We start from the raw sequence: 72,089 nt of genomic DNA, 5'->3' as shown, positions 1-72,089 counted from the left end.
ACAATCACTGCACATCATTCAAGATAGCCCTCGATCGCTCCTTGATCACCGCCTCATCAAACATTGTAACTCATCACACGATTTGCATTAAATGCAATGAACTTGCTCATTCCCAAGATAAAAACCGTTATCTCTATGTGCCAAAAACTATTTGAAACTCTTCTCATACAACATGCATATGTGTCATAATCATTACCGCTCATCACCAGATCATAAACCAATACAACCGATTCACCAAACTTCATCGGTTAGGGTTTATCATATCAATAGGTAGGGTTTACTGGTTCACCTCTCCATTTCTTAGCAATACCGGTTTCCACCACAAATTCACCTATTGATTGCAGTTCCCTTCACTAGCTCTTCCTACCGATTACAAAACAACATTATAACAACATCATTTACCGGTTAATTGACATCAATGACAACATAACATTTCATCAATGCAATCTTCATGCAAATGCCAACAATCTCCCCCTTTGGCATTGATGGCAATACAAATATCAATACCCTTGATTACTATGATTGTGAATAGGAATCCTAGTTTACATTTTGCCATGTATTCACCTTGTCTTCATCTGGTAACTTGTTATAGACCTTCTCTTTGTCAATCATACAATTATTCTCCCCCATAATCACAAAGTTCTTCTCCTCCTTTGACAACAATGCCAAAGTGAAAGTAAAAAATGCAATGTCAAACTTCACTATTCAACATCAACAACCTGCAACTTGATGCTCCCCCTGTGGAATAACTCCACTCTACATCAATCCTGCTGTAAAATTCTACAAGTAGCTCTGGGACTGATGTACTCTACATAATGCTCAATTGACCTCATGAAGGGGTACAACCCCCAACTAACTTATAAGATACTCAAAAGTAGTCTTAGGCAGAGGTTTGGTAAAGATATCTGCAAGTTGCTCCTTGGTAGAAACATGCTCCAAAATCACATCTTTACTCTGCACTTTTTCTCTCAAGAAAGGATACTTCAATTAAACATGCTTGGTTCGGGCGTGCAAAACAGGGTTCTTGGAAATATTTATGACACTATTATTATCACATAAGATCTTTATTGGATCTGTAATCTTCATCTTGAATCCTTCCAGAATGTGTCTCATCCAGATAGCCTGGGTACAATTCATATAAGCTGCAACATACTCAGGTTCAGCAGTAGACTGTGATATACAACTTTGCTTCTTGCTACTCCATGAAATAAGTCTTCCTCCAAGAAATAATTCTCCACCAGTTGTGCTTTTCCTATCATCAACATTACCTACCCAATCTGCATCTGTATACACCTTCAAATCAAAGTACCTGCATATGGATATCATAATCCATAGTCAATAGTACCTTTCAAATATTTGAATATCCTCTTGGTTGCTATCAAATGTGTTTCCTTAGGATTCTTCTGAAATCTGGAAACTAGACCAACTGCATGAGCTATATCCAGTCTGCTGTGAACAACATAGTGCAATTTCCCAATCATTGACCTGTACTCCTTTTCATCAACAAATGTGTCTTCATCTTCTTTAGACAATTTACAACATGTAACCATTGGTGTCTCAAATGGTTTACAGTCACTCATTCCAAATGTCTTCAATACCTCTTTTACATATTTATACTATGTGATGAAAATACCACTCTTCATTTGCTATATTTGCAAGCCTATGAATTTTTTCATCTCTCCCACTAGAGACATTTCAAACTCATTTTTCATCTCATTTGCAAAGTCATTGCTCATGTCATCATTGCCTCCAAATATGATATCATCCACAAACACTTCACTAACCAGTATTTTATCTCCTTCAGATTTGAGATATATGTTGTTGTCTTCACTGGTTCTCTGAAAACCTATCTTAATCAGGTGTGAATGAAGCCTTTCATACCATGCTCTCGGTGCTTTCTTTAACCCATATAGTGCCTTATGCAATTTGCATACCATATCTTTTTCATCAATCAAAGCATAACCATCTGGCTGCTCAATGTATACTTTTTCTTCCATTATTCCATTCAATTTTGCTGACTTCACATCCATCTGATATACTTTGAATCCCTTATATGCTGAAAATGCAAGTAAAGTCCTGACACCTTCCAGTCTATCAACTGGTGCAAAAGTCTCACCATAGTCTTCTCCTTCTTCTTGTGCATAACCTTTGCAAACCAATCTAGCTTTGTTTCGGACTACTACACCATCTTCATTCAGTTTATTCCTGAATACCCACTTAGTATCTATCACATTTTTATTTACTGGTCTGGGTACTAGGGTCCATGTGTTGTTCTTCTCAATTTGATCAAGCTCCTCCTCCATAGATTTAATCCAATGATCATCTCCAAATGCTTCCTTAGCAGTTTTAGGCTCAATAGTGGAGATCATGCAAGAATTTTCTCTAATTCTTCTTCTGGTTAACACTCCAACATCTTTATCTCCAATAATTTGGTCAGGATTGTGATTAACTCTCACATACCTTGGAATAACATGATCATTATCTTTAGGATCTTCTTCTTCATTATCATCATCTTCTTCAGAATCTACCTGTTCTGGTTGAACTAGTACAATAACGTTCTCTTTACCAGTTTCAGGTTTCATCGGTTCTGGTTTCAAAATCAGAATGCAAGGATCTTCATCCTTTTTCTCCAAACTGGTTTCCCCTCAGACTTCAAGATACTCATCCACTCAAACATCAACACTCTCAATAATTCTCTATGTCTGGTTGTTATAACATTTGTAGGCCTTACTCTTGGTGGAGTAACCAAGAAATATACCTTCATCACTTTTAGCCTCAAGCTTCCTGACATAGTCACCTCTCTTAATAAAACATTTACTGCCAAATATCTTAAAATAGTTGACATTAGGTGATCTACCATACCAGTATTCATAAGGGGTCTTATCCTTCCCTCTCTTTACCAATATCCGGTTCATAGTGTAGACAGTTGTGCTAACAGCTTCTCTCCAAAAAGTCTTTGCTACACCTCCTTGTATCAACAACTGACCAATTGTTTCTCTTTGCAATACCATTTTGTTGTGGTGTCCTCGGTGCAAAAAGTTGTCATTTGATACCATTTTCTTCACAATATCTAGTGAATTCCACAGAAGTGAATTCACCACCTTGATCAGTCCTCAAACACACTATCTTCTTACCACTCTCCTTTTCAACTAAGGCCTTGAATGCCTTGAACTTACTAAATGCTTATGTTTTATCCTTCAGGAATGTGACCCACATCATTCTTGAGAAATCATCAGCGAAGATCATAAAATATATATCACCTTGAATACTTTTAGTCCTTATGGGTCCACAAAGATCTGTATAAACCAAATCTAACAGATATTTTGCTGAAAAATATTTGCTCTTAAAAGTTGAGGATGTCATATTTCCCAACTAACGTTCCTTACACAGAGCATTGACCGGTTTGTCCAACTAAGGCAAACCTCTCACTATCTTGGACTTACTCACTTTAACAATGTTATCAAAATTTATATGACAAAATCTCCTATGCCAAAGCCAACTATCATCTATTTTAGCAATTAAACAGTTGTTGACTTTAGGATTCAGGTGAAACAAGTTACCTTTAGTCTGCTTGTCGATTGCAATCAGTTCACCTTTTCTCCCATAGATTTTACATATTTCATTCTTAAACTCCAATAGATATCCTTTATCATTGAGTTGTGCAACACTCAAAAGATTGTACTTTAATCCTTCAACCCATTAGACATCATCTGCACTACTCTTTCCATTAAGAGAAATAGTTCCCTTACCTTTTACCATGCAGGGTGAGTCATTACCAAATCTCACAACTCCGCTATCAAATTCCTTCAAGGAAAGAAATTTACTCCGGTCACCGGTCATGTGATGTGAACAACCACTATCAATGATCCAATCATCAAAATTATCCATGCGAGAAACTAATGCCTTCTGATCAGATGTCTCTTCTTTAATGTCTACAAAAATAATGTCTTTGTTAGCATCACCCTCAGATTCCTCATCAGTGATACCACCATCAACTGCAATAAGACAATCTCTTTTGCCTTTTCCTTGTACTTCTTGAACTTCTCTCGCTTGTGCTCATTGTCACCATTAGGACAGTTAGTTGCAATGTGTCCAATCTTGTTGCATGCAAAACATTTCAAAGGTAATTTACCTCTATACTTGTTGGTACCTCTGGGCAATCACTTGGCCAACAATGCTTCAAGCTCAACCAAACTATCTTCATCATCAACTTCTCTGCTGGATCTAGATTCATAACTGTGACTGACATCTCTACTTTTCCTCATAGATGGGTTAGAAATTGAAGCTCTAAATGCATATTCATGTTTTTGAACACTACTATCATAACCATTTAATTCAAAAGTAGTAACCTTACTAATGATGGAGTCAAGGGTTACCTTAGTTTTGTCAATTGACTTTAGCTCCTGAATGGCTGCAACTCGGATAGCGTAGACTGGTAGCAGGGTTCTCAACACCTTGCTAATCACTGTGACATCTTTCACTTTACCACCAGCACTCTTGATCTCACCAACTATCTCTTTGATCCTCTGACCATATTGTTGTATATTCTCACCTTCAACCATCTGCATGTCATCAAATTTTCCTCTTAGACTCTCTTCTTTGGCAATCTTCACATCCTCATCACCGCTATAAATCTCTTCAAGTTTCTTCCATACCTCATATGCAGTCTCTAGACCATGGACATCTACATACTTTGCATCAGACAAAGAATTGATAATAGCCTCTAATGCTTGATTGTTTTCTTGTTGCTCTTTCTTCTGATCATTAGTCATAATCCCACTAGGTGCAACATATTGAGTACTAACATGTTCCTAGTATTGACTTCCTAGACTCTTGATATAAATTTTCATTCTATCGCTCCATATCCTGTAGTTCTCTCTATTAAACTTCAGACCTTCCTTCTTCATCATGTTCTACAAGATCTTTACCTCAAGCTATTAGGATTAGACCTTAGAGGACCTGAGAAGCTCTGATACCAATTGATGGTATGATGAAAGAATAAGGATTTGGTTAACTACTGAGAGGGGGGGTGAATTAGTCGATGGAAAACTGATATAAACTTTCACCAATCTTAAAATCAACCTCTCAAAGCAAACTCTAAATTGACAAGATAAATCGGTTGACTATTATAACAAACTAACAGTAAAACAACTTGAAACTCACAAACATCCAAATACTTTACCGACATAAGTAAAACCTCATTTCAGATTGTTGTCGGTTAACATAAAATATCAAAGTGGATTTAGCAGTTAAGCAATTCAACCATAGTAAACATAACCATAAAAACATTCACCACTTGACATAATATTTTTGACGTGGAAACCCAAATGGGAAAAACCATGGTGGGGATGAATACCCACAAGTATTTTGAACTCTTCTAAAGTTTGCCTTGTTAGGAGCCAAGCCTGTTAAAGCTTTACAATAAGTCTTGTTAAGAATAGATCCTGTTAGGGACCACCCGATTAAGGGATTGACTATAACGCCCTATTAGAAGCAATACCCTATGAGGAGTAACCTCGGTAGAGGATTTGAAATCCAAGCTAATGGACCACCTAGTTAGAGGATTTGAATAACACTAAGCTTGTTAGAGCTTACCCAGTTAGAGGATTTTACTGCTATAATTGTTAGAAAACAATAGGGGTTTGCTGATCTGTTTGAATAGCACTACACTTTCTTGTTCAGATCCTTTTCATGCTCCTATCTACCTTTACACAAACTACAGATACATCATTCGATTCGGCAACCACACTCTCACTCTCAACTACAAATTGCCAACTCTTCAACAAAACAACTCATCGACCTTATAAACAAAACAATAGGTCGGTAACACATCACAAAACTAATTCTCTCATAGAGATTACAAACAAATCGGTTTAAGTATGACTATTGGATTACATAACAATCATTGCACGTCATTCAAGATAGCCTCGACCGCTCCTTGATCACCGCTTCATCGAACACTGTAACTCATTACACAGTTTGCATTACATACAATGAACTTGATCATTCCCAAAGATAAAAATCGTTATCTCTATGTGCCAAAAACCATTTGAAACTCTTCTCATACAACATACATACATGTCATAATCATTACCGCTCATCACTAGATTATAAACCAATACAACCGATTCACCAAACTTCATCTTACGGTTTATCATATCAACGGGTAGGGTTTACCGGTTCACCTCTCCATTTCTTAGCAATACTAGTTTCCACCACAAACTCACCTACCAGTTGCAGTTCCTTTCACTAGTTCTTCCTACCGATTACAAAACAACATTCTAACAACATCATTTACTGGTTAATTGACATCAATGACAACATAACATTTCATCAATGCAATATTCATGCAAATGCCAACATTCAGACCTAGTGCTTTATCACCTTCCATAGAGAATAAAGCTTGTTTAATCTCCTCCATGGATACCGTTTAATAATCATGGCATTTTGTTGCTATGTGACCACATTAGGTATGTAATCCAGGATCTTCCTATCTCCCTCCTCCACATTCGTGTTCTCCTCTATCAGTGGGTTTCTAAATTAAGATACTGCCTCATTGTTGATGTCTTCCATTAAATTGAGTAAAATTCCCTCCTTACTTTGAATCTTACTAACCCCGTTAGACCTCCTCGCCTTGATTGAATTATGGAAGAAACTTGTATTATGATCTCCTTCTCGTAACCAACACTCCCTAGTTTTTTGCCACCAAAATATCTCTTCTCTTGCTGTGATCTTTGTAAGTTGTTGATGAAGAGTCTTTTCTCTTTGAAACTCCACCTTTTTCATCCCCTTTTGAATGGCAATGTCATTAGCTTTCACTAACTCCCTTTCTAGCCCGATCTTTTCAGCAAAGATGTTGCCAAAAAGAATATATATATATATATATATATACACACACACACACATATACATACATACATATATATATACATACATGCATACATGTGTGTGTATGTATATGTATATATACATACACACACACATACACACCTATACACACACACATACATACATATGTACGTATGTACATACATATATATGTGTGTGTGTATACATATATATAGATGTATATATATGTACATGTGTGTGTGAGTGTGTGTGTGTGTGTGTAGATGTATATGTATATGTACATGTACATATACATATATATACATACATAGTGTGTGTGTGTGTGTATATATATGTATATATACATATGTATATATATGGGTATATATGTGTATATATGTGTGTATGTATATATGTGTATATGTGTATATGTGTATAATATATATACATGTATATATGTATATATATGTATATATATGTGTGTGTATATATGTGTATATGTGTATGTGTATACACACACACACACACACACTATGTATGTATATATATGTATATGTACATGTACATGTACTATGTGTGTGTATATATATGTATATATATACATACATATATATGTATATATATGCATGTATATATATACATGTATATATATGTGTGTGTGTGTGTATGTATACATATGTATATATATAGTGTATGTGTGTACATATATATATATATATATATATACATGCATACATACATATATATATGTATGTATATATGTATATATATATACGTATGTATATATGTATATATATATATGTGTGTGTGTGTGTGTGTGGATATATATGTATATATGGGTATATATATACACACATGTGTATATATATATATATACACACATGTGTATATATATATATACACATGTATACACATATATACATATGTCTATATATATGTATATGTGTGTGTGTATATATGTGTGTGTGTATATATGTGTGTATATATATATTTAGATATAGATATGTGTGTGTGTGTAGTGTCCTAAAATTGCACCCTTTGCAATTTTGATCACATTTGGGGCCATCGCCTTAGTGCTCTCATCCTCACACTTGATTTGGACCTATTTATGCATCTGCCATGCAACAATGTTCATATTATATCATTTTACCTTGTTTGGACCCCTTGTCCTGGCCCTAAAATGAGGTAGGACCAGGGCATGGTGCCTTGGTCCTCACCAAGACCATGGTGCCATGCCATGGTCCTCTTCAATTGGGCCCTAATTTAAACCCTTGGCTCTATCTCAAATTTGAGCGGGAAACCTTTCCCCGTGTCGGCCTATGTCGAAAAATTAATATGTTTGACGACAGGCAAGTATATAAGGAGACTTTCCCCTCTCATTTGAACATAAAACAGGTATTGAGAGAATTATAGTCAATCAATCAAGCATTCGATCATTGAAATATTTATCATCAACCATTTCTAGAGGTCATCAAGGCTGCATATTCTTCACTCATCAATTGTGGAGCATCATTACATCATTCATTTGCAAGCATGTGTGTGTGTGTTATTAGGGTTTTATCATGTTCATGTCATTTCATACAGCATATGTGATTATATTCAAGAAGCAGAGCATCATCATCAATCATTGCATATCTGAGGTATACATTTCCATCATTTATTTCAAGTATTTGCAATATTTCATTCAAGGTTGATTCCAAACTGGGGTTTGACAGAAGGCAAGACCCTATTCCCAACCTATTTTCCTTTCTTTCTGTGTGCAGGAAATAGGTGCGTAACTATACTTCTAGAAATAAGCTTCAGGCACAGAGATGGAAAAACCCTTTTTGACATGCGGAAAATTCGGAGGACCAAGAGGTAGCACCATGGTCCTTGATTTTTTCAGGGCATTTCGTAGGACAGATCTGAAACAACTTATATTACTTAGATCCATGTGCACAATAAAATCCTGAACCTGTAGCTGATTATTTTCTTAGTTTTGTCTCCAATTTTAGCACTTTACCCTAAATTAGCATTTCAACTTACAAAAGAGGAAATCAAAATTAATTCAATCCATTTAGTATTCAGTCTTTATTTGATTTGTGACTGAATCTAGTGGATTTCCTTTCCTCTTTTGAATGTAATGTTTCCAAGTGAAAATTGAATCAGTGGTTTCTCCCTTCTATTTTCCAAATCGCTAGATCAAATTTTCCACATTTCAATATATATATATAGACATGCATATACATGTGTGTGTGTGTGTGTATAGATGTGTGTGTATATACATAGATATACATACATACATATGTATGTATATATGTATGTATGTATGTATACTTATAAATATGTGTGTATATGTGTACATATATATGTATATACATCTACATATATATATATATATATGCGCGTGTGTGTGTGTATCTACATTTATATATACATATATGTATATATATATGTATGTACATATGTGTGTGTGTGTGGGTGTGTGTGTGTGTGTGTAGATGTATATATTTATATATATGTATATATGTAGATATATATGTGTATATATATGTACATACATGTATATAAATATACATACACATATATATACATATACATATACATATATGTATGTATGTATGTATGTATGTATGTATGTACATGTACACACACACACACACATATATACAAACACAAATATATATACATATATATATGTGTATATATATGTATACATGTATACATGTATATATATATGTGTGTGTGTGTATGTACACATGTATGTATATATACATACATACATACATACATGTGTACATGTATGTATATACATACATACATACATATGTATGTGTATATACATGTGTGTATGTATGTATATATAGATACATGTATATGTATGCATATATACATGTATGTATGTATATATACATGTATGTATGTATGTATATGTATATGTATATATATACATATATATACATGTGTATATGTGTGTGTGTGTGTGTTTTTCATTTATTCTTCTTGTATATATATATATTACTTGGGATCTTCAAAGTCATCATTATGGATCCATAACTTATGAATATATTAATACCCACACATGTATGTTGATATCGTATATGTATGGATATTAATATATCCATCATTGTTACATGTTTTGTTGTAAGTGTTGCATTATTTATCTTGCTTCATGTTTATGACCATCGATGGTGGACGTGGTGGCCACCATCTTGGTGGTCAAGTATTCTTGTAACCGTTGGACATTTTGTTAAATACATTGGCGTTGAGCTAGCGCCTCGATAGCAAGTTCATGGTTATTAATATGACATTCGATGATGTTTTGGAGGTTGTTGTTTTGATCTTTGGAGCATTGTGTTATTATTTTGTGTAAACTTTGAGCAATCTACTCTGTAACATTGTTCTTTTGGGAGACATTTGTTGGTGGTCATATAGCTCTTGGTGATACTATTTATTCTCTACACTAAGAAAAACTCGTTATTGAGGTTGTTTAGTTATCATAGTGTTTGGTGACGGATCTTTGTGTGTTGTGGATTTATTACTGCGTGGGTAGTTATTGTTTGTGAGAGGATTCCATGAGCTCGAGATGAGGCATATTCTCTTCTTCCATTTCTTAGGCAATAGATGTTACTTTGGTTTATTTTAATGTCATTCTATAATATGCCTTTGTCATTAGATGTTTACTTTATTTTGAAAGAAATGTGCTTGAATACACATAATAGATGTTTATTCTATTGATCAATATTTTTTGTTATGAACATGAATCAAATAACCATTGAAAGGAGGCTTAGATTCCAGACTTCCTTTTAGCATACTAAGTCATAGTATTGTTGGAAGGAACTTTGCAAACTCCATCCTAGCCATGAATCAGACAAATGTGTTTATCATTGTTGTTAAGTTGAATGTAATATGTTGAGCTCGAATCCCTTGTTCTAAAATCGAGTTTTATGATTAAGCCGATCTATTCCTTGTTGAGTTTCATTGGTTTCCTTTAACTATTTATGGAACGAATCAAGTCGTGTTCTTGCAATATGTTGTTTTGTTTGTCTTATGGCATAAGTCCATACCTTGTGAATTTGGGTTAAATGTATTTTGTAGCTTTTGAAGGATTGCTAGTAAGCCAACTTGAGTGGTGTAAAGAATCTTGAATAATCATTAACCTATTAAGAATCCATGTTTGAATTCTTAAGACAGTTTCTTGCCTAGGAGAGTATAGGGTAGTCTTTTCTGAGCATAGTATAAACAATACCTTTTTGGTTGAGTCTTTTGATGTTCAATTGGACCCATGTGTTTGGTGCAAGTACACAACCTTTATATGTAAGCCAAGTAAGGGTGGTGAACACGAACATCACTCAACATGCTAATTATGAAAACCTTATCCAAGGTAGCACAATAGATTGCATGCATCTGCCAGTTTATAAGAATTAGATGCACTACTAGCCAGAGTGTCATACAAGTTAAGTGGTAACTTCAATGTATGACCAATCTCTCTCTCTCTCTCTCTCTCTCTCTCTCTCTCTCTCTCTCTCTCTCTCTCTCTCTCTCTCTCTCTCTCTCTCTCTATCTATCTATCTATCTATCTACTTTAAGTTATGAAAAATGAAATATGTTAGTTAATGTTTACCTTTCATTGATATGGTTAGTTATTTTCAATTATGTTTGTTAAAAATAGTTTCAATATCATTTGAACATGTATTTAAATATGAATTTAATTTCTTTGTTTAGAAAAGTTAATTCAATTTCTATTTTAGAAAATTTTGGTTGTTAAATATGATATCAGAGCTAGGTTTGACACTGAACCTTGGGCTTGCCACACAAACATAGATATAAAATTGAAACCTAGTCGTCGTGTTTCTCAAGATGTGGATCCGACGAACACCTCAAAAGAAAGACCAACACCCTATGTATACCCAACTCTAGAAAATTTGGTTAAATCATGACTACACCTATTGCTCCATCCCCTTTGATATAGAGACCATGGCAGAGGTACTTAAGTGGCTTCATAGAGAAAGGTGAGAATGGACTATCACCAATAAGGCAAAAATGAAGACAACCATTCTAGAGGAATTTGAAATAGAAACTAAACCTATGTTAGAGAAATCCCTTGAGAAAAAGGAAATCTAGAATGGATCTATGAAATGTCAAGTACTAATCCCTGGCTATAGACTTGTCCCTTTCTTTGATTTTAGCGATCAAGAAGAACCTATCACAGGAAGTGATAGTGACTCTTGAGCAAGATTCGAAGAAAATTTGTAATTAAATGAATGTGAACCATTTTGAATTGAGAAATCAAGTTAGATTTTGGTTTGCATTACATTTGTTAATAAATACACTCTTGTTATAATTAGATTAAAGGAAAAACTAAAACAAATCTAATAAGCATTAATTAATTCTCTTAATCAATAAAATAGATAGGCCATGGATCGTTCTAGAAACAATAGAGGAGAATCTAAAGACACTAACATGGCCATGATGAGACAACTTTTGGAAGCTATGAATAAAACTCAATCTAGATTAGATGACCTTGAAAGGAATTTTGAGAGTTAGCGAGAATCTAAGGATGAAGAATCTAAAACTTAGTATAAGGTTAATGCTAATAGACAAGAACAATCTAGGACAACGTGTCAACAAGAGGAAGAGAAGGCAGAGATTTTAGACTTCAATGCTAAGAAGAATCAACTATTGGTTGATCTGTCCAATGACATGAAGAAGATCAAACCCCCTAAGTTTGAAGGATCTGCATTAGGGGACACTACTGAGGCTTGGCTCATTGAGATAGAGAAATATTTTGAAATTACTCTAACAACTCCAAAGAAACATGGCGTGCTTATCAACTCTCAAGAGAGGCCGCCACCTAGTGGGAGAGTAAGAACGAATAGATGGGACTTAAAATAACGAAAAATTTATCCAGAATTGTTTGTGGGAGTTTACAGGCAAAGATGACTTCCACAAATACTCTACGACCAAAATTTGCAAGACTTTCAAGACCTCAAGCAAGGGGAGATGCTAGTCAACGAATATTGGGAAAAGTTTACTAGGTTGATCAAGTACATGCCCTTTGTACATCAAGAGGAGAACTAACAAGACAAAAAGTTTGTTATGGGACTCAACCATAGGATAGGAGGAGGAATAGATGTACTTGCACCCATAACCATGAACAAGGAATATGAAAAGGCGGTATGACAGGAGCAAAGGATGAAAAGGGATGATACCTTCTACGATAAGAACCATAAAAATTTCAACTGGAAACAAACCTCTAATCACTTTAAGAAGAAGATTTTTAAAGGAAACAAAACTTATCATAAGAGGGAAAAAAAATGGTTTAATAATAATAACTGAAAGGAAGGAGATCATGGCAACAAGGTTTCCAAACAATGAGGACCCCTTGGCGGGTGCTTTACTTGTGGAGGAGATCACTACGCTAATCAGTGCACTACAAGGGGCCAAGGTGGACAACAACAACGAAAACCATTGCCACCTCAACATATGACATTTTAGAAGAGGATCCATGTAGTGGTGGACAACAAGCAAACATAGTACCAAGTTACTCTAGTTGAAGTGACAGGTAAGCTCTATGGTAACTCCATCACAGTTTTGATAGATACTAGTGCCACATAATGTTTTATTTCACCTAAAATTCTTAGTCTATTTCCAAAAAGATCTGGTTGCATGGATAATACCTGGACTGTAGAATATGCCAACTAGATGAGAGCTTGAGTAGAGCAATGTTTGTTCAAATCTAGAGTTGAGCTTCCAAGATTCATAACCGAGTTAAACCTTTATGTGGCTCCCTTAGGGCCTTATGGTGTAATTTTAGGAATGAATTGGTTGAGGGAACATAAGGCAGTTGTGGATTATTTCGCCAAGAAGGTAGAATGGTGCAAGAGCACCTAGTTGAGTAAAAACCTTCTTTTTGTTTTTGAGTAATTCAAGCTTTCATGTTTGTAATGTCTTGTGTTAGATTTATGATGTTGTTTTAGGTTGTTGTGTGTCTTTTTCAAGTGGTTTTGATCTCATTTTCTGCTTGAGAGATTAAGTTTTGCCTTTCAGGTTTTGAGTTGACAATTTTGGGTTTCTAGGCCAAAAAGGGCAAAAATGTGTAAAATTGCCTAAAAGGTCTAGAAATGCTTTCCAAAGAATTTCAAAATGTTTTCTAAGTGTGTTTAAGCATGTATTAAGTGTTTAGATAAGTTGTCAAAAATGTCTCTTGGAGAAACAAATGTTGTCATTTGGGCTTATAAAAATTATCAATTTTGGACATTTTCTTGTAAAGAGAAGTTGTGGAAGTCTTATGTCCATACTAGGCTTGATAACTAACTTAGAAAACTATAAAAGGCCTCCCTTTTCCTTGGAAAATGTTGGTGATTGTATTGACAAAGGATTCCTAATAGAAAAGATGAAATTCTGGCATTTTACTATGTTCTTCTCTCCCTTGGAGTAACAGTCCGTACTGTAGCACATCTAGTCCATACTGTACCTTTTGGGAAGTGACCATATTGTTTTTCCAATGCTCTCCAAGTGATTATTGTACTGGTTTTCCATTTGCAATTTGGTTGATTAAAATTGTTTCATTTTGGTGTGTTCTCTGCCCTGTCAAGGGTTTGTGGTTTCAAAATGCAACAACTTGACTAATCCAGGTCTGGGCTCCCGCAAGTGGATTTGGTCAAGTTAGTTTGTGTATTTATAGTGTATATATTATCTTTTTGTTCCAGAACTATGTTTGGAGGATGGATTTGAGTGAATACTAGGCAAGTATGGACTACTCGGCTAGTATCATGGACAAAAACTCAAAATTTGCACCCAAAAATAATTGGAGTGAACAAATGTTTGAGACAGAGGTCTGAATATGTTTCCAAGGGTGTTGAGAGTCACCTTGGTTTGTTAGAGTAGGTTTTTTTCTATTAAGCATTCTCAATTTGATTGTATGACAATGAATTCACTGTTTTGTGAATTTACTGACATTATGTGCAAAATGTACTTCAAGAGCCTATTCAAGCTTTGAAAACACTTCACAAGTATTGCTATAGGAACTTTATAAGTGTTTGGAGGTTTCTTAATGTTGTGGAGGATTTTGGAATGAATTTCTAACACCTTAGAATGCAGTTATAATAGTGAGGTTGCTGTGACAGGGTTTTGTGACAGTCATTTACATGTTTAGTTTTCAGTTTGTATGCCATGTGTTTGGACTAATGCCTGCGGGACAGTAATAGAGGAAGGCTCTACATGGTATGGCAGAAGGTTTGTGTCGGTTTGGAAGCTTGGTTAGTGGAGTTGTAATGTCTTCCTAATGTGGTTTGGGTCTAAACCCTACCAAACCCTACTAAAATGCCTAAAATGGTGCATAGCCCCCAAACAACCTTCTTGGGAACTAAAACTACAAAAATCCTTGAGTTTTGACATTATTAACAACATCCAATACAACTCCTAAGGTGGAATTGGCCATCATTGATCAATGTGAGCAAAATACCCCAAATTAGGCCTACTCGGCCTAGTAGCCTTTTAGGCTTGTTTTTATTAAAAAACGCTTAACCCGATTGGAACAAGGTTAAGGAGACATGCTAAGCTATTTGAAAGCCATTTGAAAACTCAGTAAGAACCATTGAAAATCCTTTGTAGCAGGATAAACTCCATTGTTGACTTAATCCTAGCATTGGTGGGTTTGAGTAACCTAGAGCAAGGCAAGGTTGAACCTTCAAACTATGAACAAAACTATGAATAGTCCTTAACCTCCTTCTTGGGACATTGGAGGAGGTCAATTGCAATCAGGAGACAACAAGGGTGGTGCAAGGTGAGTAGGGGTATGTTTGGAGTGGAGTGATTAGTTAAGCAAGGTAATGTGAGCTTGAGTAAGGAAGGAGTGACAACACATTGGGCAATTGTTTGAGGGGTGTATGAGGTGTTGAACAACTAGAAATCCAAAATTGAAATTACAACTAAAAGGAGGACTCAAAAATTTGTCCTTGAGGACCATTTGAGATTGTTTAACTAATTAAGAACCATTGAGCAACTTCTCTCACAATCTCCCTATCATAGTGGTATCAGAGCCTGAGAAAGATTCAGGAGAAAAGGATCATTAGAAGCAAACATGGTGACTAATGCTGAGTTATCCAAGAAGGTCGAAGACCAAGAAGAATAAAATAGAGCACTCAGAGAGAGGTTGGAGCAGCTAACAGTGAAATTAGCTGAAGTAGAAGTCAAAACTGAAGAAGTCCATGATAAGGTTGGAGATCAAGGCAAAATGGTGGAAATAGAAGATGAGGTTCCCATACCTGACCCTGCCATTGAGCAAGAACCATTCTTGAAGGCTTTGAGAGCTATGAGTGGTAAAACCTTAGAGGGAGTGGCTCTTTTCAGTGGAAAGATGGATCTAGATGCTCTTATAGAGTGGATTGAAGGCCTAGAAAACCATTTTGAATGTGATGGAATAACTGAAGTACAAAAGGTTAAAGTAGAAAAATCAAGGTTGAGAGGGGCAGCCTTAACTTGTTGGAAGTTCATTCAAGAGGAAAGGGTGAAAGAGGGTAAACAACCAATAGCCACCTGGAAAGCAATGGTAACTAAAATCAGAGAAACCTATCTTCCTGAAGACTATGAAATCCAACTACATAGGAAAAGACAAAATTTGAGACAAAAAGACTTAGATGTCAGTAGCTACACTGAGGAGTTTCAAAAACTATGTTTGAGATCCAAGATAGTAGAGGATGAGAGTATAAAAGTGGCAAGGTACTTGAATGGATTGAGATGGAACATCCAGGAAGAGATGAGTTTGTTATGTCCATAAACAGTTCACAAGTGTTATCAACTAGCACTTAAAGTGGAAGAGAAAAATAAGAAAAGGCAAGAGCAAAGCAATAGAGGACGAGGTAGGAGAAGAGATGGTAGAGGCCATAGAGGAAGTTTTGGTGGAAGAAGAGATCAAAGATCCTAAGGAGAATCCAAACTTATTGAGTAAAGTGGGGATTTATATAGCAACAACAACTATAGAGGAAGGGGATCTAGCAACCCAAGTAGAGGTAGATCTAGTGGACCAGGAAGAGGGTCCTACTTCTCCACCATGAAATGCTACAACTATCAAAAGTTGGGGCACCCTACCTATAGATGTCCAGAGAAACCCACCTCATCACAGGGGAGTGAATTATGTGCAAGAAAATGCAGTAAGCAGTAAGGCTTATGAAGTGAGCTTAGCATCAGAAGATGGGGAAAGTTTGATGATGAGAAGAGTCTTGATAAAAGAACCAATCAAGGAGGAACCTACTCAAAGAAGGTCATTGTTCATAATTAAGTGCAAGATCATGGGAAAGGTATGCAAGGTTGTCATAGATTCTGGATCCATAGATAATATAATCTCAGAAGAAGTAGTTGGTAAACTCAAACTTGAGAGAATCCCACACACACATCCCTATAGAGTCACCTGGTTGAATAGGGAGCAACATGTCCTTGTAAATGAACAAACATGGGTAGAATTCGCCATAGGAGGGTATCAAGATAAGATCCTATGTGACATTATTCCAATGGATGCTTTCCATCTACTACTTGGTAGACCTTGGCAATTTGATAGGAAAGCCATCCACAATGGGGAAAAGAACTCCTACTCTTTTCAGAAGGATGGAGTTACATACAAAATTCAGTCCATTAATGATGAGAAAGAGGGCAGCAAGTCAGCAAATCAAAATGTTTTAATTGTGAATGGGAAAGAGTTTATAAGTACACTTGAAGAAGGTGAAGGAGTGGGATTTGCACTCATAGTAAAACCCAAGGAGGAAAAGAGGGAAAAGAAAGTTGAGATACCACATGAGGTGCATCAAATACTAGATAACTTCAAGGCAATAATTAGTGATGGTACACATGCAACCTTACCACCTCCTAGAGCCATTAGCTATCAAATTGATTTCATTCCAGGAGCCTCTTTACCAAATAAGGTAGCATATAAGATGACCCCTGAACAAAATGAAGAAGTAGCCACACAAATACAAGAACTCTTAGACCAAGGGCTGGTTAGGAAAAGCATTAGTCCTTGTGCAGTACCTACAGTGTTGGCACCTAAGAAGGGTGGTACATGGAGACTTTGCACAGATTCTAGAGCCATAAACAAGATCACCATCAGATACAAATTTCCGATACCCAGGATAGAGGATTTGATGGATTATTTGGGGGGTGCACAATATTTTAGTAATATTGACTTGAAGAGTGGTTACCACCAGATAAGAATCAAAGAGGGCAATGAATGGAAGACAACTTTCAAAACAAATGAGGGTCTCTATGAGTGGCTTGTCATGCCATTTGGACTCTCTAATGCTCCCAACACATTCATGAGACTCATGAATGAAGTTTTACATGATTTCATTGGCAAGTTTGTTGTTGTGTATTTAGATGATATTCTTATTTTTAGTAAAACCAAGGAAGACCATTTGAAGCATTTAGCTATTGTTTTGCGAAAGTTATCTGATGAACAACTAACCATTAATCTAGAAAAGTGTGATTTCTTGAAGCAAGAATTGGTCTATCTTGGTTTTGTTGTATCAGGAGGCAATCTGAAAATGGATCAATCTAAAGTTGCAGCAATAACCAGTTGGCCAACTCCTAAAATAGCCAGTGATGTCAGAAGCTTTCATGGTTTAGACCAATTTTATAGGAAATTCATCAGGGGATTCAGTGAGATTTGTGCCCCTATGTTAGACACAATCAAAGGGGGTGTAAAGGTAAATTTTCAATGGACAGATGCAGCCAATAAGGGGTTTGAATTATTGAAAACTAAAGTAGCTTCTCAACCAGTGCTCATTTTACCTAGTTTTGATAAACTTTTTACTATTGAATGTGATGCTAGCAATATTGTTGTAGGAGCAGTTTTAAGTCAGGATAATAGACCAGTTGCATTCTTTAGTGAGAAGTTAAATGATGCCAAGAAAAAATAATCTTCCTATGATTTAGAACTTTATGCATTAGTCCAGGCACTTAGGAAATGGAGACACTATCTTCTTCCTAAAGAGTTTGTTGTATACACAGATAATCAGGCATTAAGTTTCTTGAACTCACAGGATAAACTAAATCATAGGCATGTTAAATGGGTAGAGTACTTACAAGCTTACACTTTTACTCTTAAGCATAAGAAGGGTCAGTTGAATAAAGTAGCAGATGCTTTGAGTAGGAGGTTGTTAACTGTTAATGAGATTCAAGTACAGAGTATTGGTGTTGATGGTTTTAAAGATATGTATCCTACTGATGATGATTTTGCTAAAGCTTATAAAGTTTGTCAAGATTTTGAGAATCATTTCCATGGTGCATATTCTGATTTTAATTTGTAGGATGGTTTGTTATTCAGGGGTAGATAGTTATGTGTTCCAAAAGGTTCTATGAGAGAGAACCTCATGCATGGGAAGCACAATGGGTGCTTAAGTGGGCATTTTGGTCTCAACAAGACCTTAGAGTTGGTTCAAAGATTTGACTATTGGCCCAAGATGCAAAGAGACATCATAAGGTATGTTGAGCAGTGTTTGGTATGTCAGAAAGAAAAAGGTAATTCCTCCAATGCTGGTTTATATCAGCCTCTTCCCATTCCACATAGGCCTTGGGATTGCATTAGTATGGATTTTGTGGTAGGATTACCTCGAACTCAAGCAAGATTTGATAGCATCTTTGTAGTAGTTGACAAATTTAGTAAGATGGCTCATTTTATTCCTTGTAAGACAACACATGATGCAAGTCATATTGCTTACTTGTTTTTCAAAGAAGTTGTTAGAATACATTGTTTGCCTACTAGCATTGTTTCAGATAGAGATGTGAAATTTCTTGGTCATTTCTGGAAAACATTGTGGAAGAGATTGGGTACTAATCTCTCTTTTGGTCCATCTTATCATCCACAAAGTGATGGTCAAACTGAGGTTGTGAATAGGTCTCTTGGAAACTTGCTTAGGTGTTTGACAAAGTAATATGGACAGAGTTGGGATTAGCTCATTCATCAAGCAGAATATGCCTACAATGATAGTGTCGACCGGTCTACAGGTAAAAGTCCTTTTGAAGTTGTTTATGGTATGCATCCAAGAGGTATAATGGAGTTGAGAGATATAAATAACTTGCAGCCTAAGAGTGGAACAACATATGACATGGCTCAATCCATGAAGGAGGTTCATGAGCAAGTGAGAAAGACTCTTCAGGATACCTGTTAGGATTCCCACAAATACTGAGAGGGGGGGTGAATCAGTATCTAATTGGTATATAGAATTTCTTATCTTAAAACATGCAGAACATATTATAATAGTGTACCGATATGCAAGAAATAATGAAATAAACAGAATTAAAAACATCCACATGAAAAGCACACCATGACACAAGGATTTTAATGAGGAAACCCGGTGTGGGAAAAACCTCGGTGGGATTTGTGACCCACAATATCCACTTACTGGCCAATAAGAGAATATTACTTACAAGAGGGGCCTGCACATGCAAGAAGACCAACTGCCTAGAGCTCATTGCTCAATGGGAAGTCTCACTGACTTACAATATGGATTATACAAATCCAATATCTTGTACTACTTTACAATAGCATCTATAATGCCTGATCCAGTACCGGTTGTTGCTTTTCCTCTTACATAAACCCTTTAACCTATATTTCGCATAATAGGTTTGCCTTAATATTTTTCTTTTCGCTTATATCACTTTTATAACTTGCTTACAAAATGTCTACAATGATCTCTTTTATATATAAGAGTCATTTTACAACATGCCAAGTCGGCTTACAAATTTTTTACAATAATAAACAAAATATAATATAACAAAATCTTGTCGGCCTCTATGCCGGTATACTTCCTTTCTTTGTGCCGGTGCTGGTGTCCTAAGTGCCAGTGTAGAGTCCGATCATTGATGTCGGTGAACTATCTTGCTGGTGTAATGCCTTTCCGGTATAATGCCTTGCCGGTGCCATAGGATTGTAAGGTTGCCATCAATGACAAAACCTTCAATCACTTACAATGTCTCATTGGAGTGTGCATATGCCAACAATACCTCCCAAAAAGTCAAGGAAAGAGTGGATGCTACAAAGAGAGATGTTCAGTTTTATGTAGGAGATTATGTGATGGTTCATTTCAACAAGGAAAGGCTGCAAAAAGGAGTTCCAAGCAAACTCCAGATGAGGAGAATAGGCCCTTGCAAAATCTTGGCTAAGTATGGGTCTAATGCTTACAAAGTTGATTTGCCTACTGACATTTTTTGTCTCCCATTTTCAATGTTGTAGATTTGATTGCTTTCAAGGGGAATCCACATGAGGAGATTCAAAGGGTTTTAGATGTTACACAGTCCCTTTTTGATCTTTCTTTACCTCCTCTCTCTATTCCTCAAGCAGAACAGGTTCTAGACTCCAGGGTTCTAAAGAAAACAAGGAATCACACCTATATGGAGCACATACTCAAATGGAAGGATAAGCCTATCTCAAAGGCCACATGGATACCTGAAGCTGACTTTCAGAAGGCTAGAATACCTTCTTCTTTGCTGCCTCATGGATTCTCATGACTTCTTTTTTGGGGGGGGAGTATGGTGTAGGAGCACCTAGTTGAGTAAAAACCTTCTTTTTGTTTTTGAGTAATTCATGCTTTCATGTTTGTAATGTCTTGTGTTAGATTTATGATGTTGTTTTAGGTTGTTGTGTGTCTTTTTCAAGTGGTTTTGATCTCATTTTATGCTTGAGAGATCAAGTTTTGCCTTTCAGGTTTTGAGTTGACAATTTTGGGTTTCTAGGCCAAAAAGGGCAAAAATGTGTAAAATTGCCTAAAAGGTCTAGAAATGTTGTCCAAAGCATTTCAACATGTTTTCTAAGTGTTTTTAAGCATGTCTTAGGTGTTTAGATAAGTTGATGAGGTTAGGTTGTCAAAAATGTCTCTTGGAGCAACAAATGTTGTCATTTGGGCTTGTAAAAATTGTCAATTTTGGACATTTTCTTGTAAAGAGAAGTTGTGGAAGTCTTATGTCCATACTGGGCTTGATAACTAACTTAGAAAACTATAAAAGGCCTCCCTTTTTGTTGGAAAAGGTTGGTGATTGTATTGACAAAGGATTCCTAATAGAAAAGATGAAATTCTGGCTTTTTACTAGGTTCTTCTCTCCCTTGGAGTAACAGTCCGTATTGTAGCACATCTGGTCCGTACTGTACCTTTTGGGAAGTGACCATATTTGTTATCCAATGCTCTCCAAGTGATTATTGTACTGGTTTTCCATTTGCAAGTTGGTTGATTAAAATTGTTTCATTTTGTTGTGTTCTCTGCCCTGTCAAGGGTTTGTGGTTTCAAAATGCAACAACTTGACTAATCCAGGTTTGGGCTCCCACAAGTGGATTTGGTCAAGTTGGTTTGTGTATGTACAATGTATATATGTTTCTTTTTGTTCTATAACTATGTTTGGAGGATGGATTTGAGTGAATACTAGGCAAGTATGGATTACTTGGCTAGTATCATGGACAAAAACTCAAAATTTGCACCCAAAAATAATTGGAGTGAACAAATGTTTGAGACAGAGGTCTGAATATGTTTCCAAGGGTGTTGAGAGTCACCTTGGTTTGTTAGAGTGGGTTGTTTTCTATTAAGCATTCTCAGTTTGATTGTATGACAATGAATTCACTTTTTTGTGAATTTAATGACATTATGTGCAAAATGTACTTCAAGAGCCTATTCAAGCTTTGAAAACACTTCACAAGTATTGCTATAGGAACTTTAAAAGTGTTTGGAGGTTTATTAATGCCATGGAGGAGTTTGGAATGAATTTATAACACCTTAGAATGCAGTTATAATAGTGAGGTTGTTGTGACAGGGTTTTGTGACAGTCATTTACATGTTTAGTTTTCAGTTTGTATGCCATGTGTTTGGACTAATGCCTGCAGGACAGTAATAGAGGAAGGCTCTACATGGTATGGTAGAAGGTTTATGTCAGTTTGGAAGCTTGGTTAGTGGAGTTGTAATGATTTCCCAATGTGGTTTGGGTCTAAACCCTACCAAACCCTACTAAAATGCCTAAAATGGTTGACAACCCCCAAACAACCTTCTTAGGAACTAAAACTACAAAAATCCTTGAGTTTTGACATTATTAACAACATCCAATACAACTCCTAAGGTGGAATTGGCCATCATTGATCAGTGTGAGCAAAAATACCCCAAATTAGGTCTACTCGGCCTAGTAGCCTTTTAGGCCTATTTTTATAAAAAATGCTTAACCCGATTGGAACAAGGTTAAGGAGACTTGCTAGGCTATTTGAAATCCATTTGAAAACTCAGTAAGAACCATTGAAAATCCTTTGTAGCAGGATAAACTCCATTGTTGACTTAATCCTAGCATTGGTGGGTTTGAGTAACCTAGAGCAAGGCAAGGTTGAACCTTCAAACTATGAACAAAACTATGAATAGTCCTTAACCTCCTTCTTGGGACATTGGAGGAGGTCAATTGCAGTCAGGAGACAACAAGGGTGGTGCAAGGTGAGCAGGGGTATGTTTGGAGTGGATGATTAGTTAAGCAAGGTAATGTAAGCTTGAGTAAGGAAGGAGTGACAACACATTGGGCAATTGTTTGAGGGGTGTATGAGGTGTTGAACAACTAGAAATCCAAAATTGAAATTACAACTAGAAGGAGGACTCAAAACTTTTTCCTTGAGGACCATTTGAGATTGTTTAACCAATTAAGAACCATTGAGCAACTTCTCTCACAATCTCCCTATCATAGAATGCAATGATGACTTAGGGAATAGGGTAAGCTTCCAAAGAATCCAACACGAAATCAAAGTACAACAAATTTCCACCATGTGCAAGTGAAATGATGTAAAAGAAAAGGTTGTTAGCAATTTGCTACCAAGATGGAAGAGGTGCATGAGCATGGGGAGAATATATACCAAGATGATATGATGGAGTACAAGACAACCAGTTAATCTGTAGAATTTTTAGAATGTTTTTATTGAGGAGTTTCCCAAACTATCACCCAAGAGAGTGTTTGACTTCTCTATATAATTAGTGCCAGGAGCTGAACCGGTATCTAAAGTTCCTTGTCGGATGACGATAGTGGAGTTGACCCGAGTTAAAAGCACAATTACAAGAACTGATAGAGAAGGGGTTAATTCGACCAAATGTATCACCATGGGGAGCCTTGTGAGTTTTGTTAAGAAGAAAGATAAGACTTTGTGATTATGCATATACCATTAGATGTTCAATAAGCTCACCATCAGGAATAAGTATCCACTGCCTAGAATAGATGACTTGTTTGATTAGATGAGAGGTGTTGTAATGTTCTCCAAGATTAGACTCTGTAATATCTTAACTCTCTCTCTCTCTCTCTCTCTCTCTCTCTCTCTCTCTCTATTTACTTTAAGTTGTAAAAAATGAAAGATGTTAATTAATGTTTACCTCTTATTTGTATGGTTAGTTATTTTATGTTATGTTTGTTAAAAATGGTTTCAATTTTAGCTGAACATATTGAGGAAGGCATTTGGACTGGGGATGACTATGACATGTGGGTCCTAGTCATGATGATGCTTTACATGCAAGGGTGTTGCATGCATGAAGAAATTGTGCATGTCAAGAAGATCTATTTGAAAGCATGCAAGTATTGAATTATTGTCATGTGGTGATCCTTGGTGTCCAACTTTGATGTCTTCCTATTTTCATTGTAAATCTTATATATTAGATAATTATGAATTTTGTGTATAGAGATTAATTGTTTTAGGTACCCTTATGTTGTTGAAATCATTCTATTATACTTGTCATTGTTGAAGACTATTTTTAATGATCTTGGATCTAAGATTGTATTGCAATTGTATTTGGTTACCAATGATACAAAAGGTTGTGCTTTTAAATTGTGGGGGTTTTCTCTCAAATGGGTTTTCCCCATGTAAATTTGGTGTTATTATTTTACATATTGTTTAAGTTATCTTAATGTGCACCTAATAACATAATTGTTAAGGGTTTGAAGTAAAAAAAGTTCTCTCTCCTCGTTAGATTAGTCTAGGAAAGTATTTTCAATCATTGTACTTCCTTTCAGTTGGTGTTAGAGCCTAGCTAGTTTTGGTCCCATAGTTGGGTTGGGGATTTTTTTAATTAATCTTGTTTTGAGTGGGATCTTGTTGTAGAGTATTTTTTAACCTTTTTCTAAGAAAAATATGGCCAACACATCCAAAAGTATTGAGATGGATAAATTTAAGGGCAACAATTTTGAGCTATGAAAGGTTACAATGGAAGATAAGTTTATAAATAGAGATATATGGGCTACAATATTTGGTGTTAAACTTGTTGATGTGACTCTATTTGGAAAACTTTTTAAAATTGAATATCTATGAAGAGAAAATCATAAACAAGCTATGGAAGAAGCTTGGTGGAATTTACCAGGCTAAATCCCTGGTAAACAAATTATTCTTTAGAAAGAAGTTGTAATCTCTAAGGATGGAAGAAGGAGGATATGTGGTTGATAATCTAAATTCACTCAATATGCTCATTGCCTAGCTAGTTCTGTTGGTGTGAAATTGGAGGATGAGAATTATTAATGACTTTTCTTTGTTTGTCATCAAACTTGTGGGATCACCTTGTCATGGCCATTGGGAGTACCACTACCAACTTCAAGATGGATGAAGTGGTTACATCATTATTCTTTGAAGAGATAAAGAATATTTTAAAATGATTAATAATGCACTTATTGTTCATGGTAGATTAAAGGGGAAAGATAAGAAGGAAAATAAGCAAGAAAAGTCAAGATCCAAATCCTGTGGGATATTTAAGTCTCTAGAAATTCAAAGGTGAAGTGTCGGAATTACAAAACAATTGGTTATTTTGGTAAATAGTGTAAGGAGGGAAACAAAGAAGACAAACAAGGAGAATGCCTTTGAGTCTAATATAGAAAATCCTCTTAGGATAACAATGAAGCCTTTGGTGTCACCTTAAAACAAATCCATATGAAGACATGTGGTTCACTGACTTTGTTGCATATTTTTACATGACCTCACATAAGGATTGGTTCTCAAAGTATGAAGATTTAATAGTAGAAAGGTGTACTTGGGTGATGACTCTCATTTGAGTATCATTGATTTTTGAAGAATAAATCTCTAATTTCTTGTTGGTAGGGTGAAGGGGATTGATGGTGTATTGCATATCTCAAGTTTGGCACAAAACCTTCTCTAAGATGCACATGTGTAGGTTATTTTATCAAATGTAGTATGCAAGATGACTAGAGGAGCTATGCTGCTTGCTAAGGGTGTTTAGATATGTACCCTATTTAAGTGGGATGCATGCATTGTTTAGTGCAATATCTCATCCAACAAGCCAAATAAATTAGCTTTAAATTCTTCACCCTCACCGTCTAAACAAGTAGTGAAGAAATCTATCGCATCTACTTTAAATGGTCATGCTTTTTGGGTACCTAAGGGTGCTCATTTTTTGGAAATGAAACTTTTAACAAACAAGATAATGTTATGGCACCAAAGACTTGGCCATATAGATGAGAAGGGTCTTAGAGCCTTGAAAAATAAATGCCTCATAGAGGGACTTGATGATTGTAATCTCAACTTCAATTTTTGTGAGCACTATATTTATGTAAACAAAAATCATGTTAAGTTTTATTATAGTTCTCACAAATCTTCTAGGTTGTTGGATTTAATTCATTATAACGTGTTTGGTCTAATTAATGTTCCTTCAATTTCTATATTTGTATATTATGTAGAAGGAAATTTAATTATTTTCTCAAGAGTAAATCTAAAGTTTTTAGTTAATTTATGGAGTTTAAAGCCTTGATTGAAAACAAACTAGAAAGAAGATCAATTGTCTAAGGACTGTTAACTGATGAGTTCTACAAAGAGCATGAGATTGAGAGGCATATGAAAACTCCATGTGCCCCTTAGTAGAATGGATTTGTAGAGAGGATGACTATGATGTTGATGACGAGGGCTAAGAGAATGCTACAGAAAGTTATCCTTGAATAGAAGTTTTGGGTTAAATTTGTTGCCACTAATTTCTATCTAGTAAATAGATCTCCTACATCAGTGCTTGTTGAGAAGACGCCCGTGAAACTATGGTCAGGAAAAAATACATTATTGAGACATCTCTAAGTATTTGGTTGTGAGACATATGCACATGTTTCAAATGAGAAAGAGGTCAAATTTGGAAAACAAGGTAGATAATTGTACCTTCATCAGCTATGGTGTCAGTTTGAAAGGGTACAACCTTTGGTATCTGATGAGTGAGAAGGTTCTACACAAAAGAAGTGTCATTTTTAGAGAGATGAAATCTTCCTTTATTGAATTGCAACCAAAGAAAGAAGATAAAGAAAAGGATGTAGCCCATGTCACATCCACTTTAATGAAAAATGAACTTAGAACACCTATTGGACTAGATGAGGAGGAGATCTTTGGTAACTCTAAAAGTTTTGAAGAAAAAGAAGAACCTCAATCTCAACCCTTGAGGAGGTCCATGTGAGTTTGACAATAATGTGAAAGGTTTGGTTATTCATTGTTGGATTCAAGTTGTATATTTTCTTTGATTTCTAACATCGATGATCAAAGGAATATAAAGCAAGCTATATGAGTGATATAGGTTCTTGGATGAAAGCCATGGATAGAGAGATGGTCATAATAAATAAACAATACATGATATCTAGTATTACCTTGAAGGACATAAGGCCATTGATTGTAAATGGGTGTTCAAGAAAATGTTTGGTACTGATGGCAATGTTGAAAATCATAAAACATGGCTAGCTGTGAAGGGGTTTTCATAGATGTAGGGAATTTATTGTGGTGAAATTTCCTATCCTATTGCAAAGATGATATCCATTCAATTCATGTTATCATTAGCTGCAACTTATTATTTGTTATTTGAGCAAATGGATGTGAAGCCAACATTCTTTGATTGTGACTTGAAGGAAGAAATCTCTATGTCACAACTATATCACTATGTTGCCCAAACAATGGGATTAGGAATTAGTTAGTTTATAGCTAATCTTAAATGAGTAAATTGAGATGCGGTTAAGAGAGTGTTCAAATAGTTGTCTGGTACTTTTGAGTAGTCTTCATATTTTATGGTTATCCTTTAGGACCTCGATATTCAATTTGTATTCATGGATATGTGGATTTATATTGGGTAAGAGACATCAATAGTAGATGATACACTAGTGGATATGTGTTCACAATGTTTGGTGGTGCTATTAGTTGGATGAGTAAGTGGTTAGTTGTAGTCGCTTTGTCCATGATAGAAGTAGAGTATACAACATCTTCTCATTCTTATAAGAAACCATTTGGATTAAGTGTTTATGTTCATATATTGGGCTTAGGGATGATTATTTTCTATTGTGATAGTTAGGGTGCCATATTTTTCACAAAGAATCCTTACATGCCAGAACAAAGCATATTTATGTTCAACTCCATTTTGTTTGTGACATGGTGGAATATGGAAAGGTGAAACTAGGGAACGTTAACACTTTGATGAATGTTGTAGACATGTTATAGAAGTTTATATGGTGTTCCATGTTTATGGTTGTCACAATCCCTAACAGTTGATTTGTTGTTGGCTCTTGAAAGGTCTTTGATGAGTGAAAAAAATGTTGGGAGTGTCTCAACCTTTGCAAGTACTAACATTAATTTAATTGCCTAATTATTTTTTTACTTTATTTTTTACGTTCGTTTAATGATTTCATTTTGTGGGACCTACTTTAGCAAGGTGGCATCCTACATGGTAGGTGACTAGGGTGACATGCAAGCTAATTATGTGGAAATAGGAGTTGACTTGGTGGACCCCACTATGAAGCTAAATTGGTGGCACGTGTCATGTTGTAAGAGCTCTTATGACTAATTATGATAGATTTGCTAACTAACTTGTCAAATGACAGATTATGACAATATAAGAGTCAATTATGATTGGTTAATGGCAAGTGGGCCCTAATGTCTATGCATGCATGCAGGTGCGTTACATGTATAGGAGTGAATATGTACATGTTGAGGAAGGTATTGGGATTGGAGATGACTATGGTAGGTGGGTCCCAATTATGATAGTGTTTTACATACACGGGTGTTGCATGCATGCATACACTATTCATGTCAACAAGAGTTGTTTGAGAGCTTGCAAGTTTTAGAGTCTTTCCATGTGGCAATCCTTGGCATCCACCTTTGACGTCTTCCTATTTTTCATTATCACTCCTATATATTGGATACTTTTGCATTTTTTGTATAGAGATTATGTTTTTGCAAGTACTATTACGCTAATAGAATCATTCAAGAATCATTGTCATTGTTGAAGACTTATGTTAATGATCTTTTCTCTAAGATTGTATTGTAATCACATTTGATTACTGACAATACAAAGGGGTATGCTTTTAGAGTGATTTTTTTCCCCCAAAAGGTTTTCCCCATGTAACTTTGGTGTTATTGTTTGTTACAATTTTGAAAATTGTTTAAGTTGTTTTAATGTGCACCAATATTGTCACTGTTAAGGGTTTGAAGAAAAGATTGCACTTCCTTCATTATATTGGTGTAGGAAGTTGTTTTCGCTTATCTCACTTCCTTTTAACATTATCATAGGAAATATTATTAGTAGATTCTCTTGGATCAACACACTAAGTATTGCTCAATCACTCATTAGTTTGCATCATACTTAAAAAAAGAAGATGCAGTGGCCAACTTAACAACCTCCACTACCAACTCACATCGACATTCATTGCCACTCATTATCTCTTTGACTATTACTGTTAACTTAATCTTTTGGCTTGACTAAGGTGCAAGAGAGTTAAATTGCATTGCAAGCTCCAATATGCCCCTTTATATCATACCACTATTTTACTTACCTTAAAAATCACTAAGCCAATGAGTTCTACATGTGTTGAAGATCGGTTCTATCCAAGACAAAATTGTGCCCTAAATAAGATTAATGCAATGATCGCATTCCAAACATTCAATTCCTTGAAATCCAATAATCTTAACTCTTTAATACAAAATCTATTTTCAGAGTTCAATTTACAAACATCTATCATCACATAATATTAATTTAAATCTACCTTTTATCAAATTCAAAAAACAAAATCTTATCATATCATTTATATTTAAATATATATTTAATTATAATCTTTATTAAATTATTTAAATCAGTTGAAATACTCTTTTAATTCCTACAAATATCTTTTTAATAATTAATTTACTCACCTCACTCATTAACACACTACCATATATATACTTGATTGGAGGGTGTGTTTTATCTGCCTTCAAATATATATCCTTATACTAAATCTATATTTCAAATATCTTTAATTTTACAATATTGCTTTTATTTTTTCAAATATCCTACGTCAATTTCATAAAAATCACTTTTTTTTTTTCAAATTAGAACGGAAAGAAAAACAATAACAATGCCGTCTCGTGCTGTAGATTGACCTAGGGATATTGAAATTCTTGTCCAAACCCTCTAATTTTGATGGGAAATGCAGACACTTATTCGAATTGTATCGGATAAATTTCTTAGAGGGATACAACAGTTTTGGCACATAAATGTTGGGAAAAAAACGCCTGATCCTTCCAGGCTTCCTTTCTCATGATGCCTGCAAGGTATATATAATCGTTTTACTCTCCAGTTTTGTGTTTATTAAATCCTAAATTTCAGAGGGTTCAAATTATATCTTGAATTGTGTTTTATTTATTTTTTAATAACATCCAGGAGCTGGAATTTATTCACAAGAGTTGCAGCACAGTTGGGTACAGAGCTAATGTCTTCTCCACTACCCTTGCACACTTGATTGCCACCAATTGTGCTTATCTCATCATGCCTTTTATCCCTATCAGAGGTAACTAAACGCCTTTATTCTTTTTATGTGTAATAAAATTGGAGGGGTTTATAGCAATATTGAATGCTATTGTAAGAATTTTAGTGAATTGAATGCCAATGATATGCTCAGAAAAGCTGAGGGAGAGCATAGAAGATTTCTTTGATTGTCAGTTGGAGCTCTTTATAGAATTCACCGGTCTCATTAGGTATGTGATAAACATTATAAACAAATACCCCTTTTTCAAAAAAAGAAGAAAGAAAAGTTTTTAGGTTTGCTCTTTTTTGAACGTACAGATGGCTATTCAGACATGAAATTCACAAATCTAGTTCCTGAATATTGAGAATTAGGCCGATTTTCTTAAAAGAGAAGAAGTGATTTTTTAATTTAAAAGTGCAAAGATTACACAGAGTACACCCCATAAATAAGCAAACCGAAAGGACAGAATCACAAACGGCAACGGATCGACGCACTTTGATTTAGATCATTATTTACCCAATTTATTTTTTGTTTTCTTTTTGCCAGTACAAATATTCGAAGAAGCCTCTTTGGTTCTGATGATAGCATTCTTCTTGCTTCCTTAGGTTTTTTTTTTTTATATATATATATAATTGTTAGAGATTTTTTTTTTTAGGTGTCTAGTTTTTTAATCATTTTTTCACATAAAAGTGCTATAGATGCCTTGAGAAGGATATCTCTTGATGTATACAAATATAAACTATGTAGTAGTGCTGATACCCAACATTAGTTGCATGCCCTAGTTTAACTAATTCATGCTGCACGCACCAAGTAGTACACTTGAATTAATGGTACGATACCTTATTTAAATCTCTAAAGTTCAAAACCTGTAATAGTTGTTTGTCAAAATAAACACAAAAAAGATTCAGATGATAATAATTTTTATTGGATCAATCTTGCACTCTAACCCATAAATATTTGTAGAACAATCTCCTACTGTTAGACTTTGTTGATTAATTTAAAATCTCCAGATCTTTGAATTGGTGCATTATCACATTTAAAAAATACAATATAAGAGAGCTTAGAATATGAAAATTCAATTTCCTTAGGTTTAGGACTACGGATATAACATTACCAAATTGAAAGAAAGTCCAATGCGGCCTTCGGATTAGGCAATAGCTCTGAGATGAGAACTAAACTTTGACTGTACCATATTTCTAAATTGTAGAACAGAGATGCAAGCAGCGAGTAAACTGCCACATGTAAATGCTTAAATATGGGTCTTTGTATTCAATCCGGCTAAATTGAACTAAATTGAGATAAGGGAAGTGAATATATGCTGTAGAATCATACCATAACATGATAGCTGATGCCATAAATAGTTTGAATGTAATTTCCCCTTTTGGATATTCCTTTTAACAATAATATTCCCTCAAAATATGATAATATAGTTTAATCAAAGATTACAAATTTATGATATATATATTGAGGTCAACAAATTACACCACAACACCCAAAGCTGATCAAATCATGAATTTTCTGGAAATACTTGCAAATCTGCTTAATTTGAGGGTTTTGTCTCTAACTCAACAGTGACAATACCAAGGACCCTGCCCCTAGCATGTCAAGGGCATAAAAGGATTGCCGTGCTTCTAATCCTTAACCCACCTGGGAGGGGTTTTGTCCTCCTTGACCAAGATTTGGATCCAAACTGATTAAGACCATGAAAGGTTCCCAACCTTCCCATTCTCGTGAGCCCGGAAGGGACTTCGTCCTTCTGATTTGCCAATACTATGTAGAATTCAAAACTGATAACTAGATGTATTTGCTTGACTATTGCTAATTAACATTTCTTGATGGATTGACTATGTCAATCTTGAATAATACTTGAATGTTTTTTAAATGATGGCTTCTAGGGTTGATTTTTGGAATTATATTTATTGCTGAGTGTATTTCTGAATTGCTGTTCTGAATTGATATTCTGAATTGACGCGTCTCCCAAATGGTTTGTGCTACCTCTTATATCTTCTATTTGGAGGGAGTCGCACCTCTTCAATGTTTTTGTCCTTTCCAAGAGTTACGTCTTTTCATAATTAATCACTGCCCTGCATTTTAATAACTTTTTTATATGTTTGTTATTGGAAATCACTGCCCTTTTAACCTTGATCGACTCCTTTATTGAATCACTTTTTTTTTATGATTACATCTCCCAAGTTTTATTTATTAAAAATGCCACATTGTGATTTTTAAGGGCTGTGGTTCCTTGGTGGGGGAATGACAGTCCACCCTTCACAAGATTGCTTGTCCACAAGCAATTGTAAGTGGGGATGATAAAAAATTTCTGCTCCTTCCTAAGTGGCATCCTCCATAGGCAAATTCTTTGATTTAGTTAGATATTCTAGAATAACCTTATTTTATAATTTTTTTTTCTGTCATGTTAATGATGGCCTCAAGTGGGGGATACTTAGGACATGCTGTAACACCTTAGTGAGTTGAGATATGTGAAAGACATTATGAATTACTATTTGTGGGTAACTCCAATTCATAAGCAACTTCACTGATCCTTCTTATAATCTTATAAGGCCCATAGAATTGTGGCTGGAGTTTCTTAGTGCCACTTCCCTTGATAGAGGGTTATTTATAAGGTTGCAACCTTAGGAAGACTGAGTCTCCAACTTCAAATTTTCTTTTAGATCTTCGACGATTGGCATACATTTTTTGTTGATTCTGGGCGTGTTGGAAGTTGTCTTTGAGTGCGTTTAAAATATCCACACTTTGTTGCACCAAGTCTCTTGCTCCAGGGACTCTACTATTTGTGAGAATCAAATCTCCAAATGATATTACCTCATATTCATATGGTGCCTTGAAAGGACTGATTCCTATTGACATATGATGAGTAGAATTGTAACAATATTCTCCAAGATGTAGCCATTTGACCCATGCTGTGTGCTGTCGTCGTACATAATTCTGTAAATATCCTTCAAGACACTTATTTACAATTTCAGTTTTCCCATCCATTTGTGGGTGATAACTAGTTCCCTTGCCAACTTAAAGAGTTCTTGCCAAAATAAACTGAGGAATCTACCATCTCTATCTCTAGCAATGTTTTTGGGTAACCCATTTAGTTTGAAGATTTCTCTAAAGAAGAGGTCAGCTACTTGTGGTGCTCTATATTCAGAAGATATTGCATGAAAATGAGCATACTTTTTTAGCCTATCCACCACCACAAATATACAATCCTTTCCTTGTACCTTTGGAAGTACTATTATGAAGTCCATGGAAATGTTCTCCCATTTTGATTTGGTATTGGTAAGGGTTGTAATAAACCGGCTAGAAATGTTTGCTCCACTTTGTTTCTTTGACAAACCATACATCCCCTAATATGCTTCAAAATATCTCCTTTGAGGCCTTTCCAAGAAAATCTTTCCCTTGCTTGTATGTTTTATAGCAACCTTGATGACTTGCTAATGGAATATCATGGCATGCCCGCATAATCTTTTCTTTCATTTTTGATCCTAGGATGAGATATATTCTATCTTTGTAGAGAATGAACTCTTCCACCACCTTGTACTTATCTTTTTTCTTTCTTTCCAATATATCATTTGCCAATGTATCCTTGGCATATTCCACAAGTATAGAACACAAGTGAGGTCTTCATGATAAATCATCGGCCAAGATACTATTCTTTCCCTTCATGTACTCAATATTAAAGACACAGGCTTGCAACTTGCTAACTCACTTTTGCTATCTATCATTTAGATCCTTTTGGTTCAAAAAGAATCATAGTCTCTTATAGTTGTTCTTGACAGTAAATCTTCTGCAAACTAGGTATTGTCTAAACTTAGCCAGAGCACGCAGTCCTAAAAATCCTCTTCACTCAATGACTAGAAGATTTCTATTATCGTCTTAATAAGAAGGGAGGTATATCTACTTTACCTTGGTACATTATTGTATTAGAATCCTCATTCATATTCACTTTTGAAAGGGTCAGTCTGATTAAGGCGTCACCTTAGCTTCACTTTTGAAAGGGTTGGTCTGGTTAAGGCGTCACCTTAGCTTCACTTTTGAAAGGGTTAGTCTGATGAAGGCGTTTCAAGAGTGCCTCCTTTTGGCTAGGGCAGTGTAGCAATAGATCAAGAAGTGCCATAATGGTACATGTATTTCCCAATTCTTTTGTGATGTTATAGGATCCCTTGGTTGACCAATTAGTCCTATTTTGATCAGCCTTGGCTTGTGCACTGTAGGATCCTTTAGGTGGAACCAGATTGTTGTTAGCATTAGGCTTAGCTGGTTTGGGACTATTTTTGGGTGGAGTGGATGTTGTGAATGGTCCTTTGTTTTGATTCCTCAAGTTGTAGGTACCCCTTGTATTCTAAAATGCTTGTGCATCATAGGTTTCAACCTTTGATTCATCATCCTCTTGATCAGGGAATATGAATGTATCCGCTACCATGGTTATATCAATGGTGTTAGAGTTATTTCCTGAGTTTTGCCCCATTGGTTGAGAATCAGCTTGAGCAATATTTATAATCTTTTCCATCTGGGCAAAATTAACCTCATCGGGAGACGATAGTATAATACTTCATCTGGGCAGCATCTGATTGTATGATACCACACACACACACACACACACACACACACACACACATGGTATCATACCTAGGGTATCGAAAGGCACTGAGTGCCAAAAAATAACAAAAAAAAGACATTTTTTAACTTCTTATGGCATCGAAAATCCAAAAACCTCCCTAAAAGCATCATTTCACCCACAATTCAAAGATCATTTTGCTCTCTTCAATCTCTCCTTTCTCATTTTGGCATTCTGAAGGGCAACTATATTTATCTTCATCACTACCATATTGGCATTTGGTATTGATCAATGATGAAGTATCATACTATCAAATATATTTAGTTTTAAAATTCTGTATATTTCTTTAAATATTAATTTTTTTGGCATGTGTGTGTGCGTGTATTTCTCTCTCTCTCTCTCTCTCTCTCTCTCTCTCTCTCTCTCTCTTGTTGTTGGTAACTAGGCCTATATATGGGTTCGGATTGCCTTAAGGCAACATCCGAACCCATTTAGGTTTGGGCCCTATCCTAAAGGGTAACGTGACCCCAATTCTAAGCCTAACCCTATTCCTCACACCATCCTAAATACACATGCCACAATAACTACATTGGCGCCAAAAGAAAGGAGGCCGACTTGCAATAATAAAGGTGAAGGTGCATAGAAATAAAGATACTTTGCAAAAGACATTTCATTCATTTCATTCAAGTAAAGCGAATTAGCTCTGCCTGAAAAGGTGCGAATTCACAAGGAGGGTGCGAAATTGTCCAAGAGGACATAGTCTGTTTTGGTACAGACTTGAAGAACTTAGAAGTGCAGATCTGTCATACAAAAGGGATCAGATCTGACAAGGAAGCTAAGTATTGTACTTGTGATTTTAAGGGAGAATATATAATCTGACTTGTGGGTCTTTAATACTGGGTTTTTCCTCCTTGGAGGTTTTCCCAGGGTATGTGTGTTTGTCTCTTGTTTACTTCCTTCATTTCTGAGTTTACTAAATTATGTGTTACTAAAATTTTACAAATCTGATTAACAAACTAGGGCATAATTAAAGGACATAAAACTGATTACTGATCTAGGGCACAAAATTACATGGTATCAGAGCTAAGGTGTCTCTAACTTCTGATTTTAGTGAATCATTTGTTGCATATAGCTGCTGTTTCTTTTCAGATTAAAATGTCAGGTTTGAGGGCTGAAGATAGACTTGATGGAGCACTTGATTTTGCTGCTTGGAAAGTCTGTATTCTATTGATCCTTAAAGAAAATGATTTGCTGAAATTCGTAGAAGAAGAAGGGCTGTCCCCTCCAGAAGATGCTGAAGAGCTGAAACAGTTCAAGAAAGACTCCCTCAAGGCTAGGAAGATCATAATTGAGTGCGTTAAGAATCATCTTGTCACCGTCATATCAAAGTTTGTGTCTGCCAGGGAAATGATCAAACACTTGGAAGGGATGTATGAAGTCAACAACCTCAGCAGGGCTCTTGCTCTAAGACAACAACTTCTTCACATGAAAATGAAAGAAGAAGACTCAATCATAGACTACTTCATGAAGATCAATGAACTAAAGGACAAGCTAAGTACTCTTGATTGCCAAATCTCAGATAAAGATCTTGTTATGATTGCATTAAATGGTCTACCTGATGAATGGGAACCATTCATTCGTAGCATTGGTGGAAGAGCCGATCGTCCCAACTTTGAGCATCTTCAATTTGATTGCATCGAAGAGGAATCTCGAATTGGGGTAAGAGGAAAACTCAAGAACTCTCACAAAGATAATCATGTTCTCTTAGCTAAATCTAGGAAAGGTGGACATTGGAAGAAAGAAAAGAGAAGCAAAGATTTTAGATCCTCCTCCTATGATCCAAGGAAGAAGTCAAGAGATTCCTCTCATATTCGTTGCTTCAAATGTGATAAGTATGGTCACTATGCCAAAGATTGTCAGAATGATCCAAAGGAAAGGGAAGTCAATTTAAATGAAGTTGCCGAACAAAGTGAGGATTATCTCCTCATCTCTGCTCTATCCAGCAATGTTCCTACGTACAGTAATACGTGATACTTGACAGTGGTGCCTCCAGACACATCTCAAGTTTTCGTGAGCATCTCTCAGATCTGATTGAAAAGGACACCAACCTTCATGTGGTAATCGGTGATGATGCTCGATACTCGGTAAAAGGTTCTGGTACCACCTCTTTTAAACTAGATTCTGGTATTTCCTTACAACTCTGTGATATTCTCTTTGTACCTGGTATTAAAAGAAATCTTATTTCCATTTCTGCCTTAGAAGATAAGGGTTTGCAAATAGCATTTTCTGAAGGGAAAGTACTCGCTTGGTCTAAGAAATCTAATTTCAAAACTACTCGTGTTATTGGAAATAGATGTGATAGTTTATATAAGCTTGCAGCTAATCCAATTCAAGCTCTCATTCATGAGGCCCCTGAATCATGCGAGCTATGGCATAGAAGACTTGGACATCTACACTTTCAAGCCCTTCCCACTCTCGGTAAAATGGTTAAAGGTATGCCTAAACTTAGTTTATCTCATGATGATGCTTGTAAAGGTTGTGCAATGGGTAAGAATGTAAAAAATCCTTTTCATAAAAGCGATAGTAGGACTAAAGAAAAAATAGAACTTATTCATTCAGATTTATGTGGTCCTATGTCTGTAGCATCTCCTAGTGGTTTCCTATATTATGTTATCTTCATAGATGATTTCTCTAGGAAAACATGGATCTACTTTCTTAAATCTAAAGAATCTGAAGAAGTCCTAAACAGATTTAAAGAATTCAAAGCCTTAGTTGAAAATACTACAGGAAATCGAATTAAATGTTTAAGGTCTGACAATGGAGGTGAATACACCTCAGGTAGTTTCTATGACTTTTGTGTTAAAGCAGGAATTAAGAGGGAGTTCTGTGTTCCCTACAATCCTCAGCAAAATGGAGTTGCTGAAAGAAAGAACAGGACCATTGTTGAAGCTGCAAGAGCCATGATCCATGATCAAGACCTGCAACCTTTTTTATGGGCGGAAGTATCCAAAACTGCAGTTTATATTCAGAATAGATGTCCTCATCGTGCCCTAAAGAATGTGACTCCTGAAGAAGCCTTTACAAGAATCAAACCTGACATCAGCCACCTAAGGATATTCGGGAGCTCGGTGTATGTTCATGTGCCTAAAGAAAAAGGAACCAAGTTGGATCCTTTTGAAAAGAAAGGCATCTTAGTGGGATACAGCGAATCTTCAAAAGCCTTCAGGATCTACATTTTAGGTCAAAGGTATGTTGAGGTAAGTAGAGATGTAACTTTTGAAGAAGATATTGCTTTCAAAAGATATAAAGGTTCATTATCTAACAATAATGATATGGTGATTGAAAATCAAGATTCAACAGTTGATGCTAACCCTGAGATACAAGAGGAGTCTACTGACCTTCCGGATCAGGAAGTTCAAAATGACCCAACATAACCCATGAACTCTACCGATATACCTTAGGATATTGTAGTCTGCAAGAAGAGACAACTTTGGGTTAGAAACACGATTCAAGATGTTGAAGGATTTGCTGCTCCCAGAGGAACCTTTAGAGATATCAAGAGATTCCAAAATCACGCCAACTACATTTCTGTGATGTGTAATATCATTGAGTTTGAACCTCACAATGTCGAAGAAGCCATGTCCCATCATGCTTGGAAATTAGCCATGGATGAAGACTATGGGTCTATCATCAAGAATGATGTCTGAGACATTGTACCCAGACCCAAAGGTAAGTCTGTTGTTTCCTCTAAATGGTTGTTTAAAATTAAGCATAATGCTGATGGTAGTATTGAAAAATACAAAGCTAGGTTTGTAGCTCATGGTTTTTCTCAAAAGAAAGGAATAGATTATGAAGAAACTTTTGCTCCTGTTGCTAGATATACTTCTATTAGATCTATAATAGCTATTGCTGCAGCCAAAGGTTGGGAACTCCATCAAATGGACGTTAAGACAACCTTTCTCAATGGTGTTATTGAGGAGGAAGTCTATATTGAGCAACCAGAAGGTTATGTAATCCATAAAAGAGATTCTCATGTTTGCAGGTTGAAGAAAGCCTTATATGGGCTCAAACAGGCTCCTCAGGCTTGGTATGAAAGAATTGATAAGTACTTACTAAGCTTAGGGTTTCATAAGAATGATGCTGATGCTAACATTTACCTAAAAGTTTATAATGATGATATGCTTATTTTGGTTTTGTATGTGGATGATTTATTTCTCACTAGTGAAAATAAATTAATTATAAGATGTAAGGAAGAATTAGCCTCAGAATTTGAAATGAAGGATTTAGGTCTAATGCATTACTTTCTAGGGTTAGAAGTATGGCAAAAATCTAATGAAATTTTTCTAAGTCAAGGAAAATATACTATTGATATTTTGAAAAGATTTAGAATGATGGATTGTAAACCTATGCATACTCCTATGAAATCTAACTTAAAGAAGTTAAGTGTTTTAGCAGCTAACTTTGATTTTGAAGATCCATCTGAGTACAGGCAGCTGATTGGATCATTGATGTATTTAGTCAATACAAGGCCAGATATCTGTTATGCTGTGAATGCCCTCAGTTAGTTCATGAGCTTGCCTAAACTTGTTCACCTGGTGGCTGCCAAGCACATCCTAAGATACCTGCGTGACACTATTGGTTATGGGCTGAAGTATTCACTTAACACTTCAATCTTCCTGGAAGGCTATTCAGATTCAGATTGGGCAGGAAGTGTCAAGGACAGGAAAAGTACTTCGGGTATCTACTTCAACTTGGGTTCTGTAGTGATCTCTTGGGCATGTAGAAAACAATCTTCCATAGCATTGAGCACTGCAGAAGCTGAGTACATTGCAATATCTGTTGCATCCAGAGAAGAAGTGTGGCTTCGCAAACTCCTCGTTGGATTATTTGGTCAAACTAGTGGTCCTACCACCATTCATTGTGATAATCAAAGCTATATAAAGATGTGAGTAAATCCTGTATTCCATAACCGGTCCAAACATGTTGAAACACACTATCACTTCATTCGGGATATGGTGCAAAGAGGCGCAATTCACCTAAAGTACATTAGCATGGATGAGTAGGTTGGGGACATCCTTACCAAACCTTTATCCAGAGTGAAGTTCGAGTACTTCAGAGTCAGACTTGGAGTTGTGGAAAACGGAACCTTGATTGAGAGGGAGCTTCAACCTCAGTGACTCTATCTGCAACACTTTGATCATTCTTTGCTTGTGTGCAAGAATGAATTGTGTCCAATCTATGCTTGTGTGCTAGATGGATAATTGTAATTATGTAAAGACCCACTTGTGTATTACACTTTCTATGCTTGTGTGCTAGAACCATCCTATGCTTGTGTGCTAGGTGGAAGATGTAATTCTATGCTTGTGTGCATAGATCCATTCTATGCTTGTGTGCTAGATGGAACTCTAAAAAAAAATTCAGATTATGTATTCTCTTCTTCCCTAGTTAAGAGGGAGTGTTGTTTGTAACTAGGTCTATACATGGGTTCGGATTGCCTTAAGGCAACATCCAAACCCATTTAGGTCTGGGCCCTATCCTAAAGGGTAACGTGACCCCAAGTCTAAGCCCAGCCCTATTCCTCATGCCATCCTAAATACACACGCCACAATAACTACATTGGCGCCAAAAGAAAGGAGGCCGACTTGCAATAATAAAGGTGAAGGTGCATATAAATAAGGATACTTTGCAAAAGACATTTCATTCATTTCATTCAAGTCAAGCGAATTAGCTCTGCCTGAAAAGGTGCGAATTCACAAGGAGGGTGCGAAATTGTTCAGATTTGTGCGAAATTGTCCAAGAGGACATAGGCTGTTTTGGTACAGACTTGAAGAACTTAGAAGTGCAGATTTGTCATACAAAAGGGATCAGATCTGACAAGGAAGCTAAGTATTTGTACTTGTGATTTTAAGGGAGAATATATAATCTGACTTGTGGGTCTTTAATACTGGGTTTTTCCTCCTTGGAGGTTTTCCCAGGGTATGTGTGTTTGTCTCTTGTTTACTTCCTTCATTTCTGAGTTTACTAAATTATGTGTTACTAAAATGTTACAAATCTGATTAACAAACTAGGGCATAATTAAAGGACATAAAACTGATTACTGATCTAGGGCACAAAATTACATCTCTATACACACACACACACACACACACACACATATAGACACACACACATATAGACACATATACATATATGTAGACATACACACACATACATACATACATACATGCATATATGTATATGTGTATCCATATATATGTATATATACACACTGTACCCAAGGAAAAAAAATCCCGTACCCATATCCATACCGGCAACTTAGATATTTAATACATTTAAATGATTTCTACAAGTTAGGAACTGGTTGAAACAATGATAAAATATTTGAACCTTGACAAAAAAACAATATTTTCTTTATTTTCAACCATAGAACCTGTATTGGATGATCATGTGGTATTTTTAAATCATAATATTAATAGCCAGATGATAAAAAGCATCCTACAAACCTTTAGGTTGGGTCCAATGGAAGAGATGAAATCATTAATAATATCTAGATTAATCTAAACATCGTTTGAAGGTTGATTTTATTTATGACAGAAGCTGGATAGAAGTTTGTAGTGGATAGTTATTGGTTCTTTAGCTTTTTGTACTATAAAGTGTAAACCAAACTGAAAAACACTCAGATAACTAAAGTAAAGGAAACTTGACTAATCTTAATCTTATGAGAAAAGCAAATATAAACCTGTTTAAGATTTAGGCTATTTAGCAGATGAGTCTATTCATATTACTTTAGTTATAGAATATTTTACATACTATAGTGGATATTTAGATCTTACACAATTCTGGAACTTTCCATCTTATGCAATTCTTGAACTTTTGATCAGGAACAAACAATTATGTATAGCATAGGTCTTTATATGTATCCTATATATATTGTGTTCTTTCTTATGCTCTACCTTTTTCTCACTTATTTGTTTTTTTCTCAAGTTTAACTGATTAGGTATTTAGCTCTCCACTCTATACTACAAAGATGTGTTTTCAAGTACAATTAGAGAAATTATGTGTTTATGGTTCAACCTTTGTGGTTAGGCATTCTATTGATATACCCTACTTGCTATGGAGTAAATTTTTTTAGACTAACCATGTGAAGCCTGGAAGAAATCAAATGAGGATGTGGGAAATGCTTAATTAATATTTTTAATCTTATTTTTTCCTTTGCCTGATATAATTAGTTTATTTAGTTAATGTCATTATATGTTTATTATTACAGTTGGACTAAAGGGGCAAGCATAGGATGGCATAGTGATGATAATAGACCATATCTCAAGCAGCGCCAATATGCGGTATGTAATTTAATTTTTGCTTTACAGAAATTGCAAGCTACAAACATGCAAGGGAATGCTTTTGTTGAAGATTTAAAGCTCATTTGATAAGCTATGCATATTTACTATTTAGTTTGCATTGTTTGTAGTTGGGTCCTAGATTATCATATAGTAGACAGTTTTTTTTCTCTGTTTCATTATAAACAAATGTAATGTCCCCTATTTATAGGCTGTCAATTCCCAAAGGGAAACATACATTTCTACTTATCATGCTACATTAATTGTCATATTAAATAACTTGGTTGCTCATAGTACAGTAGGTATTGCCCTTATTCAGGCCTAACCTTAATCTCCTTCCAAGTTCCTAGTCCTGGATGGGAGACTTGCTTGTCTAGGGTGCAATGATACCATCTATAATGCAGCCCAGATTACCGGAACCTCAGTCCATTCACCCTTGGGGCCTACAGCCCAGATTTCAGGATCCTGAGTTCTTTCATCCTTGGGGCTCATCTATCATGAGTTGGTTTTACTCTGCCTCTCCCTAATAGCATCACACCATTCCTCAGGAAAAAGAGTCAGAACTGGTTAAGAGCTTGGGACTAGAAACATGTCAATATCTTGCTGTGAGTACACTAACTTCTAATGTATATGAAATTAAGTATGACTGTCATAAATATTGCAGTCTATTTTATTTTTATTCTTTTCTATTTTAATTTTATTACTATTTATTATTAAATTATATTTCAAAGTGGAGACATTACAGTCCGCCCTTCCCAAGTATTCTTGTCCTCGAGCAATGTCGATTTTAATTTTCTCAAACTGAGTCATCTACCAATATGAAACAAACACGGAGCATACACATGAAAAACACGAAGCATACACGTGAATACATGTATTGTTAGATTTCTTCTTATTGACTAGAATGATTCATTGATTCATCTTTACACTACAGGATGGCAGGTTCAAAGCTCTGATACCATTTGTAATGTCCCCTATTTATAGGCTGTCAATTCCCAAAGGGAAACATACATTACTACTTATCATGCTACATTGATTGTCATATTAAATAACTAGGTTGCTCATAGTACAGTAGGTATTGCCCTTATTCAGGCCTAACCTTAATCTCCTTCCGATTTCCTAGTCCTGGATGGGAGACTTGCTTGTCTAGGGTGCAATGATACCATCTCTAATGCAGCCTAGATTACCGGAACCTCAGTCCATTCACCCTTGGGGCCTACAGCCCAGATTTCAGGATCCTGAGTTCTTTCATCCTTGGGGCTCATCTATCATGAGTTGGTTTGACTCTGCCTCTCCCTCTCCCTAATAGCATCACACCATTCCTCAGGAAAAAGAATCAGAACTGGTTAAGAGCTTGGGACTAGAAATATGTCAATATCTTGCTGTGAGTACACTAACTTCTAATGTATATGAAATTAAGTACGACTGTCATAAATATTGCAGTCTATTTTATTTTTATTCTTTTCTATTTTAATTTTATTACTATTTATTATTAAATTATATTTCAAAGTGGAGACATCACAGTCTGCCCTTCCCAAATTTGCTTGTCCTCAAGCAATGTCGATTTTAATTTTTAATTTTCTCAAACTGAGTCATCTACCAATATGAAACAAACACGGAGCATACACATGAAAAACACGAAGCTTACACGTGAATACATGCATTGTTAGATTTCTTCTTATTGATTAGAATGATTCATTGATTCATCTTTACCCTACAGGATGGCAGGTTCAAATCTCTGATACCATTTGTAATGTCCCCTATTTATAGGCTGTCAATTCCCAAAGGGAAACATACATTACTACTTATCATGATACATTAATTGTCATATTAAATACTTAGGTTGCTCATAGTACAGTAGGTATTGCCCTTATTCAGGCCTAACCTTAATCTCCTTCTGATTTCCTAGTCCTGAATGGGAGACTTGCTTGTCCAGGGTGCAATGATACCATCTCTAATGCAGCCCAGATTACCGGAACCTCAGTCCATTTACCCTTGGGGCCTACAGCCCAGATTTCAGGATCCTGAGTTCTTTCATCCTTGGGGCTCATCTAGCATGAGTTGGTTTTACTCTGCCTCTCCCTAACAGCATCACACCATTCCTCAGGAAAAAGAATCAGAACTGGTTAACAGCTTGGGACTAGAAATATTTCAATATCTCACTGTGAGTACACTAACTTCTAATGTATATGAAATTAAGTATGACTGTCATAAATATTGCAGTCTATTTTATTTATATTATTAAATTATATTTTAAAGTGGAGACATTACAACAAACATCACTATAACAACATTATTCTACAAATCTCTGAGGCCTAGCCTTAACATCCAATGACTACAACTCTTGTTGATTGTTCTGAAACACCTTATGAATTTATAAAGTTGAGTAACTTTAGGTAATTTTGTTATGCATTTGTTTATGGAAATAAACTATTTATATACATGTATATGTTTTATTTTATTTAGTTTTTGATTTGTAAATTGCTGCCAAGGGGACAGCTCCCTTTCTATTGAACTTAAACAAAAGATTACATATGTTTCAGCCAGTGGTCCTCGAAAAAGATTGATCCTCAGACTCATCAACAAAGCCTTCCTCCTCACCATCCTCCTCTGATACATATCCTCCATGTGAATTATAATGCAAGATATACAGAAGCCCCTCAATCTTCCATTAATCTATGTCTCCATCTCGTGTGTGATTACATCCCCATAATCCTTCAGAAATTTTCTGTACTCCAGGTTACATTTTAGTAGACCTGTTTGTAGAAGCTTCAATGCTTGCCTTGTGGAGCTGTTCTCCATGAGGGCCTGCTTTGAGAATAGTCCTCCCAGGCAGTCACTTCTACTTTTGTTGTAAACTCCAACTGCCTCCACTACCCTTTCCCTGAACACTTTGCACAAAATTTATTGCGACCAGCTTTCCCTAACTTCATCAGCCCATTAAGTCCACTATATTGGACAGGAAAAGCTCTATGTAAAATCTTTCATGGTTGTGTTCACTTGATTTCCCACAGATCTCTGAATAGTGCAATGGCACTCCCAGCATGCTATGAGCTGATGCAGAACAATCGATTTAGTTGTTTTGGAAAAGAGTCACTACATGTGCAAGTGACCACTCCTAGAACAATATTTGAATTGACGTTCGATTACCTCCATTGAGAGGATGACATCCAAATATAACATCACCTCTCTGCATGGGAAGGAGTTCCAAATCAAGATTCATCAAGATTGACATGCATATTGAGAGGATGGGAAGAGTGCTGCCTCATTATTGGCGACTGTCATGCACTCCATCCTCCATTCACGCAAGCAGATTGAGGTGAATACAAGCACCAGGATCATCAACTAGAATAACTAGAATCACGTCTTGGATTTGGACTATCCCACGATTAGCCAATGCATCTGCCACCCTGCTCCCCTCCTGATAATTGTGTTGTACTGAACAGTTTTCCATTTAATCCAAGGTTTGCTTGATTTGATTTATTAGGCTTTTTAATCCAATTTTGATTTTTTCCAGATCTAATTGTCTTAATGCATATCATTGGATCCCCTTCTATGTCAATTTACTTGATGTTCTTTTGTTCACACATTTTAAAATCAGCCAGCAAAGCCGTGAACTTTTCCTCATTATTGGTGCCCATAGGTAAACTTTTTGATAATGCTCCAACCAGCTTGCCATTTTCATCTCAAATTAAGCTCTTGGCACTCAAGGCCCCTGGGTTGCCCTGTGACACATGATCAAAATTGAGAATCAATTGTTCTGTAGGTGGTGTATGCCACTTTTATCTCTTCTCTTTTGCTTTTCTAAAGACTCCTCTCTGAGCCAGCTATGAATGACCTCGAGTTTTTGAATAATCAGAGGATGAGGAGATATCTGCAAAAGTTCCATCTTGATTCCTTTCTTTCTTTATGTGCCACCTTTGAAGTCATTGGGGCAACTGTTGTGGCATTAAATTGTTTTGTAGAGGGGTTCTTCTCACATGACTGTCTTAGTTTCCTTGGTTAAGTTTTTTTGTATTGTAGACCCATTTTGGCATACAATAGAGCAACTCTTCTATCCCAAATCATTCATATTCCCTAAATTTTTGGTGCTAGCTGATGTGTGCTTGCATTTGCCATTGGATTATGACAAACATCTCTATTCCAGGATGTTGTTTCTTGCCATTCAACGTCGTGATTTGTACAAGCTGTGTTTAGGTTCTTCATTCATAGTGCTGGTTAGCACCCTCGTATGAACAAGTAGGTGATATCAGCCTTATAAAATGGATATGAATTTTTTGTGTTGGCTTGTTGTCCTGCTGCCTTCTACAATAGCTTTATTTTTTATAACATTTTTTACTCAAATTTTATGTAAACCTAGCCATTTCTTCAACTCTCTTGTTCAGAATTTAAATTTTGCATGATATCCACTTATTCCATGTACTACTCTTCCAACTTCTCTTGAGTACTCATTGTGGCTGCTTTGTCTACTTTTGTTTTTTCGGTGATAGAGCGGGGACCACCCCAACAGCAGCATTTACACCGTAATGGTTCACAATCGTGAGCCCATTGGAACAGCGAAGGCACAAGCCTGCGCTCACAGTAGCCCAGCGTGATTTGAACCTTGGTGGCACCATTAACAATGCCGCATCTTAACCAATTCACTGCGGGATGAACCTGCTTTGTCTACATATTGCTAAATGAAGACATAATGAATAAGCTTGCACTGTAACAAGATTTTCAGCTCAATTTCTTTAGGTATATTCATTCCTTTAGAAATAAACCCACTTCTTAATTCCATCTTGTTTGACATGTTTAAGTCAAATGCTATTGAAATTTCCATTTTTTTTTAACATGCTGGAGTCTTGACTGATTGGACCCCAAGTTTTGATGCTTTTAATTTTTATTTACAATTTATATTATTAACTCCCTTGCACCACATGTTTCTTATGTGCATGAGGCTCCTTTGCTTAGCTTCCTCCATGTCTCTTGCCTCCTTTGCCAAGATCTGAACCATCATGGGCTCTAGTTGGAGTCTTGTAGACCAACATGACATTCTTCCCATGGTCAAGTACTCACCCTCTAGTTGACCAATATCATCTGTTTTTCATCTTCCCCTTTTCTGTCATCTTCTTCTTTGTCTCATTTTATTGAAGTCATCATCCCTCTTGTATCGTATACACAACTTGTGTCATGCTAGCCTTCTTGGTTTAGATCTGTCTCCATTTGCTTCAACTCCTAGCACATCATCTTACCTAGTCTCATCACGTTGCTCCATTTGCTTTCCTTCCCCTTTTTTCTTACTACTACTTCTTGGTGCTAGCCTAGGACCTTTCCTATTCAAGCTTTTCAATCCTATCTTGTTTTGGTAAATCCCATAGTTGAAAAACTTGGACTTGGCAATAAGTTGGCTGACTCAAGACTTGGCAAAAACTTGGTAAATTTTCTGAATGTTAAAAAACACATAAATTTGTAAAACAGCTATTCAAAAACATGCATGCTACTGAATTTAGGGAACACATTACTAGTTTTTGTTATATATAAATCAAAATTTTATTTTAATACACATTATAGACCAAAAAACAAGCTCCATAAATATCAACTTCAATGCAAATGACAGTTTCAAATTACTTTCAATGCTCATGATGTACAAATTTCTTTTGTGACTAAAGCTCAAAAAAGTTTGCTGATGTGTAGGTATCCTCAAATTAGATGTTTCTTTTGTAGCTTCTTGTTGATGAACAATATCATCCCCAACGGGAGCATGTTGTGAATTTGATGATCCCCACATTGATGTCTCACCTTCCTCTTCATATGCTGCCACTTTCGCTTACCTTTATCTTGCCTCCCTCTTTGAATCAGCCATATCATCCTTAGTTATCAATGGTTCCACAATGTCAACAACTCAATTGGAATGTGGTTTGATTTTATTGAGGTCAAGCCTCTCAAGTGCTTCTCCATCCATTCTTCTTCAAAGTTAGAGTCTGGCAAATTGAAGGAAGCTACTTCCTCATTGACTACTTGGTTCTTCAAATCTAATATATATTTCGGATCCTTGTTCTCTATGGAGATTGTATTCTTTTTCCAGTTGTGATTGCTTTTGGTTGCTACCAGCCAACCCTGACCCAACAATGTGTCGTATGCTTTTTTTTAGGAAGGAAATGACCACAATATTCAACAAAAATTCTTGGGTTCCAGTAATTACCTTTTGGCCCATTAAAACTCCATGTACCTTGTGGATCTGCACTCACTAATTGAAAAGTTGGGGGCCAAATGGTCGACTTGCCTAGACTTCTCCAAGTGCCTACCAGAAGTAAGTCCACACCAAATTTGACATCATTAATTGTATTGGTGAGATTCCTTCCAGGGATCTCCATATTCACCACCAGGGATCTCCCTATTCACCACCGTTGGTTTCTTTGTTGTGTTAACCTATGTCATAGTGTTCACCGAATTTCATGGTTGAAGTTTGAAATTTGGCGAACATTAAAAAAATGTATAAAATTCGTTAAAATTTATAGCTAAGTTCATATAGAAAAGGGCAATTGTATTTTTATTGATTTATCATTTTGCAAAACGTTTTTATTAGGGTTTTTGAGAACAAAATTTATCCTGCTCGTGGCTAGGGCATAATACATTTCAAGGTACGACTGTAGAGAAACGGTGGGTGAGAGGAGTTTCTTTGCATGATAGGCCATGCCACCATGGGAAACTTGCAGGTTTGAGGAAATCCATGAGGTCTCTTCAGTGATGAATGTCTCGTCGACCATGAACCCTGCCAAATGATGGTGACGAGACAAGCTTCGAAGAGGAGGTTCACAAGACTCAGGACAGCCATGGAGTCACTATTGAAAGGTATGACAAAGATTCTAGTTTTAATATTCATCATAGCAACAATTTACTATTCTTTCATGATCATGATTGGAAAAATCCCCTTTTTTTGTATCTGTTGGAAATGAAGTGAACACATTATCTAGATTGGATGACATAAAGAGTCATGACACCAAGAAACCAATATGAGCAAAATATCATTCTTCTTGATTTGTACATGATGAAGAGCACTATGAAGGAAATAAAATCAGCTTTCTTACATATGATACATGACAGAAATGTAGTCACCAAGATTGCAGATGAGGCTTTGATGATGTCTAGGGGGAAAAGGAGAGAGATTAGCGAGCTCACCATTGAGCTTGAATCCACAAAGCTTGCTTTGGAAAGTGTCCAACAGGCACTTCTTGAAGCGAAAGGACAACTCTATGAGGCCAAACAATTCAGGGAATAGGAGAATAGGGAAAGGGGCAAGGAGATCAAACAGGTAATGGAGGAGTTTGATTGCATTCAGGAGTTTGAAATTGCACATTGTCCCTAGAGATCAGAAAATGTAAGTTTGGAGCAGCAGGATGTTTGGGTGGAGCATAAGGATTATGATAGTAATCAGCTGTTGATAAACCATCGTTTGGTGTGGATGCTGATATGACATTTGATAATCCACTCTTTGAGTTGGATGATGCAGCTTTTTCTGATTTTATTGATATGATTGGAGTTGATCACAGGATTTGGGACCCAGGTGCAGTTTCCAGCAATGTGGTGTTGAGTCAGGATTGGAGTTGTGGACAAAATTCCAGAGTTAGTACTACTGTCCACTTTCTAATCAGCATCCAGAGGACTATGGTTCTTGACGTGCAGATGAGTTGGTATGCCTTTTCAGTCCAGCAGTGAAATATTTGGTGGGTGGAGTTGGTCGCTAGAGGTGATTTGATCATAGGAGAGGTCTTATCAACTATTTTCATGCTCACATCTCCTACGTTTTCTGGGGTATTTCATATTGTTAGCTTCTGCCCTTGCATTTTTGTGTTGGTTATGGTGACATCATTTTATGAGCAGATAGGTTTTGAGTGCTTGCAGACTTTATGGCAGCGGGTTGTGGGAGATCTTCCAGGTACAATTCAGTTAATTTCCACTTCCACTTGGGTGAGTGATGACTATTGCAATCATTCCATGATGCCGCCCTTGCATTTCTACATTGAATATGGTGACATCATTTTATGAGTAGATAGGTTTTGAGCGCTTGCAGACTTTATGGCAGCGGGTTGTGGGAGATCTTCCGGGTATTGTTCAGTTAATTTCTACTTTCACTTTGGTGAGTAATGATTATTGTAGTCATTCCATGATGTTGGCATATATATTTTTAGAGGATGCCTTGTTGATTGTAGTTGTTTGGTGTGCTCGGGATCATCCTTTTAACACTTGGAGATTAAGTGTTGTTGTGGTATTATCAGTTTATGACCATAGAGGCATCCCAGGATAGCTAATTTCAGAGTTGGTTTTGCTGACAATTTTCTATACCAGCTACTTGACAGGGATTGATCTGCTTAATATTTAGGACATCATGAAGGGAGATGCTAAGGTTTATGTTTTATGGTTGTGTAGTTTATCTTTTCTATTGCCCAAAATCGTGTTTGGCAATGGGATTGCAGGTATGGACCTCATTGAGATGCTTTGGCAGGAGATGTTTTATGGTATGGATTTCAGCCTTTTCAAGTATTTCAGTTTGGGTTTTGATGACGGTTATATTATTGGGTCATAGGAGAGTGGAGTGCATTTTCGCACATTGAGTTTATAGTTATAGTCAGAGTGGCACAATGTCAGCATGGTGGGTTCTTTCTAAGATTGATGTGGGACCCTGGGATCACATGTGGTGGTAGTTCAGTTCAGTTTGGTGTTTTTGATGTTGTGTAGGCATTGGTTGAGAACCAATAATCTTTGGGGAGGGAGGATTGTAATGTCCTCATTTCAGGGTTCTCTTTCAGTGCAGTTGGTCTTGACCTTCTTGGTGGGTGTCTCTCTTGCATGAGGGGCTATTTGATGTTTTCAGTGAGCTCAGATGGTCTGAAGGATTCATATGCTACTTTTTGGAGCGATTTCCGGCTTTTGGTGTTGGTTTTGTTTGTCGGTATTCATCATTGGGATCACTCTAGTGCAATTAGTTTTCAATTTTGATGTGTTTCGACATTTTCTGCAAAATGGGTGTATTATTGGATTATTTTAATTATTTTTAGTAAGGATGCTTAAATTATATTAAAATATTGTACAAGCACCTTAGTGCTATAGCTCGTCAAAACTGGGGTGAAAAGTTTTAAATCATGGGCACATATAATAGGGACCTTATTTGCCAAATTTTCATTATTTAAATGAAAATGTCTTTTTCGAACCTAAAATGGAGTTTAAATTAATAAAGTAATTTTTCTACATTACCCGGGGACGCGTCCCTGATTTTTTTTCAGGCGTCCCCATCTTGGGGATAGGGGACTCCTAGGGGATGTCCCCATAATTTCTGCATATAGACAGTGAATTTTGACAATGAATTCTATAAGAAATTTGATTTTGACTCTCAATTTAACACAAAATTGCCTTAAGAACTCTGCTAGTTCTTATATGTTAAGGTTCTATAATGTATATCTGCATGTTTTATCCATGTATTCGTATGAATATTTTAAATTCCCTATATATTTTAATTTTCCTTATTTTTATATAGCTGTCCCCTTTGCTGTCCCCAAAATTGGCAAAAAAAATCCCCATCCCGGAAACACATACCCCTGTCCCCTGCTGTCCCCGTCCCTGTCCCGGAAACTCGGGGTAACATAGTAATTTTTTAAAAGGATTTTTTGGAAGTTGGAGAAAACAATGTATTAAAGAGAGTTGAGGGACTCATTTGACATTATGGAGATTATTATTTTCTTTGTGGTGAAACCCTTGGGGTTTTGGGAATTGAACTTTGTTCATGCAGCCTTCTGGAGGACGAAAATCCTCTTGAGGAAGTTTGGCTATGGTGGTGAGAGATCTACCTTGGTTGATGTGGTGCAGCTCACATTGAGTTGTAGCTTTAGCAGAACGTTTGCAGGCATTGAAGTTTTCAGAGACTTACGGAATATCAAAATTTGGATGGAATTAGAAACTTTAGGCAAAATACCAACTTGGATGCCATGGTTGAATAAGCACTTGTGATGGGGTAAATTTTGTAATATTGAGCATGAGATTTTATGGCCATATTATGAATGATATCATAATATTATCAAATGGAAAGGACAAAGGGTATCATGGAAAAAGAAATGTCATTCGGCCTTATTCGGAGGCATATAAAACTAGAAAAGTAAGACAAAAAATGTGGGTCCAAAAAAAATTATTGCTCCATATCCATAGCGCATATTCAATGGAATAAGGTTCAAATTGGATAAAAGTGATGAAATAATATTTCCAGCTGCTTCAGCAAATTATTATGGAAGGCAATGAATAGACAAGGAGATTTGATAGACCAAGGAAGTGACAGAATGAATGAAGCAATCGGGCCCATTGTTTACTAGCCGCTAGACTTGAAGGAGGTCATTCGATGTTTGTTCACTTGGAAGCCTCGCGTTTCAATCTGCTAGTCACTATTCACATTTTGGGCATAGTAATGTGCCTTTGAATGTGACGTAGGACTCAGTCCAGGCTGAAGGCGTGAAGTTGGGAGCTTGTAGATTTTCAGAGAAAGTGTTTTGGAAGGAATGAAGACTCTTCTAGGTGCAGCTCCATGTGGCTAATCAATAACTAGATTCATTTTGACTTGAGCTCTTGCAACTTGGAAGTAGCCATACCATAAGCTAGCACTAAGCTTCGGCAACAGAGCATATAGAGCTACAGCTGGGTCGACTATACTTTGCCATTGATTATCTGCCGTGGAAGAAGGGAATGGATGGTTATTAATTGTTTTTGAGTCACTGTATTTGCTGCTGTTCAATAATTGAGAGATTTTTGGAGTGTCATATATGGCTACAGCATCAAATGCGAGGTCAGCCTTTTATATGCATTTCCTGTGTAATTCTCTCCTCATGACAGCAGTTTGTATTCTGAGAAATATTAATGTTTCTGTTCTGCAAATTAAATGTTTGTCTCGCTTGCATAATTGAATACCAAATGCATCAGCGAAATCATTATGTGAGCTTTCATTAAACCTTGCAAAACCAGAAACTACTAAAGGAATACTTTATTTTCTTAAGCATGAAAACTGTACGACATTATGCCTGAATGCCGAATCATTGGAAAGTGAAAAGGAGAAATACAAAGATTTGACTGCAAACAGGGTAGCATCTTATAAAAAACATTACAAATCTACAACCCTACAAATGTTGAAAAAAACAACATCATAACCTCTATATTATTTATAAAGATTTAAAAAATTATTTAAAACATTTAAAAAATACTTGAAAAAAATTACAAGATTTCCTCACTTTTGATGGATAAATCTTCCTCATGCCACTCTTTCTCTCCTATTGGTAGAGGTCTTTTTGATTCTCATAGCCTTCTTCTTTGATGAAAAATGTAGCAACCTTAAAAAATTAACAATGGCAGCTTAGAGGCAAAAATGTAGTTTTGCTCATTTTCCTTTTTGTGAAATGAGTCTTAAAATGTAATAAGCCCTCACTTTACGGTGAATTAGATGTGGAGAGAGTTCTTATTTTTAAAAATGGTAAAAAAAATGCTCTTTGTTTTTGTTTTTGTGTCCATTTGACCACAGATCCTCTGGGGTTCACTTGGGTACATCTAAAATTTGCCCAAGGTTTGCCCTAGGCACCTTGGGTTCCTAGCTGGGACCCTAGGTGATCGTGGGCCATACTTGGCCTCATGCTAGCCCCTTACCGAACCCATACAAGGGTGGGGGATGATTCTTGGAGAACCCAGTAAGTTAGTAACACAGGAAAATTCCTCTCCGTTAGAGTCCAATTTTCTAAGGTCATGATTAATTTATGAACATTATTGATTTAGGCTTGTTGTTGGATGTCTACAAGATCGGAAGTTGGTCAAACCCTTATTATCTGTGAAAGCAATCATGGCCATATCTCTTTAGGTATACACTTAGAAATATGAATATAAGGGAAGTTTGAGCACCCAAGTATGCAACAGTATTTCAAACATCAACTTTTGAGGCTTGATATGGAAGTTGTTAGTAACATTGAGAGTAATTCCCAATACAAGAATGATGGCATTGTAGGCATCGACTTCTGAGGCTAGACATGGAAGTGGTTATAAACATTAGGAAGGACTGCCACCATAACGGTTAGGGCCTAAAGTATACCATTTTCCCTAATTAATCTGATTAAGCAGCCTGTAGGCATCAACTTCTGAGGCTAGACATGGAAGTGGTTATAAAATATACATTAGGAAGGACTGCCATTATAAGGGTTAGGGCCTAAAGTATACCATTTTCCCTAATTAATCTGATTACACAGCCCTCCTACTAACCTAATGGTTAATTGGTTGTGGATTATTGTGTTTTCTTGGTCGGCCTCCTCTTTCCTCTTTTGTGGCCTAAAATAAAAAATAAAAAAATCCCCCATCCTGTAAGCTTCTAAAAACATGCCTTTCCCCTCAAGCTGGATATGACAAAAAGGTGTTTGAGAATTGATTCGATGACTAAGAGTCTTTCATATCAATCTTGCAAGCAGAAGTTAATAAAATGCATTACGTGAAAAATTTAAAATGTATAAGAAGATTGGAGGCTATTACTTCACTACATTGATACCACTCTTATGACATAGCCAGAACTTCTTAATGCTCGAGCTTTATTGAATTTTTCCTTTTGTATGCATGTTCTTCTTCTCTTCAATAAATTTCTTGGTATTGTTATACTGCAGCTTTATGGCTTCATGATTATCTAAATAATATCTGTAATGGAAGTTTATAACCTCTATGTCAAATCTACCGGACAAGAAGCAAGCTTGTGATTGTGTATCTATTGAGGCAATGCAGGCTGTATGCTATCTAAACAACTACAATGAAGACTTTAAAGGTGGTCTTTTTCACTTCCAAGAAGGTGAACCAACAACTATTGTACCCAAGATTGGAGTGAGTATAATCTCAAAATGTGCTTTAAATTTTCTTATTCAAGAATTTTCTTTATCAGGAGGTTTAGAATCACTTTAGATGATTATAGAGTATAATGGAATGTGTGGGACTTGATTGAAAGTTATCAAATCCAACTACATGTTTACAGAGGTTTGTATCTGACTAGGCCTAGAAAGTTAGAACTATGCGTAATATATTTTTTCTAATTTATAGGGATAGATTTTCTTCTTAAGCATTTCTGGTTTATGTGAAACTGATACATTTTCTAGGATATAATTGTCACACAAATCGAAATGATCATATTGCTGTTTTTACTGATTGTTTCAGGATGCAATACTTTATACAGCAGATGAATCCAATATTCATTGTGTTGATGAGGTACAATGTCAATTTTTTACGTTGCAGTCGTTATTCATTTATCCATATGATTCTATTGACTTGTTTCCAGATCAATGTATCCTTTTAATTTACTTGTAGCTACAAAAGACACATTTCTTAATCTCTGAATGAGCATTTCAAATCTGTTTTAAGACAAATCCATTGAAAACTATTTCCAACTTTATCATCTTGCATTTAAGCAAGATTTATGGTAGTGTTGATGTGTATTTTGTACACGACTAAACACAGAATAAAATACTTAAAGGTACCTTATCCTCTCTTGAGCAAAGTTTCCCGACTGCTGAAGATCTTGCCGAAGGATCAGTCGAGGCAACTCCAAGGTTCTTGTATGTAGGTTCTCTACTCGTGGATAAGCTCTCTGTGGTTTGATGTGATTTTGCTAGAATCACAAGGGGACTTACACTTGATGACTGAACGTCTGATTTGTTTTGAATATTGCTGGAACACAGGATTTCACTAGTCTACATTTTAAAAAAAAAAGAAAAGGATGAGGGCGGGGAAAGGATCTAATTCTAACACTAAGAATGTAGGAGCAATAAATAACCTTTGATGAAATTCTAACTAAGTCTTGTTTTGACATCCCAGGACCATCTCCACAAGGTTAGTGTGATCTTCGGAGGAAAGCTTTATGATGTTCAGATCATTGCTACAAGCATAGACACCATCAGGCTGATGCATATCAGTGAAGAAGCGACAATTGAAGTTAAGCTTAAGCTGAATGATTCCAGTTGACTACACAAGGCAAGTCTGCAATCAACAAACTGCTAGTAGTATGGATATACGAATTTCACCATCAATCAAACACATTTCTTCCACTCATCCAATAACATGAAATCGAATCTGAGAAGTATAAAGACCATGCAAATTGTTGAATCGACCCATAGATTTCACCATTTCTTCAATGAAGTTTACAAGTCTTTTACAACAACATCTTGGCAACAAACCTTGCCTTCTCTTTCTATTCTACTCTAATTGCTATTCTATCAACTAACTATTCACTATTTCTAACTATTCACCTTCTAACTACTGACAAACTATCCCTTTACAAATGAGGAGCCAAGGCTTATATAGCGCCCTCAATACAATTCGATGGCTCAGATCAATTTGAAACTAATGGCCGAGATCTTACAATGAAAACCCTAATTAGGGTTTGTTACAACAAACTCAATTCTGACCAATGAAATAATTGCATTATTTGGACATGTCTTCTTTGGAATATTCGACCAATGGATAACCAGGGTAGGTACATCGAAGTTTGTGTCATTTTGAGGAGTCGGGTACATTGAATCTGGACACGCTGAGATGGACCAATCCGACTGGAGGAGTGATGACTGGGATGCCACCTTGTCTGACACTTGTAATTTGGTAGATGTTCAATTTGATGATGCTGAGAAGTTAACTTTAATTAACTCTTCTGAAACTATTCTGCTTCTCCGACAGACCCTTGCTTTAACCTCCTTTGTCTTTGATGTGCATGATGGATGGTGTACCTTTCCTTCAAATGCTGGATTGGAAGAGGTTGTCCTTGATGATGCTGGGTTGGAAGTGGTCATCCTCAATGATGCTGGACTGGAGGAGGTCGTCCTTGTTGATGCTGGACTGGAGAAGGTCGTCCTTGTCTTGGCCTGGTCTTCTTTTAACTGCAAGACAAACCCAAAAGATGATTAAGGACACATAATAAATTCATTTCAACATAGCATTTTCTACCTTAAATCATCAACAAGAAGATGTTAAAATGAAGCTTGCTCAATATTCTTTCTAGGGACAGGCCCTATAAGAATTTCGCCCTGGACCCTTTGGAAGGGTCAGGAGCGAAATTTGCATTCCTGGCCAACTTAGACCTCTTTTCAACATTACCTCACAACCAACTCCTCGTCTGGCCCAAACAAGGTGAAAAATAGGAGTTTCAAAAGATTTCGCCTTGGACCCTCTGAAAGGGTCAGAAGCGAAATTTTCATTTTAGCTCAAAATTCACACTTTTGATGGTCAAACATCTTTCCAAGGCATTCCAAATAGTTTTCCTCACCCTAGTCCAGGCCTGACTTAGCACAAAATTTGGAGAAAAGGATGGTTTTAGTGTTTTTCGCTTTGGACCCTTTGGAAGGGTCAGGAGCGAATTTCTCTCTATGCTTGCCTTCCCTCACTCAACTCCATTTCTCTCACTTTCTATACTTGGAATCTCATCCTTGGATCCCTCTCCCAAGCTTGCAACATTTTGTTTGACCTCAAAATGACTAGAAAAGAGAATTTCGCTTTGAATCATGGCCAGGGACAAGACCTATAATGAATTTCGCCCTGGACCCTTTGGAAGGGTTAGGAGCGAATTTCTTCCTCTTGCCTAAAATCATCACTTTTGGAGACAACAATCCATTCAAGGGCAATCTCAAGGGCTTCTACCATCTTTGTCTAGGCCTGGCTTGGTCTAAATGTGAAAGGAATAGGTGGTTTTTAGAATTTCGCTCTGGACCCTTTGGAAGGGTCAGGGGCGAATTCTTGATTTGGCTCAATTCCTTCAATTTCAATGTTTCCTAGCAACTTGAAATTACTCCTAAAGACTTCTTCCATCCCAATTCACTTTAGTTTGCAATTGTCTTGACACATTTGGAAGAAAAGTGGTTTTGGTGAAATTTCGCCCTGGACCTTCTGGAAGGGTCAGGAGCGGAATTCTTAATTTAGGCTTATTCCTCCATCATTTCAAGTTGAATTCACCTCAAAAGGATAGAAAACACTTCTCCTCTCACATCCAACCCAAGTTTGACTTGATTTTGCAAAGGAAAATAGGTGGTTGAAGAATTTTCGCCCTGGACCCTCTGGAAGGGTCAGGAGCGATTTTCATCGTTTTGCTCAATTCCTTCAATCTTGATAATCATTGGCAATTTGGAGTCATTCTTAAGGCCTTCTTTAATCATGATCCACACTAGATTTAGCATGAAACTAAGGGAAAATATAGGTTTTGCACAATTCCGCCTTGGACCCTTTGGAAGGGTCAGGAGCGAATTTTCCTTTCTAGCCTAAAATCATAATTCTTTCAATCCCAATCTTCTTTGCAAGGTAAAATCTCCTCTCTCTTCACCTTAGGAACAAGGTTTTAAGCTCAAGCAAGGTGAAAAATATAGGCTTGTAAGGAATTTTGCTTTGGACCCTTTGGAAGGGTCAGGAGCGAAATTTCCTTCCTTGGCTAAAACACTCATTCCTCAACCTTTTCAAACATTCCCAAAGGCCACGACATGTTTATTCTCTCTTTCCACATGCCTTAGACATCAAAATTTGGTCGAACAAGGAAGGGAAAGAGGTCCATGAAGATTTTCGCTCTGGACCCTCTGGAAGGGTTAGGAGCGAAAATCATGATTTGAGCTTCACTTCTCCAACTCCAAACCACCTCAAGAGGCAAAGACATGCTATCTCACTTCCATCCACGCCATAAAAACCCAAGGACTTGACCTTATCCAAGGAAAAATAGGTGTTTTTAGGAATTTCGCTCTGGACCCTTTGGAAGGGTCAGGAGCGAATTTCCTATTTTGAGCTTGTTTTGACTACTCCATTACCTCAATCCAATATTCAAAGGAAAGAACACATCAAAGTCCTTCTAACCATGCCATAAAAATCAAGAATCTGACCATCTCCAAGAAGAAAATATGAGTTTCCAAGAATTTCGCTCTGGACCCTTTGGAAGGGTCAGGAGCGAAATTCACCCTCTTAGCTAAAATCCTTCATTTTTCAATGCTTTCGAACATTTCCAAAGGCCAAACATGTCCACTCTTCCTTTCAACATGCCTTGGACATCAAAAATTGGTCAAACTAGGGAGGAAAAGAGGTCTAAGAAGATTTTCGCTCTGGACCCTTTGGAAGGGTCAGGAGTGAAAATCTTAGTTTAGGCTTTGATTGCTCATTTTTCAAACTTCAATCTTCTTTGGAGGCAAACATAGATCATTTTCCACCTAAGGAACAAGGTTTCAAGCCCAAATCAAGTAGCAAATGAGGTTTATAGTGATTTTCGCTCTGGACCCTTTGGAAGGGTCAGGAGCGAAATTCCCTTTCAGGCTAAAATCTTGATCTTCAAAATCATCCAACTCCCTCTCAGGGCAAGAACATACTAACTCCTCTATCATGCCAAAGTTTAGCCAAAATAAGGAAGAAAATAAGAGCTACCAAGATTTTCGCTCTGGACCCTCTGGAAGGGTCAGGAGCGAAAATCATGTTTTGGGTTTGACAAAGGGTCAGGAGCGAAATTCCCTTTCAGGCTAAAATCTTGATCTTCAAAATCATCCAACTCCCTCTCAGGGCAAGAACATACTAACTCCTCTATCATGCCAAAGTTTAGCCAAAATAAGGAAGAAAATAAGAGCTACCAAGATTTTCGCTCTGGACCCTCTGGAAGGGTCAGGAGCGAAAATCATGTTTTGGGTTTGATCCTTGACTTTTCCAACTCTAATCTTCCTTGGGAGGCAAACATAGATCCCTCTCCTTTCATTTCCACCTTGGTCCTGACTCTGGCTAAAGGAAAAATGAGTGTTTTCAAGAATTTCGCTCTGGACCCTTTGGAAGGGTCAGGAGCGAAATCCCTAATCTTGGCCAAAATCCTTCACATTTTCACATCCCATCACCTCAAAACTAGAACGTTGGTCTAAACAAGGGAGAAAATGAGGTTTTCAAGAATTTCGCTTTGGACCCTTTGGAAGGGTCAGGAGCGAAATTCCTACTTTAGGCTAATTTCCATCATTTTGTCACCTCAAATCTCCTCTCAAAGACAAATGTGCATCAAAACCTTCCCATCACGCCCCAGAAGTCAACAAACTTGGTCATGTCAAAGAGCAAAGTGGAGAAAAATGAATTTCGTTCTGGACCCTTTGGAAGGGTCAGGAGCGAAAATCATCCTTGGGCTCAAATCTTGACTTCATTTTCACATTTCCTCATTCAAACAAGCGTTTTTACCTTCATTCAAGCCTAGGAATGCGTTAGTTCTAGGTTTTGGTCAAAGTAGAATGTCTTATGGAGAATTTCGCTCGGAAGGGTCAGGAGTGAAATTCGCTTTGGACCCTTTGGAAGGGTCAGGAGCAAAATTTGACATTTTGGTCTCTCTGTCAGGATCATTTTATGGAATATAACATTTAAGTATAAGGAAATGTCACTTATACTTTAAGTTATATTCCATATATACTGTCAGGATGTTTGAGAGTGGTTTCGGACCTCCAAGAGTTATATTGCAAAATCTAGTTTTTGGAGGATTCTTCAGTTTTCCAAACAGTCAAATTTCAGGATCAGGACATTCCAGAGCCAAATTTCAGGATCAGGACATTCCAGACTTAGCCAAATTTCAGGGCATTTGAAGATCAGGATGACATTCCAGACTTCATCACTCACCAAGTTGACCTAGCTTGGACCTTCAAGAATGATACTCACTCACCAAGCAAGACACAATTAGCAACAAAATCAAAACCAGGCCCTAAGGAAGAGTTTCAAAGAAACCCTAATTTTGGGGCCCCAAAGACTCAACCTAGCTCAAGAAGAGCCTGCTATCCAGGTGATTCCCCTAGCAACACTCGAAAAGCAAAGGCTAACAGACAAAACTCTAAAACCTAGAAAGCAAAACCCCACAAAGCAAAAAAAGTAGGGGTCCCCATTTGCAATGGGGCGATGTGTGAATACGTCACAACAGGTAGTATGCATGCATTTAGCTCAGGTGCCATATTTTAACGTTACATATTGGAGGCTGTGGTCATAGTTGCTGCTTCTGATTTTTAGAAAAGCCTCCTCTTATTGGTCAAGTGGTTGGATTGCAAAACTTAAGTATAATCTTGTTAGTACTAATATAATTTTGGACAATTTCCAGAGTATATCTTTGGTTTGTGCTTTCATAAGCCTTGAGTTGGATCCTCTTGTTAGTACTAATATAATTTTGGACAATTTCCAGAGTATATCTTTGGTTTGTGCTTTCATAAGCCTTGAGTTGGATCCTCATATTCATTGTGGTGAGAACCTCATATTCATTGTGGTGAGAACACTTTTGGTTTTTAGAGATGATGAAGATTGGATAAAAACGCCCCTTTTTAATTTTCTTTAATTTCAATCCCTAGCATACAGAATATAAACTTGCACAATTGATTATTAATGAGAATTCCTAATTTTTAATTGGCTGATTAAATAATTACTGCTAAAATTAAATTGAATTGCTTGGATGCTTTGAAATCTGCCCAGATTTATATCAGATATTACTTTCTATAGTATTGTCAATTTTTTTCAAGCCTATACTAGTTCAATGCTTTTGATAAATAATTTTTTAATCTACCTGAGTGAAGGATTTTCGTCCACAAACTCAACAAGGAAAATAAAGGGTTTCCATCCTTTAATTGCTGCCATGAGGGGTTTTGTCCTCAGATTAAATGAACCGGAGTTCCATGCTCCAAAGGAGTAATAATCAGATAAATAAAGATGTATTCTTCATATGCCCCTTGACTTTTGATTAAATTAAACTATAATTTTATATTTTAATATTATAGTATATTATGTTATACATAAATATATATTTTAATTTCCTGCCTGCTAATGGGCAGTATAGGGTTTATCCTAGGACGAGAAGAGAGGGAGTTGAATGGACTAAACTGGAACTGGGGTGGGTGAAAGTAAATTTTGATGGAGCTTCAAAAGGGAACCCTAGTCCCTCGGGAGCTGGATGTGTAGCTCGCGACTCAGAAGGAAACATACTTGCAATTGATTTGAAGCAATTGGAGATAGGAACCAATAATGAGGCAGAGATACAAGTGGCTATGTTGGCGGTGGATTTGGTGTAAAGACTAAGGATTGAACAATTGCATCTGGAAGGGGATTCTCAGATAGTGATCAATGCAATTGCCAATGGAGGAGTAAAGGTATGGAAGTCGGATAAATTTGTTTGAGTCATCAAAACGAAATTAGAAGGTTTCAAAAATTTCAAAATCTCGCATGTGTGTCAGGAGGGAAATCAGTTGGTAGATTCCTTGTCCAAGTTGGCAGTGGAAGTGGCGGGATGAAGTGTGTTGGAGATGTGAGCTGGAGTTGTACGAACTTTGCATTTACTCACTTTCAATTTGGCAGTTACTGTGAAGGGAGGAAGGACGACGAGAAGTGAGGCGGCGGATTTTGGTGATAGGCATTTATGGTTCGTTTGGGTTGCGCACTCCAATCTTTATTGTCACCTTCGGTTGTTGTGGGAGATGTGCACACATGATTCTTGTTTGATATATGGGGTAGCCTCCTCACAATTGTGGCTGGTGCAAGGTGAAATCTCTGTCAAGAATATGGAGGTGAATTTCAGCTTGAAGGCTTTGAAGCAGCAGATGGCCTTTTGGGGCAAAATCACATTGGAGAGGTTGAAGATAGTCTTCACTATGGACGACCCATTTTTCCTTCTGCAGGAGTGTTCGGTTCTGGGTTATGATTTCATCTTGCAAATAAAAATATCACACAAACATGGATATTTTGTCCATGTTCTGTGCTTGGGGGCTCAAATGTGATAGCGTCCAGGAAGTGAAACGAATAATGGAGAGGTGTGTGAGACCAGAATGGAGGCTGGGTCTGGACACTCTCCTTGCATTTGCAGATCTGGGCCGAGGGTTTGTGACTGCTTTGGGTGATTGGGTGGTTGTTCCGGGCTATCCTTCACATGTGCACCCTTTCATCCTTTGGTGCGCTCTTGAGGACAGGAATGTGAGGAGGCATATGAAGCTATGGAAGGGTGGCATGTGGTTCAGGACTGCATTACTGATTGGGAGCTTGTACTAGCTTTGGGCTTGCTGCAGGAGATGATTGACCTGATAAAAGCTCAAGTTCAAATTGGCGGATTATTGGAGAGATGGCCAATATGGGAATCGCAGGGGTCGTGCCTCAAGGAGAGGAGTGGCAGGTGGACAGAGCTCGCGAAGGAGGCTAAGACGAGGCGATGTGGCAGAGACAAGGGATGGCTGGGGTAACGAGGTGCATGCCCAGTGAATTGGGGGATTTTTCATTTTGAAATTGTAATTTTTGTAAGTTTTGATATTGTGAAATTCGCTGTGATGTCGTATTTTTTTCAATGATCTATTTTGGGGGTAGAAATTTGGGGGAAATTTTGATTATCCAATTGTTTGTAGGTGGAGGGCAGGGTAGGGTTTGCCCATTTTGAGATGTGATTTTCAAAGCTGGTGTATGTAGCTGCAAACTTTCTTATTATTAATAAAATTATACAAAGTTTACCGACCGAAAAAAAGAAAAATATTTTAATTTATTATTATTATTATTATTATAATCTCATTTTCAAAAGGGGACATTGTAGTCCGCCCTTCCCAAGATTTCTCCTCCTCAAGCAATCACAATTAAGATGCTCCAAAAAATTCTTTACTTGATTAAGTCTCGTTGAACAACTTTGTGTGTCTTGTCTTAAAACAATTTTGCTTGATGGTACGTATTGTCTTGCAAATCTTCTTGAGTCATACCCAACTCTATTAAATTGCTCTATCTCTACAACTTCTTTCTTGTGGACCTTTTTTAATGGAGAAACATTTCCCTATTAATCTTTTGCAATGCTACTCTGATATCATTGCAATTTGTGGAACTTGAAGCAAGATATGTCTCTACCTTTATTTCAAAAAGTGGGTTATCCCAATGGACAAACTTCTCTACATCCATTTCAAAAAGTGGATTATCTGCAACTCAGTGGAAAATTTGAAAACTATTCCTATTATCAGATTGGAAATCAGTTTCATGTTTAGACCATTCATATTGGCCTAATTCTAAACAATTGTCTTGTGAATAGTTCATTTTTTATTCTTAGTGATTTCTAGATGCTTATTGTTCGTTATTGATCTAACAATACCACATACTCAAAACCAATGTAATATCCCCATTCAATCTCTAAGCAAAAACAAGCGAGTAACCTTGTATGGCCAGGTGTGGCAAGCCAGGAAACCTTCAAATTAATTAGTAGCAGAAATCATGAATAGGTTTAGCGAGAATAATAAATAAAGAATGATAACAAGACTTTGTTAAGTATTGTATTGATATTAATTATTGTGTTGATAACATGAGAAAGCTCCTTAAATTATCTTTACAAAGGATGATAGCCTACAATACATGAACAAAGCCAATACAAAGAATGACAAATGACTAAGGTATAGGGTCGACATCATCACTGGTGGTTAACAATTAACAAGGATAGGCAAGTTAGACAACTATATGAATCGGATCGATGAATACACATTATAGGTAACGACTTGAAGAGAGATAAATCAAAATTCAACGTCAACTAAATGTATCAAAGGCAATTTAACAAGTTTTGCCTATGCCGAGCTTTCAGTCAATACAGATATCAGACGAGTTAGATTAGACTGTCAAGGAAGTGATTCGATTAGACTTAAGAAATTAATTCCAATATTGTGTTATCTACTCTTCACATCTCCGACACCTTACTATCATGTACAGAAGCAATTTGTTAATCCATTTAAATATTTAATAAATAAGTTCTTCAGTTCAATATGCATATTTTGTGGTCTAAGGAACGTGTTAATGAAAATAGTCTAAACAAGCATTTGATGAAGTCTAGCACTTTCCATGTTGCTGGCTGGCGTGTGAATTTTTTTTAATGTGTAAATGAATTTAATCTTATATTTTTCAACTTTGCCATAAAGCCTAAGTTTTTTCGGTGCCTTTGTGTTTAGAGGCTAGAACTTTCTTCCTGTCTTTCTTCTTCTGAAATTAATGCTATGGATGTTTTAGGTGTGGTAAATGGCACCATGTATGTATGTAATATTCTTTTACTTGGCTGCATCTGTATGCATCCTTGCAGATCACTGAAGGGGAACGATGTACATTAACACTGTGGTTCACACGCGATAGTTCACATAATGAGGATGCCAAGCTCATCAGTCAACTTTCTGATCACCTTTATCCTTTTTTAAACCCTGGTGGGGTCAAGGATACTGATTCTGATTTACTTATGCCCCATGGGGCCAAGAAGATGATGATGCAAGATTCTTCTTCAATAAGAGTAGAAGAACTAAATGATTTAGCAACTGTTACTAGTCGTAATGTATCTGGGTATTTGCATTTTTCATCAGATTTCATATTAGAACACTGGCTTCCTTTGCCAGCATCGGATAACATGTATTGGGTAAACCAGGACCATCTTATGATGGAAGAGGCACATGATTTTTTAGTTGGTCTTAAAGAACAACACTTGGACTTTGATATCCGTTGGGCCAGGATGCTCTTACTTGGTTTGGAGTTTTGTTTTGATAAGGATCACGGCAACTTAGAGGAATGTGAAACAAAGATGAAAGAAACCAACCATGATTGTACATTATATTCTTCAGATTCCCTTGATAAGCCACTGCAACTGCAATGGAAAGGAATTGTGTTGCCTGAGCTATTTAGAAACAGTTTACATGCCGTTCAGGTAACTTTTAATTTTTACGTTGCAGTAAATTCAAAAATAATTTGCTTCTTGTTTACCACTTATATCTTCGTTTTATTATGGACGATAATTTGCCTCTATCATGTAATGTAGATTGCTATCCAGTTATCTGTCAAGTTAACTTCTGAATTCTAATGATCAGGTTGTCCTGTTTTACCATTGGAAGTTTTGGAAGCGACCAAGTAATTGTGTGGAGGATTATTGCTATGGTTTTGGAGCAGAAACTGCTACAGGGGCATCTACTGGTCACAGAGAGTTACAGACAGACAGATATAGTTTGTTAAGAAAGGTCTTATGTAAAAAGTTCACAGTACAAGACACTATGCTGCCTGATTTCAGTGTAGATTATTCTGCATCTTCTCATGAAGAGCAACCCATTTTCAATTATGAAGACTTTATTCAGGCTACTAATGGATGGAAGCAATATTTATGCACATTATCGAGAGCTTTACTTCTAAGCTTACCTCAATGGGAAGCAAATAAAATTATCTTTTCAGTATGATCTTACAAATCTATGCAACTTTATCAGCGAGTTTCATGGTTTTTTTTTCTCAATGTATGCGACGTAACATGCCAAACAGAGATGGCCAGTGAAGTCGACCATGTTAAAATGAGAGCTCAATTTTCAAGGCAAGTCAAAACAGATCTTGTGTCTATTACAGAAGTTAGGATAAAAGCAAAGCAACACACTTGTAGGCATCTCACAACCTATAAGAGGGAATCCATCTTCAAGCAATAAGGGTTGACTGAATGATTCATAATCCTCAGTCATGCATGTTAATCTGTTAAACCAGGAAAGAACTCCTTTTTTTTTAATATAATAATTTATTAAATTCATTTACATGGTCTGCCTAGTCTTTTGTTGGTCTTGAAAATTGGCACAGAAGTTTGGAGGAGCAAATTGTAATTAATGTTCAGTTCAAGTGTAAGATTTTTCTCTTTTAACTGCAGTTTGTCGTCTCTTGTATTCCATTCTGTGTTAAATTCTTGTGGTGGTAGTCGATGATATTGTCACTTTTTTTTTTTTAATATAATAATTTATTAAATTCATTTACATGGTCTGCCTAGTCTTTTGTTGGTCTTGAAAATTGGCACAGAAGTTTGGAGGAGCAAATTGTAATTAATGTTCAGTTCAAGTGTAAGATTTTTCTCTTTTAACTGCAGTTTGTCGTCTCTTGTATTCCATTCTGTGTTAAATTCTTGTGGTGGTAGTCGATGATATTGTCACTTTTTTTTTTTTTAATATAATAATTTATTAAATTCATTTACATGGTCTGCCTAGTCTTTTGTTGGTCTTGAAAATTGGCACAGAAGTTTGGAGGAGCAAATTGTAATTAATGTTCAGTTCAAGTGTAAGATTTTTCTCTTTTAACTGCAGTTTGTCGTCTCTTGTATTCCATTCTGTGTTAAATTCTTGTGGTGGTAGTCGATGATATTGTCACTTCTTTACACTGAGCTTTGATACAGTTTTTTGGCTGTGCTGATCGTCAGCTTTGCTTATAAATTTCCTGCATCCGCCCTTGTTGGATTGTTGCTAATTTGTGTTGGCATATTGGTGAAGAACTTGTGCTCTTGAAAGAGAGTTCATAGGTTCAAATCCCAAGGGGGCGAGGTATGCATGCCTTGTTTGTAGCATAGTTAGGTGCCTCCCACAAGGAGTATGGGGTAGTCTCATATTGCTATAAAAAGAAACTTTCTTCTTTCTTTCGGAGGGCTCTTCCTATCTTGTTGCAATGTGTTTTTGACAGGGATCATATGTTGAAGGTTAGTGGTTTTGGATTCACCTCCTTTTGTAATGTTTGCATTGGTTTAGTGTTTAGTGATTTTTTAAAAGCAAGTCTCAATCTGCAGGGGTTCGTTCACCCTAGTATTCCAATTGTAACTTCCTGTACTTTTGAGTCCAATTGACACCTTTTGTCATTTGGGGACAGTAGATTTGTTTTTAAGAATAAATATTTTCCTTTATTCCTTCTTTTAGACACAATTTAAATGAACAAATGAGATGCTAGAGTTAAAATAGTTTGACCCAATTTGTTAATGTATTTATTGGATGAAAGTTGTGAACAATCAATCTATTGGATGAAAGTTGTGAACAATCTTATTAATGTGATGTAAGCTATTGTGATGTAAGCAATTGAATCTTTTAATTTTTTGCAAATTTATTTTCATCACTTTTTTATTTTATTTAGTCTTATTTGATAAATGACACTATTTTTATTCAAAATGTTGTGGGCCAATCAATCCAATATATTAATTTTATCATATCTGATAAATTTTAATTTTAATTTATTGAAAATATCAAAATTAATTTATCTAGTTCTATTGCATGAAAGTTGTGAATAGTATTATTATTGTGACTTATGAATCTTTTAACTTTTTCACCTTGACTAAAAAAAAGTTAATAGTGAAAACTTATTTAATATCAATTTTTAATTTTAATTTATTGTCATGTTTGTTGACATTATTTTTATTGAAGAAGTTGGGCCAATGATATAACTTATTTATTTTATCATATTTGAGTTATTGTAAAAAAAAAAAATTGTGTGCGCATTTTTTATCTTTCTAGATCACACTCAGTGGAAGAGGAAGAACGAGTTAACTATAAATTATTGAAAAATGTGAAGTAAAGAAAATACGAGAGATTGTGATTAAAATAATTAATGATACAATAATTAAAATTTACATCTATTAGTTGAAAATATTTTTTAAATTAACAATTAGAAAAATAATATTTAATAAAGACTAATGAGTAATTATATATTTTTAATTTATCTTATATCTATTTTTAGCCCCTAGAGTAATGTTAATGCATCTAATGCATTCAATTTCTTTTATTAGTTTAGTCAATGAGCATATAGAATAAAAAATGTTGAGCAACAAATTTATAGTTTATATTTAACTTTTTAATTTTAAATAATTGTAAAAATGTCATTTATATTTCTTTCTATTGAATCATGTTGAGAATAGTCAATACAAAATTTAAATTTTCCTTGTCTAAATAAAAAGTTTACTAATGATTCTAATAGTATAGCATTGCTACATACATCATAATAATAGTCATTTTCTATGTGACAAGGTAAGTTAATATGAAAATAAAGTTTCACCTTACTAAAATTAATTTTGTCCTCTTAGATGATATTTCTAACATCACTCAATTTGTTAGACAATAAAATTCATCACATTCACTATAACATGATAGGAGCTTGACACGATGTCTCTTATTTCTATATGTAACTAATAGAACTACTTGTTTATAAGTTTTCAACATAAACAAATAAAACGAAGAAAAAAAAAACATGATTACATTATTGTTGGACCCTTTGAAAATAATTCCTTGAAATAATATTTCATAGAGTATTACAAACATATGTCTATAGAGTAACATAGAGTATTACTAACATATGTCTATAGAGTAAAACGTGAAACTTTGGCAATTAGCAAATAATCCATATCATGCCATACCATTTTAGTGAATAGAATGAAGTGGTAGTGGGGCCTAATCGCTTGTAATTTTTGTTAAGTCCATCCAAAGGGTGTTAATCACCTTTGTAATATTTATTAAGCATTCATATTAGAAGATTTTTGACATGGTGGACTACTTGTAAATAATGAACAATTACTTGGAATATATAAGGCATGTTTGAAATAGTTGATCATTACAAATCTATGCATGAGGGCTAATTCTCCCGGTCACCATTAAAACTCCACTCAATTTTCAGGGTCATTAATGCCTTAGAACTGCCACTCTTGCTTTGGGTTGTGATTCTGATCACCAAACATTTACATCCATTCTATTATAATTAGATGGGATTTGTCACAATTTATGTCTACTATTTTACAATTTTGATAGGTGTTGTCAAATTTGAGTTCAAATAAATACAATTAAAACACTTTTAATTGTTATTTTACATATATTGTTTCGCTATTGATTTGGATTGAGTTGATTGTTATATGTTTACTTTTTTTAAAGAGTTTTGATGTGGACTTTTTTTTCTTCTAATTTTTTAATGTCTAGTATTTGCTTCTTACCTAGGACTATGTTTCTACCAACTCTAGACATTAGCAATTTAGCAATAGTAATATTTTCATATTATTATATGAATATAAGATTCATTCATTGATTTGTCAATTTGGTTTCATTGCCAAATATGATATTGAGTATTGATAGATCTACATCATAGGGATTTATTAACTGATTTTTTTTCTTGATTTTATTTGTTTAGTTTCATTGCTTATCTTTGATGGTAATCTAAAACAGTCACTAATATTTTTTACACTTTGTGAGAGATGTCAAGCACTAACTCAATTCTTGGAAATGACAAGTGTGTGCCCGTAAAAATGTAGAAATATATTTTCATATTATGATAGTGTGTATGGTGTTGTAAATAGAGCTACAACACCAATATTTGCATCATTAGTTAGTGTTGATGACGAACAATATACTTTAGAGGAAGATTGTAATGAGATGCATGATAATGCTAGAAATGATATTATCTCAAAAGAGCTCCAAGGTAGTAGGAATAAAAAACTAATAAATCAACCTCACAAAATGACTAAGAAATGAATATCCTATAAAAAGAGAAAAAATATAGTCAAATAAAAAATAGGTTGGAGTGGGACCTCAAGAAATTTTGAGATTGATTGGGTGTCAAAGTACTTATCAATTAAATTTGTGAAGAATTAAAACAAAAATACACCTATTATAGAATACAGGTGTAAAATTTGTAGTTCAAATATGGTAATGGCAAGACATTGTAGCCAAAAGTTAACACCATATAAAACAAATTGGTAATGTTTATGAAAACTGAATAATAGACAAAAGTGGAAAAATATTGGTAAGATGGAAAACAAAGGAATGATGTCTTCATGTGAAGTATACGTTGGAATATGATGAGTATATTAAGAATTAAATGAAGTTTGTTGTACATTGAATTATAATTGAAACTCAATATGAAAAGATGGTGGAAGCAACACAAATGACAAATTGTTTTGTTGAATGTTGCATTTTATATTTTGACCAAAGGATTGTATGATATACTATCTAGAATAAAATAATTTATTATGTTTTATAGGCATTCCCAACTTTTTCAACATGTAGTGGTCACTAAACATTGGCTAGGAATGCACATGTTGTCTTATTGAGGTGGAAAAATAAGGTATACACAAAAAAATTGTATTGTATTGCATTATCTTTACTTAAAGTTATATTAGTATATAATACCTCTTGGGTAGGTCTGAATGTGTGTACAATAGAAAATTATGTATGTTAGTATTATCTACTGTTTGTTCATCAAATAAAGGAAAATACAATATTTTAAAATTATTTGAAATAGTTGAGAAATCTTTGACGAAAATTGGAGCTATGAATAACTACACAATTGTTAAAAAGGAGCCTCAATAATGCAAGGTCATAGGAATGGTCTTTTTGTAAGACTACAAAATTCTTATTAACCATATATGATAATCATTCACTACATGACCTACAAAATAAATTGAACATTCGAAATTGTGAGCAATTTTTTTTGTCATATTAAAAGTTGAAGACCTAGTCCACGAGTTATACTTGTATTTTTACTGGCTTGAAATAATTTTAAGAATTTCAACAAATATTGAAGAAATAATCGCATAAATTAAACTTCTTATGTATGTTGATACTAGATGGATCTCCTTGTATGGGTCAACAAGTTTTTTGGAATATTGAATTATTGATTGGAGTAATGTACACACATCACCTCGTCGTAGACAAATTGTAGACCTTTTACTTAGGTTAGGTGATATAAACACTTTTAACAATATTTAGCTTTTTTTTCCATATTAGAGCAAATATTATTCTTGTACTAGAAAAACTTCAAGAAAAAATACATATATTTAAATATACCAAGGCATGTAAAATGATATGCACATCTTTATTAGAGTAGGCATTTATATGTCCAAAGTTTAATAGTTGACAATGACAAACGTGAATTAT

The 72,089-nt window shown here is 35.9% G+C and overlaps 1 protein-coding gene across 2 annotated transcripts; it reads left to right on the top strand.

Moving 5' to 3' along the window:
* Positions 1-30,104: 30,104 nt before the first annotated feature.
* Positions 30,105-66,634, top strand: LOC131078657 (uncharacterized). Of its 2 annotated transcripts, XM_058016400.2 has the most exons (8): positions 30,105-30,340; positions 30,450-30,576; positions 30,688-30,763; positions 42,369-42,441; positions 55,204-55,299; positions 55,627-55,677; positions 65,495-66,103; positions 66,264-66,634. In XM_058016400.2, the coding sequence occupies exons 1-8, from the start codon at positions 30,284-30,286 to the stop codon at positions 66,621-66,623; spliced, it is 1,449 nt and encodes a 482-aa protein (XP_057872383.2). In that variant the 5' UTR covers positions 30,105-30,283; the 3' UTR covers positions 66,624-66,634. The 2 variants fall into 2 exon arrangements, with proteins under 2 accessions (XP_057872383.2, XP_057872384.2); XM_058016401.2 differs by lacking the exons at positions 55,204-55,299; positions 55,627-55,677.
* Positions 66,635-72,089: the final 5,455 nt, after the last annotated feature.

The sequence above is a fragment of the Cryptomeria japonica genome, chromosome 2, assembly GCF_030272615.1.
Source record: "Cryptomeria japonica chromosome 2, Sugi_1.0, whole genome shotgun sequence".
Classification (NCBI taxonomy): Eukaryota; Viridiplantae; Streptophyta; class Pinopsida; order Cupressales; family Cupressaceae; genus Cryptomeria; species Cryptomeria japonica.
The sequence above is the reverse complement of the archived record's forward strand: the minus strand, read 5'-3'. Positions and strand labels throughout refer to the sequence as shown.

What these genes read in the sequence shown, in the direction of transcription:
- LOC131078657 (XM_058016400.2), top strand. Translation starts at nt 30,284, where the DNA reads ATGTTGGGAAAAAAACGCCTGATCCTTCCAGGCTTCCTTTCTCATGAT. An exon ending in TTTCTCATGATGCCTGCAAG is followed by an intron (nt 30,341 to 30,449) that starts GTATATATAATC and finishes AATAACATCCAG; the next exon opens with GAGCTGGAATTTATTCACAA. An exon ending in TCAAGCAGCGCCAATATGCG is followed by an intron (nt 42,442 to 55,203) that starts GTATGTAATTTA and finishes GAGGCAATGCAG; the next exon opens with GCTGTATGCTATCTAAACAA.